At 33.4% G+C, this 72,089-nt stretch overlaps 5 protein-coding genes and 1 long non-coding RNA gene across 10 annotated transcripts; 1 reads left to right on the top strand and 5 right to left on the bottom strand.

Moving 5' to 3' along the window:
- Window positions 1-6,135: 6,135 nt before the first annotated feature.
- LOC128188652 (proton-coupled folate transporter-like) lies at window positions 6,136-14,908 on the top strand. 4 transcript variants are annotated; one of them, XM_052859836.1, is made up of 3 exons: window positions 6,136-6,456; window positions 12,464-12,828; window positions 13,168-14,908. In XM_052859836.1, exon 3 carries the CDS (start codon window positions 13,212-13,214, stop codon window positions 14,733-14,735), a length of 1,524 nt encoding a protein of 507 aa, XP_052715796.1. In that variant the 5' UTR covers window positions 6,136-6,456; window positions 12,464-12,828; window positions 13,168-13,211; the 3' UTR covers window positions 14,736-14,908. The 4 variants fall into 4 exon arrangements, with proteins under 4 accessions (XP_052715796.1, XP_052715797.1, XP_052715795.1 ...); XM_052859837.1 differs by lacking the exon at window positions 6,136-6,456 and adding an exon at window positions 11,207-11,326 and having other exon boundaries at window positions 12,614-12,828; XM_052859835.1 differs by lacking the exon at window positions 6,136-6,456 and adding an exon at window positions 11,224-11,326 and having other exon boundaries at window positions 13,173-14,908.
- Window positions 14,909-24,432: 9,524 nt separating this feature from the next.
- On the bottom strand, window positions 24,433-38,944 carry LOC128189730 (anaphase-promoting complex subunit 7-like). Its single transcript, XM_052861467.1, has 17 exons — window positions 38,791-38,944; window positions 37,579-37,707; window positions 37,025-37,102; window positions 36,554-36,637; window positions 36,148-36,263; window positions 35,608-35,715; window positions 35,022-35,205; window positions 34,304-34,392; window positions 33,369-33,483; window positions 31,096-31,237; window positions 30,113-30,213; window positions 29,541-29,585; window positions 29,272-29,384; window positions 28,753-28,869; window positions 28,422-28,542; window positions 26,583-26,658; window positions 24,433-26,466 (listed from the first exon to the last, which is right to left on the bottom strand). The coding sequence occupies exons 1-16, from the start codon at window positions 38,854-38,856 to the stop codon at window positions 26,602-26,604; spliced, it is 1,665 nt and encodes a 554-aa protein (XP_052717427.1). The 5' UTR covers window positions 38,857-38,944; the 3' UTR covers window positions 24,433-26,466; window positions 26,583-26,601.
- Window positions 38,945-44,374: 5,430 nt separating this feature from the next.
- Window positions 44,375-48,545, bottom strand: LOC128189732 (uncharacterized). Of its 2 annotated transcripts, none has more exons than XM_052861469.1 (7): window positions 48,429-48,545; window positions 48,261-48,348; window positions 48,066-48,127; window positions 47,371-47,505; window positions 46,146-46,395; window positions 45,882-46,027; window positions 44,375-45,425 (listed from the first exon to the last, which is right to left on the bottom strand). In XM_052861469.1, exons 2-7 carry the CDS (start codon window positions 48,332-48,334, stop codon window positions 44,596-44,598), a joined length of 1,497 nt encoding a protein of 498 aa, XP_052717429.1. In that variant the 5' UTR covers window positions 48,335-48,348; window positions 48,429-48,545; the 3' UTR covers window positions 44,375-44,595. The 2 variants fall into 2 exon arrangements, with proteins under 2 accessions (XP_052717429.1, XP_052717430.1); XM_052861470.1 differs by having other exon boundaries at window positions 44,376-45,425; window positions 45,951-46,027; window positions 48,261-48,335; window positions 48,429-48,534.
- Window positions 48,546-51,658: 3,113 nt separating this feature from the next.
- LOC128190651 (uncharacterized) lies at window positions 51,659-53,919 on the bottom strand (the record flags this gene model as incomplete). Its single annotated transcript, XM_052862770.1, has 3 exons — window positions 51,659-52,698; window positions 53,426-53,508; window positions 53,621-53,919. Coding segments are annotated over 3 exons (1,278 nt in total), but the record flags the coding sequence as incomplete, so codon positions are not given.
- A 694-nt stretch (window positions 53,920-54,613) lies between these two features.
- Window positions 54,614-61,727, bottom strand: LOC128189731 (uncharacterized). Its single transcript, XM_052861468.1, has 6 exons — window positions 59,172-61,727; window positions 58,994-59,052; window positions 57,749-57,883; window positions 56,573-56,816; window positions 56,378-56,460; window positions 54,614-55,650 (listed from the first exon to the last, which is right to left on the bottom strand). Exons 1-6 carry the CDS (start codon window positions 59,282-59,284, stop codon window positions 54,755-54,757), a joined length of 1,530 nt encoding a protein of 509 aa, XP_052717428.1. The 5' UTR covers window positions 59,285-61,727; the 3' UTR covers window positions 54,614-54,754.
- A 4,955-nt stretch (window positions 61,728-66,682) lies between these two features.
- On the bottom strand, window positions 66,683-68,695 carry LOC128189737 (uncharacterized). The gene is made up of 4 exons (XR_008244269.1): window positions 68,537-68,695; window positions 68,370-68,444; window positions 68,172-68,233; window positions 66,683-66,812 (listed from the first exon to the last, which is right to left on the bottom strand). It is a non-coding gene; the product is annotated as an uncharacterized LOC128189737 (long non-coding RNA).
- Window positions 68,696-72,089: the final 3,394 nt, after the last annotated feature.

Here is a 72,089-nt window from a genome sequence, read left to right as displayed (position 1 = left end):
ACAAAAAAGGGTATCGCGTTATTTCGCCTCATGTTAAACTTCGCCCTTGACGGTGAGACGGGTTGATTGATTTACAACTTTGATATCGCTATAAAAAACCTCATAATGTTTTGGCAAATCAAAAATTCGAATTTATCAAACTAATATTGATTTTTTTTTTAAATACTTAAAATTAAAGTGTATGATTTGGATTTAATTTGCTGCAAATTAATAAAATTTCTTTTCGTTTTCATAAGAAATATCTAGTACTAGTATCAGGAGTAGAGATATTGCGTAATTATTTCTGTGTGCTTCGGTCAAGGGTATTTAAGTTCTATCTCGGGGGTTTTAAAGTCATTCGAGTTAGTACTCAGCTATAAATAACAAGCATGACTAGTTAGGATTTTGAATGGGGTGTTGCTTGTTTGAAAATGTTTTATAATTATAGTTGTTTGTTTTCTTTTGTAGTTTATATGGATGTCTAGCATATATAATTAAATATTTTGTATATTATAAGTAGTTTTACAATATCACACTTTTTATATCAAACTAATTTTAGATAATAATTTAGAAGAAAAAAGTTAACAAGCAATGGTATATGTTCAACAGAAGAAGGATTACATGAACAGGGATAATTAATAATTAGGTTAATTAAAGCTGAGTACACAACTCATACGAGCTGAGTACACAACTCAGTACACAACTCATATCTAATAATAAACGATCGATTATAGGCATTGTCTTTGTGTTTTATTATGGATGAGAAAAGAAATATTTTATTTGCGGATGAAAGAAAGGAAGAAGAAAATAAGTACGTGTACACATGTACAATCATCATTAATATTATTCCTCCAACAGTCTCAGAGTACATGTAGTACTACGTTTTTAACACCCTTTACAATCTGTATTTTCTTATTCACACAAACTCGCATGCTATTTCTAAAATACAATATTTACCTTCTCCTTCAAAATATTTGTACGTTTTAATTTATTTGTTTTTTACGGGTGTTTTTTGGGTTTTTTTTAGAAAATTTCAGTAATTTTTTTTATTTATTCATTTATTTATTTTTTGCACTTGAGTTTATTAGATTCTTTAGGATTCGTTTTGTCTCAATGTATTATCAATATATTATATTTGTCCCCGGTAATACTCTAAGTGGGGAATATTTCTTTAGCTCTGACCGTTTGTTCGTCTATATGTCATTCTGTATGTGCATATTATTAAAAAATTAAAAATCATTGTAAATTTTACATCGAACTTTAAAATGAAAAAAAAATCCTGACACTACTTAATTTTTATTTCTAGAATAATAAAGAATACAACCCCTACCCCTTCTTTTGCAGGAGATAAATTTGCAAAAGATCATACTTGAAAAAAACATCGTTCTAATTCAGGGAGTTATTTTTGAAACAGTTTAATAGTAACTTTTCACCACATCTGTATCTATCATAAATTTTTTTTACATGATTACAAAAGAGATCATATTCGATAAAATATTTGATTCTGACTTAATTTATGTTCAACAATTTTATTGCAACTTTCCAACACATTTGTATATATCATAAAAAATGACGTGTTTTCAAATAGACCATTAAATAAACGTATAAGAGTTTCTAATTTTCTGGAGAGAGAGAGAGAGAGAGAGAGAGAGAGAGAGAGAGAGAGAGAGAGAGAGAGAGAAACCGAGATTATTTCCCCTACTTCATTGTTGTTATATGAGAATTAAATCACTCTCATTTTAAATCAAATGGACTATAAGTAATTAACCTGTTATTCCCATGCAAAAAACAGTAGTTCGAAAACATCGAAAACATATAATTAGTATTTCGAAAATAACGTTCATGGGCAACAAAAATCAAATAAAGGAGGCAGAAATCTGAATACAAGGGAAAAAAGATATAATACATACAGGCACATACAAAAAATAATATAACAGATCTATATGACGTACTTGCTTTAAGCCTTTCTCACTCCCTTGTGGAGAATAAGCCACAGACAATTCTTCTCCACTTCTCTCTGTCTTTGCTAGTTGATGGATGGTATTTAGCTGTGTCCTTTCTCGGCCATTTCTTTTTCAAGGACTCTTCTCCAGGTTAGCCTTGGTTTTCCCCTTTTCCTCTTCCCTTGTGGTGTACATTGGAGAGCTTGACAGGTGATGTCAGATCTGCCTTTCATTAATGTATGACCAATCCATTTCCATTTTCTTTCTTTCATTTCTTGTTGAATAGGGATTTGGTTAGTTCTTCTCCAAATGTTTTCATTTGTTATTTTGTTTGGCCACCATAACTGAAGGATGTTTCTCAGACATCTGTTTATGAAGGATTGGAGTTTTTCCTGTTCGCCATTGTGAGGCTTCATGTTCCCGATAGTAGCACTGATTTTACGTTGCTATTAAATATCCTGAGTTTGGTCTTGATTGTTGTGTACTTGGACTTCCATACTTTTCTTAGCATACCACATGCAGTATATGCCTTTGCTAAGCGTAATTTTCATCTTCCTCTGTGCCTCCACTATGGTTAACAACACTTCCTAGATATATGAATAATGTAACATTTTTAAGTTGAGTGTTATCAATTTCTATGCTGTTGATGTTGTTTGTGTTTATTCTCATTAGTTTTGTTTTTTCCTTGTTGATTCGGAGCCCAGTGTTTGATGCATTTTCGACTTAGATTGATGTTTTTTTTCTTGAATTTGGTCGTACATATGGGATAAAAGAGTCATCAGCAAAATCTAGGTCTTCAAGTTCGTTCATAAGGTTCCACTGGATTCCATTTCTTTTCCCTGCTGTTGTTTCTCTCATAATCCAGTCAATGGCCATAAGAAACAAAAAGGGGGATAGCAAGCAACCTACATTCTACCATGGTTTGTTTCAATCCCAAACCATAGCATGATTTAAACAACACCCCAAAACAGTTCAACTATGTATGGAATATCTGTTTTAACCTCTGATTTAGCTATTAATTGGTTCCTTTGATATCCTAGTATTTTAACTTAACATCATGAAAGTACAACAGTAAGCAATTGTGAATATATATCACATATATTCGCATATAATACACAGACAAATATCCACAAACTGAGGGTTTTACATGAATCTGATTTGAAAAATGTGTAAATTATCAACATGTACTAGATTCAGTTTTATAAATTAACCTTTTCTTGTCTCATTGTAAATTCAGTATTTTGATCTGAATTATATAATGTTCAATAAATATACATTGTAAGCATGAAGTGAGTTCTTGACTAGATCAGCGCTCAGCAGTCAAGAATTGAGAGAGAAATTGATTCCTGAAACTTTTGAATGAATATCCAGAAAAAATTCTCTTCATCCAGTTTATTGTACAGGAATTCTACATGGAATTTATGCATCAAATATATATTTCTTTTTTTCTTCATTATTATTTTAAATTGCAATAGGCAGAACAAACTTATGTCTGATAGTACAATGTAAAAACAATAGGACATGATTTTTGTGAGTTGATTTTAATCAACTCTCATATGCAGTTACTCTGGAAAACCGAAAGTGAAACAGTGTTTGGACCTAAGCAAAAATCATCACCGCTGACAAGACTTAGATTTTAAAACTAATAGATAAATTCGGTGCACTGTATGCTATACCATTGTTTTTAAGGAAACGTATCTATAAATACCTTGAAAATAGTCAGATTTTATATAGTACGAACAATATAATTATTTTTTGGTAGTCGTATGTATTTCTACGCCAGAGTTCAATATAGTCTCGTTCAACAAGACGCTCGGCTGTATCCGTAAATCTGCTACCAGCAGAGAGTCTCTCTTGGTAGTCTGAGATTAACGGAGACAGCCGAGCGTCTGGTTGAACGAGACTAGAGTTCAATATTGCTTAGATCCAGACGTGTACAATTTTTAGTAACATTTGGATTACTGATACACAGTTTGATGGTTTTATTCTATCTTTCAATATTACACAACATGATTCATATGGGGTTTTCTCGAAATTCTTGTCGGAAAAGTTCGAGAATTCATATTATAAAAATGTACGTAATTCAAATACAGATTAGAAACTACTTGCCATGCAAAATAACAGAACGTTGATTTTAAAATTGATAATAATCGATAAAATCAGTTCCCGACAGTACTTCAGTACTTTGATTACTTTATTTTATTCGATTGAGATCTGTTTTATGATTGTCCTCATGAATCAGATTTTTTTTTAAATGTTAATTTTTTAATTGTAGAGGAAAGCAAAAACGATATATTTGAATCAGGATGCGCTCTAAGTTTGTAATCCCCATGGCAACAGGGTTCTTTATTACATCAAATGATGCCAGTAAAGAGGGCACACACCCAAGCATGATTAAACAAACCGAATTGTTTAAGTGTACCAGCTTCTGAGTATAACTAGGAAAGAGGACAACACACAAGTGGTGTGTGTATTGGGGGGGGGGGGGGGGGGGTTAAAAAGCGGTAAACATTCTTCTATATAGACCCTAGCAATTCCATGATATATATTGTTTTATCTTATAAAAAAATTCTTAATTTCAAATGGTTATTTGTTTAACAAAGACAGTGGTGCATCTGCGCGGAAGTTCAGGAATTTTTTTTTGGGACTTTGACATCTCTATAAAATGAGGTCATTATGTTTTGGCAAATCAAAAATTAACTTTTACACATTATGTTCTCTAATATTTCTGAAGTTTGCTTTGTTTACAATCGATGCATAACATGTGGGTTGAATATACCTAATCATTTTGGAGTGGGAGGGGGGTGTCACGGTCCATTAAACCGAAGGTTCATTAGTACAAAGACCCATTAATCTGACGGCCCACTATTCTGAAGGTTTTTAGGTCCGAAGGCCCACTAGTTCCAAGGTTCATTGGTTCGAATGCATATTATTTCCTCCAAGAGTCTCAGAGTATATGTACTACTACGTTTTAAACACCCTTTCCAACCTGTATTTTCTAATTCAAACAAACTTGCACGTTACTTCTAAATACAATGCATATTTTCCCTTTTCAAATATATGTATGATTTTATTGGTTTGTTGTTCAGTTGTGTTTAATAAAACCATTCAGTTATTTTTTTAATTTATTGGACTTGAGTTCGTGTAGATTCTTTAGGATAAGCTTTGTTTCCAAGTTGTATGTTGGCCCCCCCCCCCCCCCCCCCCCCCAAAGATCATATAGTAAACGTATGAGTTTCTTATTTTCTGGAGAGAGAGAGAGAGAGAGAGAGAGAGAGAGAGAGAGAGAGAGAGAGAGATGCTTTTTCGATGAAGAAATCTTTGTTGTCTGAGATTTACATCACTCTCATTGTATACTAATCACATGAGTTATAAGCAATTCACTGTTATTCCTATTCGAAAAACAATAGTCTCTTTCTTTTTCTTTCTTTATTTCCTCCAAATGGAGATTATTATAACATACAAGAATACGAACATATAGACAATTGTAGGGAAAACGAGATAATGTAGGTCTACTGGGATGCAATGATCCAGTACTTATAATTCGTAATTATCAAGAAGTTTACAGGTGTATAAGGCGATACCAAAATATAAAACATCGAAAACATATTATTCGTATTTTGGAAATAACGTTCATGGGCAACAAAAATCAAATTAAGGAGGCAGAAATCTGAATACAAGTGAAAAAGGTTATAATACATACAGGTACATACAAAAAACAATATAAAAGATCTAAATAGAGATAACAATTTATATTATAGTACTCTCTTTTCGTAGTATTTTGTTTTTCAAATCTCCAAGAACTTGTGAAGGTGAAAATGATTTATCAAACCTGACCCATTTGAATTTTTAATTTAATCTTCAAAACATTTTCTACATCGCGTTTTGTGACTAATGAAGCTTCGAACAACTAGACCATCGATTTGATAAACCTTAGGGGTCAGAAACCAAACAGTTCCCTTTTCTTTTCTAAACATTCCTATAATGCAGTGGTTGAGTTTTTTTGTATGCCTATAAAGGAATTATTTTATTTCCTTTGAATATTTCTAACTTTGAAAAGAGACCGATTCTGCTGGTGTAAGTAGGCGAAAGTCTATAACTTTGTAGGATATTTGGTTTGTGTGGTAAATTATTTGATACTGAAATAAAGAACAAGTCGGACCATGCAGCTTAATTCGTAGCTCTATTAAAACACCCAGACGGTGGTAAAATTTGAACGTGAGGGGAGTCGTAGAACTACAGGCCTGGAATAATTTTCTACGGTCGAAAAACGACCCGACCCGTCTTAGAATATTGACCCCGGGTCAATTTTTTGCGTAGAAAGTTGACCCCCCGGTCATCATTCTAAGGGGGTCAGTTGGCTCCGCCCAAGTGGTGATGAGTGGTGTCTAACTAATAGCAAAGAACGTGATTTGTCGGATTGTCACTTTCTGGGCCAGGAACTGTAAATGGTTGTGGAGTAATTTACCAATGTTGCCTTTTTCCTAACAAAAAACCCCGAATTAGAAATCTAATTAGAACGGATTTACTTGAGGTAAGATTTTTTTTTACGAGGCATATGATTATTACTGTTATCTTAATAAACTTATACATGTACCATCTTATTTTAACAAGAGCCCAAGTATATTAACGAGTATTTTTTTCTATTCATATGAAAAAAATATTTTTAAAAATACAAATTAATTAACCTTGCGCAATAGATTTACTGTATATCAACACAACCAATAACATTTGGGAGTTTTGAACTTTATGTATTGATCATTCAGTACAAAATCTGTTTACATAGTCCACAAGAAATCAATAGAGGAAATTCTGTTGTACATATTGTCAATGGAAAAGGTTTCTGCGAGGGCCTCGACATTCGGGACTGATGAAATATGCAAATAGATGCGGCAAATTTTTGCCAAAGTTCTCTTGATGAAATCAATATTGAAATTGACCATAAATCATTTCACACACCACCTCTGAACACTATTACTGTAAATTATTCAAGACAACATTTAAGCTTAATGACAATGGACTGATTCGAAAAGGGATGAAACGTGTTTTTAATCCCTTCCCAGAACTATTTCAATAATGAACTTAAAAATCGTTTAAAAATCCCAACCGTATTTTCTGATTTGACTTTTACAGACAAAGGGCGCTCCGATGCCTTTACAGTCAATGGAGCTGTTTTAAAAAAAAAATTAAAAATCATAAAATCCCTGCACCCCCTCCCCCCTAAAAAAACAAAGCCAACGTTAATCTCTCTCTCTCTCTCTCTCTCTCTCTCTCTCTCTCTCTCTCTCTCTCTGTTGCCAGAAAGTCCATTGATTGGCGATTGGTTTCACCGTAAAGCTCACCCAATTGTCTATTCATACCATTGTTTATTAGGACTATTTATGTTTTCATTAGCCAACAAATGTTTTCACACAAGTAGAAATGAAATGGAAATCAATGTCCGTGGGTATAGCCTCGTTATATTTATATTGTATGCTAAGCTTGCTTTTTGGACCCCCTTGGATCGTTATAGAACTTGGGAGGAAATGGAATCTCTGCAGATTGTGCAAATGGTTTCATTAACGAATCCCAAATTGCTTTTTAATCCTTCATATAATACCATTTTTGTAAACATCATTAATTGTATCTAACAAATACAAAATCATTTGTATACCATACAGAATTCTCGAATCCATGAAAATGTTTTTAAAATACATTGAAAAATGAACCAAATTCGATATATATATTGGATCGTTTTTTGCGTAAAAGTGTGTGGCTTAAAGTGATTAGTTACAATCGTTAATCCTTCCAATTTATTGTAAATCTTGCAAAGACCATGCACAGAAAATGTTTACGTAATAACAAATTTGTAACGCACCTTCTCGTATTTTCAATTAAAAAAAATGTAGTATTTGCACAAACTAAATGTGGAATTCAAGAAATAAACGTTAACAAGCTTGATTCCACATAGACATGTGATATATTTTAACCATTGAAGAGACACTATAGATCTTCATTTATTTCACTTTTGATCGTTGCTTATCTTTTTTAGAGTTTGGTTTATCAACATCTGGTACCTATTAGAATTGAAAACGCATTTTGCATAGTTTCTAAATATGATGATATACACGTTTTTATCTAAAGTGTATTTTGTACTCATTAGATCATCGCTATTTTCGTGCGTGCTAAATAAATGTATACTATGAATAACAAAAACTTGACACAGGATCGATTAAAATGATACTTTTTGGAACATGTGTCACAATTCTAAAATGTTGATATCAAGAACAATGACCAAAAGTTCTATACATCACAGATAACATGTATTTTTCCGATAAAGTGAATAGCAGCTGATGTTAAGAGATAAAACTTTAATTTTAATTTTAATGATTTCCCCTTTTGTTCCTCTTAGTAAACACATTTGTATTTGAACTAAAATCTAGACTGTAATGAAAAAGAATATTTTCAAAAATCTAGATATAAACATTTACAGACATGGTGATTCGTTTGCACTCCATAAAAATTCATAGAAGTAGGTTGTTTAACAATGTTATAAGTAACTCTTGTTAGGAAGATATGATGCTTATTAGGTGGACAACTCGTACAATTTCCAAATAATCACAATTCAACAGGCAATTAACTATATATAAATGTTGTGTATATCAGTAATTTAAACGTCAACTGGCCTTTTTATTGACATTACTAACTCCATTAGTTCAACTTTCTATATTATTTAAGCCGACAACTAGGTGTCTGCATGTTGACAGTCAGCTAAAGTTTTCACATTCTTAAAATGTACACGTGTAACTGTAATTTAGTGTAACATATATATATATATATATATATATATATATATATATATATATATATATATATATATATATATATATATATATACTTGTTACATTTTCCTTCATATTGTTAACGAGCATTATAATGAATATTCTAATATACCACACAAGGACATCATCAAATCATTTTATTCAGGTGCACTATTTAAAATACCTACTATACGAAACTAATAAACCAGTTTAATATATACGGCAGATTTAACCTAAATCTACAGATAAGCGCTAGATTTCTGTAATAGTTTGCGTGTGTCATATTTCTAGGCGCATATACAATTGCATGATTAAATTACCAATGCCTCTCACTGGTTGTTTTGATTCACGATTCATGCGCCAGATTTTATTTTCTGAAATAGCATATCTTTAGAGTTATAATCGTAGAGCCATATTTCTTACGAATCCAGGCTTTTGCCTTTTAAATTAATTAAAACTTGTAGTTTAAAGATGTGCTTACAATATTGATTACGCAAAGAATAAACCGTTTCTATTACGAATACTTGCACATACCACCAAATGGTTTGGTAACGCATAGGGGCCAAACATATTCATTCATGTACTAAACGATTGGTGTGGGAATTTTTATTCAACAATGTTTGATGATGTTGGTTGTGGTAGTATTTATAGAAGAAGTGAAACTTGTGGCTATTAGAAAGTTTTGCTCCGTCTACATTTATATATCCTTGTTTTCTTTTCTGCACACAGTTGCATAGTTGGTGCATCTGACTTGGTAGCCTAACTCTGTACAGTTCTGTTACGCATGTATTATTAAGATATCTATGTTATTTCAATTTGACTAACTTTTGTTGAGGTAGTGGTTTAAAGTTTGACTGTATCAACTTAATATACCCCGTCTTTATTCCTTGGATTTAATCGCTGTGTTATTATCAATTGAGGTAGTGGTTTAAAGTTTGACTGTATCAACTTAATATACCCCGTCTTTATTCCTTGAATTTAATCGCTGTGTTATTATCAGTTGAGGTAGTGGTTGAAAGTTTGACTGTATCAACCTAATACATCTCTGTCTTTATTCCATGGGTTTAATCGCTGTGTTATTATCAGTTGAGGTAGTGGTTGAAAGTTTGACTGTATCAACTAATACACCTCTGTCTTTATTCCATGGGTTTAATCGCTGTGTTATTATCAGTTGAGGTAGTGGTTGAAAGTTTGACTGTATCAACTAATACACCTCTGTCTTTATTCCATGGGTTTAATCGCTGTGTTATTATCAGTTGAGGTAGTGGTTGAAAGTTTGACTGTATCAACTAATACACCTCTGTCTTTATTCCATGGGTTTAATCGCTGTGTTATTATCAGTTGAGGTAGTGGTTGAAAGTTTGACTGTATTAATCTAATATATACTGGTCAAAGCACAGGACTGTTGTCTTCTGGTGTTGTTTTGTTTCATATATAGTTGAGGAACTAGACAAACATATTTTGTGTTAATAGTTGAGGCGTTTGACTATATAGCAATCTAATACTATTTTACTGGTAGAAAAAATGGACTAAACGTCTAGGGTATTAGTGTAAGCACTATTGCCTATTGTATAACTGGTTAAAGGGTTTGGCTACATAGAGAATTATCTACTGGTTGTAAAATTAGACTATGACTATCGGAGACATCGGGTAAAGAGTGAGTCATCACGGTCTGAGATGGGTTGAACAGTTTCTGAAACGATCGCCTATTGCCCTCTGAGGTACCGGGTATTTAATTTTTTTTATTTGGCAGTTGAGATTTTTTTTTTACGTGCATGGTTGCTTAGTTTGAGATACTGCTATTCTGATATCCCAATTTTAAATTCACGTCATATCTAAAAAAATTATTTGATTTAAGGTCACTTCAGAGTAATTATACGCGGGAGAAAGATCAAGCTGAATTCTTAACTTAACCATAACAGTCTAGTTAAGTAACTCTTTTCTGCGATGCTACACTTACTTTGTATATCACATACGGGAGGCATGGAATGGATTTGGCTACTGTGCAGAATTATTTGCGTATGAACCTTAATTAAAATGAAATCAAAATCAACTCACTTTATTTCATGAGGTTTTGTTTATATATTTAATCAAAAGTTACATATAACTTGTCTTGATTTGATTTGATACAACTGTGTTGTACAATGAGGTAAAAAAAATTCAGAGGAAACACTGACAGGAGGAGGCGCCGATGCGCGTCTGTATAGCGTTCAAATAAGAACCAAGCTGTCCGCGCGCCTGGATGTGCTTTAATAATTGATTATAATCACTTGATTAACTACAATACCTTCGTGTCAACAAATCGAACCCGAACAAAAACGGAAAACTTGTGAACATCAAATATTTCATTTTCTTTGCAACAACATGTATTATGTGTGTTTATCAGCTGATGCTATGTATTTCACGTACTACTAGACACAGGAGTGAATCGATAGAGCTCTGTCGATCTATTGAGTCCCTCCGTGTGGGAGTATCAGAATATCATTGGCTGTCTCCGCCTGACGTCATAATCGCTTTAGTTAAAGGAGTTGTAGGAGACAACTTGGAAGTTTTCAAATTCGTTCTTAAGAAATGACATTGCGGAGCACAAAAACGTAACTCCAGGTAGGCTATCAAATTTCTCTGTGTTCATATTTGGCCAAAATTTGACATTTCAGAGGTTTTTCTCTATTCAGTACCGGTTATCCTCGACGCAACGCTGTAAAGAGCCCAGTCGGTATCTGAGTGCTGATGCTAATGCTTTCTTATATGTTAAATTAAGGACCGCAAAATTTGTGATAACTATTGAAACTTTGTATTGTTTGTTACTAGTAACTCAAATTTTGCAATCTGTTTAGGTTGATTACAGATATCTCTGAATAAGAATCAACATTCATTCAGGGCATATAAAAATAAAGATGTTTTATTTCATTATTAAAATCCATTTAGAATATTTCACTGTTTTCAAATATTCGTTCGGCGCAAATGGCAAATGTAAATAGTCTGGAGAAAGTACACATATATAAAACCCCTGCACCCACACAAGGTGTAGCTATATGATCTGTTTCCTAAATAAAGCATTCAAGATTTCATAAAGGTAGAAAACGCAAATAGAGAAAAAACGAACATACGCGGACGTTTTCAGACTCTAGCAAGCCAGTAATAACGACCTCAGCGAACCAAATGTCAGCACAGATCTCACCTCGTAGGAACAATAGATTCACCAATCTCTGCTTTGAGCAATAAATAAATGAAAAGACAGAGATTAAGACAATTTTTTTCACTATCATGTTTGAATATTTTTTAACTAAACAGCTAAAGGCGAGTTTTAATTCCTTGGCTCGTTCGATGACTGCTGAGTTTGTCAGATTTGCCAATGGTTGTTAGTTCTTTAAACAAGATATATGATAGAATTGTTCTTGAAATTAAGGAAAGCAATGAAAAAATAAAACCCTTGTTTTTTAAGCACATTTTTACGCTTGTAAAATATAAACTTAAGCATAAAACCCAGTCCTTTTTTCATTCTCTAAAATTCTTAATACTGATAATCAGGGCACCATTGAACATCGTTAAAGGTGTTGACTTGTCGGAAATGGATAAATCAATTGTCAGCAAATTAATACCCCGATAAAGATACAGATTTTAATGATTATCTAATTAAATTATCTGTTAAATCTATTATTCTTTTTGACAGAAAAAACCCACGTGGGTTAATCTACACGCAACTTTTTATTTTTAACGTATATATTTTTTCTTCTACAGATGTACCGCCAGTACAGTGAAATAGAGAATCTAGGAACAAATATATTTAAGATTTAACCAGAATTATAATTAGGGATCTTTTAACGACTAATTGGAGGATTCAATAAAGAAAAACTCCAGAGGATCCGTTTAACTACCAGTTCCTTTCAGACATTGGATTTGTTCAATAGCTGACTTCCGGGAGAGTGGATTTATCAACGTTAAGGGGATGTTCCAGAAGACGACGCAGGCATAACAAGGACTGATTAATCGGCCCCGATGTCTCAGTAATAGTCTGGTAAAACACGGAATGAAATCCATAGACTGATTCTAAAACCAGAGGACCATAAAGATACACATAAAGACATATTATTTTAACCAATCAGGTGAAATACTAGTAGTTAGATCCCTTCTTCTCATTTATTATTTTTTTTAAATTGTGAACTACTCATAGATTTTGAAAAAAGAAATTCTTACAGGCACAAGTTTTATAACCCATTATCTACATCCTGTTTGATATTGATAATAACTGATAATGAAGTACTCTAACTTGGAAATTGAAATTAATTGGTTCTTGATGAAATATTCTTTACCATTAGCACTTTTTTTCAACTCCAAATAAGTAGAAATGAATCTTTAGAAATGCGTACTTGCCCTTGTCTGTGTTAAAGTTAGGAATACATGTGCATATACAGTCTTACATTTTAATTTTCAATTCTCACCAGTGTAGGATCAAGTCAAGGAATAAATAAAGGAAAAAGTCTCAGTCATGAAGTTGTCCGTGTTTTCGTGTGGATTTAGCTTTATCGTCGTGGACCTCATCTTCTTCCTGTACAAGACCGGAGAATCGATGCTGGATGCGACGACCAGGCCGTACCTTGTCCGTGCGGTGTGTTATGAGATATTCAAAGACGAGAAAGGCAAAAATGAGACCACTTGCATGAACTTAAACGAATACCCAGTCCTTGAAGACTATATACAGAGTCAGTCCGCCAATTATCTGGTGTACTTCAGACTGCTTCTGAACATTCCCGCCATAGCACTGTCTCTGTTCTGTGGATCGTACAGCGATCGCTACGGGAGAAAAATCCCGATCTTGCTCCCCAGCCTCGGGAGTGTGTTCGCCGTACTTTTGTACATGACCAGCAATCTGGTGCCTGAACACCGGATAGCTCTCATCCTCGGGGGGTCGGCTGTACAGGGATTCTTTGGAAAGAGCTCCGTCATAACGATGGCCGTCAACAGCTTCGTGTTCGATTTGTCAGACCCGGGGGATCGCACGCGGAACCTCGGGAAACTCCTGGCCATGAACTTTTTCGGACTGTTTATGGGGTCGTTGTTTTCAGGTATTTTCCAAGATGTCCTTGACCTGAATGCTGCCTTTGTGTCGGTCGTGGTTCTCCACGGAGCTTCCATCATGTTTACGATCATTTTAGTGGATGAGACAGTGAATCGTAAGGAAGTGGACGAGGAAGACCGGAAGTCTCGATGTGAGTTGTGTGAAGTGTTCAGACTGTCAAACATTAAGGAGACACTGGCTGTTCTGATCAAGCCTCGCTCTGGAAACCTCCGACTTATCATTCTGACGTTGTTTATGATATCACTAGTGAACCAGACGTGTAAGGTGGGGGAAATGGACATCAACCTTCTGTTCGTCACTCGGAGTCCCCTGAACTGGTCCAAGTCCTGGTATGGGTATCTCTTGTCTCTGGACTACGCAGTGATGGGGCTTTGCTTATTCATTTTCCTGCCTTTATTCTCCAATAAGTTCATGCTCTCTGACGTTACCATTATGATAGTAGGAATCGGCTGTAAGTTCGTGCGCCTGATCTGGGCCGGTTTTTGTGACGAATCTTGGATGGTCTTCATCTCCGTGGCTATAGGTGCGATGGCGGGAATGATCACGTCTGCTCTACGGTCCTTGGTCAGCAAGGCCGTGCACACAGACGAGGCGGGAAAAATGTTCTCTCTCCTGGCATGCGGCGAAACGTGCTCAAAATTCTTAGGAACCGTTATATTTGTTAACCTGTATAGCGTCACGGCGCATATATTCCCCGGCATAGCGTTCTTGGTTGAATCCTTTGTCTATCTTGTTTTACTAGGAATTCTAATTCTTATGTTTAGAGATCTGCGTGACCTTCAGAGCTGTGACCTTTTACAATCGCTCAAAGATCAACCGGATTATGGCGCCACCGGAAATCACCAATCAAAAGGAGATAAACGGTTACCGGAAATAGACGAGATGGAGGAGGAGCAGCCCCACCCCTCCATGTACCAGGCTACTACACCTTGATCCATCCCAAAGTTTCCCCCATGATTTTCGATCAGTATTTACTACTTAGAATCAAACGAATGGAGCAATACTCTGCCTACGAATAAAAATGCCAAATCAAAGACATTGTTTTTCTTGTTTGTAACAAAAACATGCCGTGTTTAAGGTTCGTCTCTGTTCATAATAAATTATGCAAGCAAACTGTTGTCTTCTTTGTAGACTAGGAAAGGTTAAATAGTAGATCAGTCCACAGAGCTGTTACTTTACAGTGTACTTAGTTCGATGTTTGATAGATATATGTATAAGTCTTTGACAGGGGCGCGCACTGCAGCTGTCGTTTGCTTTTTTAAAAATCTAGGAAAAAATATAATTAATAAGACGTTAAGAGTACACATCTAATACTACTGTTGCAGCTGCAGATATGTTGCTCAATGGAGAAATTCAGGTTGACATTACAAGTAACGTCACGATGTGTTCAGAAGCAGATCTGCAGCTATTACTGCAATATCCATCCACCATTGTTAAAATACTGGAATGTACTTCTTAGTGTACACGACATTGAGAATGCTTAATGATAAAGATATTAGAATTGCACAGCTCATCCTAAATCCAACCATATTCACAAATTATTTAAGATTAAATCCATAATTATTGGAACTTTTTTCAGTTATAAAAATTCTGCGTATTGTTACGTTTGTATTCTTCGAAGATTTTCATACGATATTGCATCATTTGGAGAAACATTTTTATGAGATTTTCTGTAGCAAATAAAAAAAGAATGTCATGTAATTCAGAAGTGGCACTTCGATAAAATTGAGAATTAAAAAGAATGATGATCTTAAAATCCAATTATCTGTCATAATAACATTGTGCTGGCGGCTAACTTATCCCAATGATGCTTTATTTTGGTTTTTATATTCCCGAGTACGTGGATTATCTTTTGACATTACCGATTATTAACTACCAATATAGCGCGCACTTTTCGTATGAGAGTATAGCGAAAGCGATTACAGAGGGAGTCTATTGATTTTACGATTAAACTATCCAATTCCTGGGTGTTAAGTGTTTATAAAAACATCGCTCACGTAATCAAAGGATTTAATATGAAGTTCGAAACAAGAGTTTGTCGTTAGACTACAGATTCTATATTTTCGATAATTGGTTAAGTTTTTTTTTTTAAATTATATTTGAAGCAACTGAGTCATGCCCGCATTATACACTTTTACAGATGTAATAAATTAAAACAGTTATCGTTTTGTAAAACACACCACTGCCAAAATTGATTCCTGCAACAATTTACAAGATTGATGAGTTTGGAATACAAAATACGTTAATTACATGATAAAGGGTAGTCCGTGCTTTATCGAGGCCAGCAGCCACTGAGTATCAATCAATCCGTGGGGAACGTGGGCTAGTAAGTATTAATTATAGAAAGCCAGAGTTCAGAGGCTGCCTTACATGATGATGATGATGATGATGATGATGATGGTAACCGTAGAAAAGGAGAAAATTCGTTTGAAATTTTACAGAAATAAATTACCTTAGATACTTATATAAACGTTTGTAAGATATTTGTAGAATTTCATAATCAGTATATAGAAAGCCAGAGTTCAGAGGCTGCCTTACATGATGATGATGATGGTAACCGTAGAAAAGGAGAAAATTCGTTTGAAATTTTACAGAAATAAATTACCTTAGATACTTATATAAACGTTTGTAAGATATTTGTAGAATTTCATAATCAGTGGCATCATGTCGTTACTAGCTGCAGGTCTGTAGTTCCCGGTCTGAAAAAATTCGGATGGATGACCTCCGATTTATTTTTCAGACGGAGACCTACAGATCTGCAGCTAGGTCGTTACTCTTTGTACGAAATATATAAAAAGGATGGCATAGTTTTCCAACGTTTATTATGATGTATGATAATGACTCAAATAAACTGTAGCAGTAACAGTCTAATGGCAAACAAGTTAAATCATAAAACCACAGTGCAAAACATCAAAAATAAGGTGATAAAATTCACACTTGCACGCTGACTATCTAAAACCATGAAAACTGTTTGACCACTTCCAAATATAAACATGATATAGCTACCCCCGTAATACAGTAAGTCTCGTACAAAAATACACAATCACGTGACAGAACAAGACTACCAGTCAAACACGAGTAAACCATGAATGAGTTAATAATAAAATGTGTGGCTGAATGAATGAGTAAATAAATGATTCATTTAATCTAAATTATGTTAGCATTATATTGTGTTTAAAGTATTTATCTTAACACTCATTTTTCCGAGAGACGCATGGAAGTATCAACTATAAATGGACATGTACATATGTAATACAGTCATACAATATCTAGGTCTCATTTTGCATCTCGACTCTATAGAAATTGTATCAAAGTTAGTTAAAATAATTCAGTAATTAAACATACAACTATTCCACAAAACTTGGAGTCCGAGAGAGATAATGAATGCTAGAGAGTTAAGAAATAAAATAAAATTGTCAGCAAATGCTAGCAAAGGGCATTGATAACCCTACAATATAACCATGTAATATTATCATGGCCCATTTTCAATTAAATGAAATATTTTAATTGTAATTCAACTCAAAACGTAAAAAAAAAAAAATTAATATATTTAATAGATTCGTCAATTATTTGTTTACCTTTGTATGATAAAACACCTGAATTGTATACATCAGTAGTCTATTTTTTTCCACTATTACGTTTATGACTGATAATTTTCGGAATTAACGTGCTCTTTTATTTTCCAGAATGCATTGTCACTCTGCTTTGTTTTGTGATTTCTAATGCATTTTGAGCTATTCGTTTTTCAACATACATGTATTGCAGTTTATTGCACTAACCACTCCAAGTCGCCACTCACTGTCATATTAATCACTCAAACGCGCGTAAAGAAATAGTTCTTATGACATTGGAGTGTTAGTTTGTTCTGATTTATCGGTCATATGAGGTAAATGGGTGTTATGGGTTCGATTGTTATCTAAGCACAAACCGCACGGAAACTACGGTAAAAGTTATCTAGACAAAATTGCAAGTTCATGCGTAGTAATTTTACATAGAAAAATTATACAGAGGTGTTATTGATAGCAAACTGCAAATGTATTTCACTTTCGTTTGCCGAAAACACTGTTTTTTCCCAGTTGGTAAATGCCTGTATATGGAGGTCGTATCACAGATTTTACGTGTCAGCATTAAATCACGAAAAATTGTTGTCATCCAGAAAACTTTTAGAGAAAGCACAGACAAACAGAAGATAGACACTTCCATCCCCACAAAATTACACTGTTTTTGTTTTCTTTTTTAAAACTTGCAAAAATCAATATGTTAGATAAGCTCAAAATAAGTCTCATTAAAAATTAAACAGAAGGTTTTTAAAAGGAACTGTTAAAAGGCAACCGTACCCGCTTTTGGAAAGCTGTTTGAAGTTTGTTTTTCGCAATTCAAAATTAAACTGCATTCCAGAGAGCAGTTTGCAATTCAAAATTGATTATTCATATTTGTGGGCTGAAATTTTCAGGGTCATCTACTAGTGGTAATTAAATTGCTACCACTGTAAAAAAAAATGGTCATTTCTAATTTATGAGATTTAACCCTTAAAGAATGTACACCATTCATTATAATGGGATTCTAACGTATTTAAGTGTGAAAACCATGCATTAAAAATAATAAACAATACAACTGATTTGACTTTTAAAGAGAAAAATATAAAAACTCAATTTTTTTTGTGTTCTGTTTATTGATATTATAGGTATACTTCTCAAGAAGTTTTTGATACAAGTTAAAGTATTTAAGTAATCAAATTCATATAAAAATATAACCCCGCCCCCGGTCCTATTCCACCCCAACCCTTTGAAATTTACGTTGGAATCGGAAAATTTGTAGAAACCAAAAAGATAGAATGTTATTTACTAGTTTATTCCAAATGATAGGCTGAAGATATGAGATTCTCACAAAGACTTTTTAATTGTTGTTAATTGTTTTAATTGGAAAGGAGTGACGCAAAATTTGCCAAGATATTCATAGAGCCCGTGTCTGGATCACGAAGACTTGATTTAACTGTATTTGCTAACAGCTATATATTTATCTATGTAACAAAGGCAGCCTCGTCGCAAGCAGAAAAGTAAATATGGATGTGACATATTAGTGAAGCATTTCATTTAGACATCAAACAGAGTTAATAGGCAATTTTTGGGAGTTTAACATTGATTTTCTAAGACAAGTAATTAACAAAGGGAAAATGAAGCATGAATTATACAACAGTGGATATCGACAGCATCGCTTTACGACAGAGACCAAGTGTCCCTCACCGGCGGGTCAAAACCATTTATTTGGAATTAGTTTTGCCATTGTAATCAGACAGGAATTTATTTGTTCTTTCGATTCAGTACACATTGAGCCTCCGTCTGAGGAATTGTTGGACCGGTAATGCGCGCTCTTCTCGTGAGATGATGACTTGAGACACGGCGCTTGTCTCTGCCTCGGTCATTATCGTTGACACTCGGCACTCCTCCAGCCTGGCCTGTCGTCTTGAATAGAGTATAAGTGCTGACGATAATTCAGTTGTCCTGGTGAAGCCGGAGAGCGCAAACTTACTCACGCACTGCCGAACAACCTCCATGTGTCGTGGAATAAACGTGTCTTAAACAGTCTAACACCCTGACAAATTATCAGAATGATTTTCTACGCAAAATAATGTGTGTAGATCAATATTGTTGTTGAAAACCTTAAGGTACTCCGATCCTCAGCCTCAAAGTAATTTTTCTTCACAAAAATGTAATATGACTTTCAAACTTTATATATGAAAACAAATTAAATCAATGTTTATATGATATACATGCATTTTACAAAGTTATTGCTTTACCAACGGTGGATATAATGGAATTGTTTACAAGTTGAGATATAAAAAAAAGTGGCACCGGTGCCTCGACCCGCTTCAGCTACATGTATATATACATGTAGCAGATCTCAACTTCGCCAAGCATTTCGTTGAATAATTTATCATCATACTGACACAACTAGAAGACTACTTAAATTTGTCTATATAAAAGGCAGATATATGGTTTGAATAAACAAATCCGGATAATTTAGAGTTATCGAACATGGCTGAGGATCGGACGACGTTAAAAAATGATGTCAAGAAAGATCGATTTCTTTAAAAGTCAAGTTAGTATATAATTGATTTTAAAACTACATGTTTTTTTCAGTGAAAACAAGTAATCTACTGCGTATTTCTTTCGCGGAAAAGGAATATCATGTTGCATATTTCCGACAATAGGGAAAAGGTGTATTTGAACAAAATCAATCATACTAGATAAAATTTACACTGTAACAAAAATTTATTTGGGAGGAATTCAGAAGATATCTGGTAAAATAAGTAAACAGCAAAAGTATTTGGGATCAGTTTACTTTTTTGCTATCGTTGCTTTTAAATAAAACAAAACTTCTTGATCGATCAACGATTAGGGATGATCAATCAATCTGAGCCCAATATAATGGGCCGTCCATTTTGGAAATGTGACGTCATGGAGTAGATCTAGAGATTCGCTGATACACACCAGAAGATTCAACATCAGACTGTCTTATGATACTCTAATACCGGGCCTTCTTAACTTTATCACTTGCAGTTAAAACTTTAATATAAATGCAAAACCATGATCTCCCCCAAGACGAGGCATCAATACGCTATCTGGTCATCTTGAATTGCTTTTTTCCCCTCTATGTAAGTTAAGGTTGATAGGAACAACTTGTTTGTCAAAAGCTTAGGATATTAAAAAGAGCACGAAAATCTATTTCCGAAAAAACCTGAATGACTTGACAGACTTAGACGGCGCCTGATGACCTTTCATCCGTCTCTGCCCCCCTCCTCTCGTCCATTCCGTCACCTCGTCCGTCAAGACGAGAGGTTGAACATGTTAGACAGAACACATCAGCTCAGCCTTGGGTGCTTCATCAGTCCGTAAATCGTTGACCATTTGACCGGAAATCGACAAAAATAACCATCGACCTCTGAACTGTTCACACGGCAGGTACAAGTTTTGTTGTCCTGCCTTAAAGAGGGTAATTGTCTTATTGATTCCTTGTCCATTCATCCTGTAGGAAAGCTTCCGAAAAGCTATCTCTTGGATATTTTTCTATATCTTTATAGAGAACTTTTTTCTCTAAGAGATTACTACAGTCTAAAAATGGCCACGACCATCCATTTCTCTTAATATGAGACAATAGATGACGTACATCGACCACACATCGATGCTTTCTTGTCCAGCACTAATGTGGGTCCTTACCCTGCAATATTTTGTTTAAAGTATTAATGTTTCTTCTCTTAAAATTGTTTGCATGACATCTGATGTAGTTGAAAAGCCCCAAAATATCAAGTCTTAACAAAATGTTTTTTCTGATCAGTATCTCAAAAAAATCTGATCAGAATCTCCAAATTATGTACATACCCCTTTTTATAACATATTTTCAGGCAAATTCCATTTTTGCAGTGATCAAGCCAAACCAAGTTTTAAATCATTATTATTATACCAGAAACACATTTCACTTGTCAATTTCATTGATAAAGTAGTATAAAAACGTTATGCTAAAGGAAACAATATCAAGTAAAAAAAATATAAAATTAGCCTAGATTACAAATGACTTATCTTGATATATTTATATTTTTGCATTTTCATGGTAACCTGGCTTTTTTGTCTTTATATTTTTTCCTGTTGCAGTTGAAAGGCTAATTTAATGTTTATAATATCTGGACTTTCAGTAGATCATTTTCACGTGTTGGTATTCATACAAATTAATTACACGTGCGTGATCCAGGAATGGAACGGACCGAAACTGGAAACCTTAATGCGTCCCGGCAGTGGATCGAATTTTCTCGGACTCGACGATGCAGTCGGTATCACCAGCATTCACTTCTCATCTTTAGCTTAGTACAGATACATTCTGTGAAATAATTGTAGTTGATCAATTTTGATTCATAGTGGAGATTATTGAACTTCATTGTTGGTAATATTATACACAGCAATGACGCTCTATTTAGGATGCCGATGGGGAAACAAGTGTTTGGTGAGCAGATTAATGGCACCCTATTGATTCATTACAGAAAGATGCTTTGTACAGTGTTCAATAAACATTCTTTGTGATTTTTCAACAACTGACGCACCAGTCTTGGCGACATTAAGATGAGAATGTAGACATATTTACAATGCGCGACTCATTGTACAGAAAACTGAATAACCCGAGGTCATATATAGAATGGGGAAATTTACATTAATAAAAAAAAGAACTAATATTCTTTTTTATCAAACAAACATATAATATGAATAGTTAAAAAAAATATAGATTAATTTGTCATCTATTTTATTCCACTCCATTGCACTGCATTTTAGTTTATTTGCCGAAATTCACAAGAATTATAAGATTTGTATTGTGTGTCGATGATTGGGTTTGTAATTTTGTGGTACAGTTCTTAACGCCATGCAGATCGCCAATCAAAGATGAAGACGGGAATTTAAAAGATAGCACAAATGCCTACTTGTTTCATCGTAAAATCCCATTTCAAATTTCATTCTCTTTTCATTTCTATCTAGTAGTTGATAATTTATTAAATAATACCAGCTTCAAAAGCACAAGTTCTTTCTAGATTCAGTTTTGAATATTTTAACAAAGGATAAAATACCAAGAAGCAGAAAAGAGATTTTTAATGAATTTATATGCATTTTCTCCATATAATCACCAGAGCCCCATCCTATCACCAGAATCCGTGACAAGGGGCCAATGAAATTCCCAATTTTTTTAAGGTTCATTGGCTAAATACCATGAAGCAGAAGAGAAGATTTTAAAGAACTAATGCATTTTTTTTTTCAATATAATCATTAGTGATCCGCCCTAACACCAGAACCGCTGACCCTGGAGCCATGAATTTAGGTAGAGAGCTTAATATGCTTATTACAATCATGCCAAAAGTTTGACTGTTTGATGATGTCCATTAGTAAAGAAGAAGATTTTTTAAATTATATTAATTTTTATAGTTTTAGTCACTTGAGTGACTCAGGTGACCTAAAAATGGATCATGTCTATATCTAAAACGTAGTTGCCATCTGTAACAAAAATGAAGAGATCTAATACGGTACACACCATTAAACAATCTTATAAAATAGAATTAATTTTCTACAAATGATTGCTATCAATACTATAAATCTGTTGAAATGAAAAACTTAATAACAAAGGTTTCCAAGAAACAAGAGGCCCACGGGCCACATCGCTCACATGAGCAACACTAGGCATGATAAAATCAGCTTCATGGAGTCATAATACAAAAACATCTGGACAATGTGGTATAATACATATGTAGATCCTATACAAGAAAATCTGTTTCTCCCTGGATATTCTTATATTTATAATCAAGTCCCTTTTCTAACAGGATGATTTTATAGTCATATCACATTCAGCATTGCAGCTCTCAATTGTTTACATACAGTATATAAACCCACATCAAACTCTGAAGCCCTTAGCTTGTGAGGCCCAATAATCGTCCAGGGGCCAAAGTTTAAACAATTTAAAAAAATAAGTAATATATATAAAGGCTTGCATATTAGTAAAAGCATATGTAATAACATTTCAGTTTTTGTGAATAATTCAAATGTTTTCCTTTGTACAACCGAATCCACATTGTGGCCCCACACTACTCCTAAAGACTGTGATTTGAAGTTGCTTTCACTAAAGTTAAAGTTTTTCTATGCAAATGTTTATTTAGAAAAAGATTTAAAGATATATCTCTATATTTACCTTCGTAAAAATTTGTCTCCCCCCCCCACCCTTGTGACCCAATCCTAACCCCCCCCCCTTCCCCAAGAATCATGATTTGAATAAACTTGAAATCTCACTACCTGACGATGCTTCAAAACAAGTTTCAGCTTTCCTCCCAAATGGTTTTTAAGAAGATTTTTAAAAATTTACTCTATAGATTCCTATGTAAAAAGTCGCCCCCCCCCCAATGTGGCCCCATCCCACACCCCGGGAATCATGACTTTCACAACTTTGAATCTACACTACCTGAGGATGCTTCCATACAAGCTTCAGCTTTCCTGGCCTAATGTTTTCTGAGAAAAACATTTTTAAAGATTTACTCTATATATTCCTATGTAAAAAGTCGACCCCCCCATTGTGGCCCCACCCTACCCCCCAGGGGTCATGATTTTCACAACTTTGAATCTACACTACCTGAGGATGCTCCAATACAAGTTTCAGCTTTCCTGGCCTAATGGTTTTAAGAAAAAGATTTTTACAGATTTACTCTATATATTCCTCTGTAAAAATTTGTTCCCCCATTGTGGCCCCACCCTATCCCCCAGGGGTCATGATTTTCACAACTTTGAATCTACACAAAAGTTTCAGCTTTCCTGGCCCAATGGTTTGTGAGAAGATTTTTGAAAATTTCTCGAAAATTTCAATGATTCCTAATTATCTCCCTTTGCAAAAGACTGTGATCCTTAATTTTCACAACTTTGAATTCCCTTAGCCTAAGGATGCTTTGTGCCAAGTTTAGTTGAATTTGGCCCAGTGGTTCTTGAGAAAGTGTTGAAAATGTGAAAAGTTTACATACAGACGGACAAAATGTGATCAGAATAGCTCACTTGAGCTTTCAGCTCAGGTGAACTAAAACTATTACTTCTGAAAAAAAAATAAAAAAGCAGAAACAGATTGATTTGTACTTTTTATTCACAATGCCATCTTTGAAAACAGTTATTTGACATTAGGATTTTATTTCTAATTGTATAAAAAATAATTTTACATACAGATATAAATTGTATGAGCAGATAGAAGTAAAATTGATAAAAAAATTATTTCTATAACAGCAAATACATGCACATTGCCAAAAAATATCTGCAAACAAAATACTCAAATAATTAACGAACACATGCAATTAGAGAAAATACAGGACAGTCTGACCATGGACCTGGAGATCTAATGCTCTCAATAATCAATTAACAATAAATTTAATTAGTATTATATATGAATAAACGAGTTGTCAACACTGATAACCGTTGGTGTTTCATTATGTATAACTTTTCCTAACTCTCTAACCTTTATATTTATATATGTTTACCTCTGACCAATTTATAATTTATATGTATATTTTAATGTTATTTTTTGTCCTCATGTACCATATGTTTGAAATGGTTTTGAGCGAATAAATGAACTGAACTGAACTGGTGTTTGGTAAAGCTATGGATAGGCATATCAAACATCAAATGCATGACATTGTAATTCATCTCCCACCTCATCTCAAATACAAAAATAACATATTTATTTCTGCATTGCCAACTTTAAAAACACAATTTCAGTCATGTATATTCATAACACTTCTAGATACTTGTAGATCCATGTGGAATCTATCCAGAGAAAAAAAAATGTGCTTAACCACATTGATGAAATAAATGTGTCATTATTTGACAACTGTGTATTTGACAAACACTTTTTTATAAATTTTTAGAATTTTGTGAAAAAATAATTGCTATTTCAAAGACGTATGTTTAATTTTCCAAATAAATATCTACAGCTTCAACAAGGGTGATGTTCTTATCGTCTGTATGTAGATATTTATCAGCAGGAACACAAGTCTGTATGTAGATATTAAATATATCAATATTTTATTAAAATGGCTAACAATGCATTCAGCAGTATGTAAGTTTCAGTTATCCATGGTAGATAACTCTGCACAAAGTACCAAGTTATTCCTTGAGTGTTGGAGTGTTAAAAGGTTCCTTAAAAGACTTGCTGACTTAATTATAATTAATATATAGTTAGTAAAAGAACAGTGAATAATAAAACGTCATCCAAAAAGTGTTCAAACTTTCATAAATGTAATCATCTAATATATAGATTGCATTAAACAAGGGCCCATATTTGATATTTATAAACACATGAAATACAAGTATTATCAGAAAACAAGAAGCCTAAGTAGCATTACCATAAGTGTTAACCTCCATATGTGTCGGAGTAAAGAAATTTGGTCTTTTTTTGAAAAGCATATTTGTCTCTGCCAATGAGGGATCGGGGATGGTAAGTTTATAAACGTAATCTAGATTCCTCTTATCCAAGAGATGCTTCAAACCAAAAATGTTAACAATTGGCCTTGTAGTTTACAAATGAAGTTAAAAATGTAAAATTGTTAACGAATGACGACTGGTGAAGACCAATGGAAATAGATCACCCAAAAAATGCAGAAGAATTAATATTCGGAATGATCAAATTTCTCTGTAGCCTGAATTCCTTTTGAAGTTCTTTGAAATTTGAACAAAATGCTATAAAAATGAGTTTATCTGAAACATATCACAGCACAAAGCACATGTACAAGTCTAACACAAAACTAGTCTCACGGAATGATCCAGTTAACAATTACCAGTCAGTATATACATACATGTATTTACAAATCATACACAGCACGCAGTCTTTGATCATCACATGATCCACACTGAGCAGTGCTAAGATTTATTCTATTGAATAGTGCAGATACAGTACTGGGTACTGTCAGTGACAGCTGATGGAGGACTGAATAGTGCAGATACAGTACTGGGTACTGTCAGTGACAGCTGATGGAGGACTGAATAAAACTCAGCCCAACTCTAGGAACACACACTGTCAGTTCACGCCCCTGAGATCTCGCCAGTACCAACCAGCCAATCAGCTGAGTTCTGATGACGTCTGTGGATGGTCGGTGGATGCGCTGAGTCCTGTGAGTGTCTGTTGGATGCGCTGAGTTCTGTGAGTGTCTGTTGGATGCGCTGAGTTCTGTGAGTGTCTGTTGGATGCGCTGAGTTCTGTGAGTGTCTGTTGGATGCGCTGAGTTCTGTGAGTGTCTGTTGGATCAGCTAAACTCTGTGTCGGACCAGGCACTCTCCACATCACTGCCCTCAAATTCCTCCTAACAAAACCAGTTTGATACATTATAATAAATGCTGACACACGAGTGACAAATATCTTTGTTTAATACTTGATATGCAAGATAGGTATGTACGATGAAACCTGCTTTTCTAGGGTCTAGATACCGAGACATTTGGTTCAGGTACATGTACATTGTATATCATTGACCTCAATACATGCACATTCAGCCACATTGATTTTCAGGGATGGGGTTTAGATTAACTAGGTTCTAAACTTCAGATAATAGTAATTTTGGTTATATTCTAAAGGGACCTAGACATGATTTGAGATAAAAATTGTATTCTTAATTTGTATGTATAAAAATATTTGTGTATTTTAAATGATTCACCAAAATTTGAATCTTAGAAGTCAAGTTACAAGCAAGTTCCAGAGGAAAGAAGCCGTTATTATATAAACAAAGCTTGAGTCTTATATTTGTTTACAAATAATGTAAAGTACAGAAGTTCCCATTTCTTTGACAAAATAACTTCAGATAACCGATTCAGTGTCTTAATAAATACTTTTATCCACAATAAAGCGCAACATCAAATTGAAACTTAAAGCTGAACACCGCTTGTAAATAAGCACTTTCCACCACATTTCTCTTTCATCACTGCTGTCCCTACAACCCCTATATAAGGCACAGACCTCTAAACAGTTCAAAATACTTTGCTGTAGAGGTCTCACCTGTGTGGACGTACATCTCACCTCACTGTTTTACTTGGTTGCAATGAAATTATCAAATTTTACGAACTTTTTTCAAGCCAAGAGAATACTAACATCAAATAAGTTGGTCAATGCATTATTTACAAACAGAATATGCACATAGAATAAGAAATAAATGCATAAAATCAAAAGACCATGAAAGGAATACTACACGTCGGCCCCGAGTTTCAGGTGTACAATCGGGTGTAACGAAATCGAAGGGTTTATATACCAGGTATCTGTGTGACGGTGCCTATTTACGAGCGGTGTTCAGCTTTAATATATCAATACAATACAACACATACATGTATGTAAACAATACTAGGACTTGAGCTTTGTTTACAAAACAAAGAATTTTAATCTCTTTAACTCTCTTGTAACTCGATGTTTGATTTTCAGATTTTTACAAAGTATTATAAACATCCAATAGACAATACTATGGATTTCAAATGAATAAATAAACTTTGATTTTTTTTTTTTTAGCTCAAATTGTGTCTAAGTCCCTTTAAATCATAATGAAGCACCAAAATTTAAGGTTAGCTCTCTGTATTGCAAGGGGGTAGGGCTAAACTGAAGTAGCCACACAACAAACATTTAGGGCTACCTGACCTCAGTGACATTGAATACACTCCTGACTTGTTCATTACTTAAGACTCTTGACCTTTGCATGCCTTACCTCCCCTCCTCTGCACTGTTTTGCATGTCCTCTGTATTTGTCTTATCTCCCATTGACCTATATTTGTCCTACCTCCCATTGACCTATATCTGTCCTACCTCCCTTTAACCTATATTGTCTTAATTCCCTTTGACCTATATTTGTCCTACCTCCCTTTGACCTATATTTGTCTTACCTCCCTTTGACCTATATTTGTCCTACCTCCCTTTGACCTATATTTGTCTTACCTCCCTTTGACCTATATTTGTCTTACTTCCCTTTGACCTATATTTGTCCTACCTCCCTTTGACCTATATTTGTCTTACTTCCCTTTGACCTATATTTGTCTTACTTCCCTTTGACCTATATTTGTCTTACCTCCCTTTGACCTATATTTGTCTTACCTCCTCCTCACTGTTTTCCATGTCCTCCACCCCCACGTCATAGGCACTCTCCAGCCCCATGTCGTTCTGTTTCTCCACCCTCTCCATTCCCTCTCTAACTCTCACATTGGACGGGTCCAAACTACAACAACAACCTGGGTTTACAATGTAGCTCAAACTCTAAGCCTCTCAGTTTTAGCTCTGAGCCCTATATCTCCAAAACAACTCAATTTAGACTATAATAATTATTATAGTCAAAGCTGGTGAACATAACATGGGCTTCAAATCCATTAAGGTCAACACAATTACATTCATCTGTTTATATTTATGCCTTTTAAACTGGTGGTCATACCTCAAAGCTATACTAAACTGGTCCAGAGCTTCTTGATGTTCATGGGTCTGAGTAAGAAATTCTGCCAACATCTGATGAAGTCGACATGTACTGTGAGTTTCCAGCTGCTTGCGTAATCTGAAAAGAATTACATCATAACTGTTGATAATTAAAGTACCTCACATCATAAGATGGCGATTTAAATGTTTTGTTCAATTGTTCGTATCAACTGATTTAGTTGAATATCGTCAAAGAACAGTGGTTAAAGTATTGGGCTTGTGAACTGCTGATCATGAGTTGGAATCCGCCTGGGGCTTTTTCATATTTACTGAAAACATTTTTGAAAACATCATTTTTATCCAAAATTGCACAATTTTTACTAATTTGACTTATATACTACTTTTCCATCATGCAATCTATCAATACAAATTATTAGTATTTTTTTGCTGATATGAGAAACTATTTCAAGGTGTAGTGAGCCACCTCAAAGATTTAAGCATTGACATACATTTACTCTGAATTTAATGTAGTGTTGCTTACATTTCAATTCCTTTATCATACTGCTGTTCCTGCCCCAGAATCTCCACCATGATATAAACCGCCTCCAAAAACGACGGGTCCAACTTCATCGCTTTCTCCAAGTATGGTTTAGCCTGAAGTCAAAAGAACACATCCATCTCAAATACCAGTGTTATGTCCTAGTGTACATTACTTTTAAGATATAGTTTTATAGACTTTTTTTGCTTGGATATGTATGGAGACAATATGAACTGGACTGGTAAAGATGTTATAAATAATGATTTTCTCACCTTCGCAATCACTGTTGGTGTCTTGGCAAGCACAGAGGCATACAGCTGAAAAAGTCATAAAAACAAAATTTTTTAGTTTTGATAAATCTAATATCTAAATCATAATTTTGTTGAATCTAACATTTTTAACATTAAAGTAAGAGAAACATCCACAATTCAGAGATTAAATGTACATTCTAAAGTTCTACTAGATCACTATTAAAAGGTGGTTAAACAAATGCCCTCCTTTCCAGTCCTCACCTATTGAGCGACCACTCTACCTTATTTCCTCACAGTCTACATTCTAATCATCATCCCCTCTCTAATCAACCTCATAAATAAGATGTTCCGAGTCCACTTCTTAAACATCATGTGAGAATCAGGAGTGGACTCAAAAAATCCAATTTTTATAAGATAACTTTATAAGATACCTGTTCTCCATACATATGTACATCTATTCTTACTTTGGCCATCGAGGTTTAGATTTCAAACTTTCTCTTTACCTGGCTATTTTCAAAATAAACTTTTAATTAAGGATACCCCCCTCCCTCTCACCCTCCCTGTCCCGTCTCAACCTCCCTGTCCCCACTCACTGTAAGCGTCCGTGCTGTGGTGCCCAGTGTCTTGATGGCTTTACCGGCCCAAGTCAGGGCTTCTCTGTGTCTGTATAGAGCCATGTAACACTGGATAAGACCTGGAGTAAAAATCATAGAGCCATGTTACATATCAGGCCCGAAAGTAAAAAAAAAAAAATTCATTAAGAAAAACATGACCTGCCTAACATGACTCTAACTCCTAGATTGCTTGACAATGCTCTATATACCTGTATAACAAATAGCAATGCAGTGCAAAACAATACCGGCAATGAAAATGTATCTGTATGGGGCAAGTATAGGGCTTCTTTACCTGCATAGTCTCATATCGATGTGGGCCAGTCTAAGAGACTCTAGGCTTTAATTGTGTAGGCCTTGTATCTACATTAGGCCAATCTTAGGGCCTATTTACCTGTGTTGGCCTTGTATCTGTGTGGGGCCAGTCTTTACCTGTGTAGGCCTTGTATCTGTGTGGGACCAGTCTTTACCTGTGTAGACCTCGTATCTGTGTTGGGTCAGTCTTTACCTGTGTAGGCCTTGTATCTGTGTTGGACCAGTCTTTACCTGTGTAGGCCTTGTATCTGTGTGGGGCCAGTCTTTACCTGTGTAGGCCTCGTATCTGTGTGGGGCCTGTCTATACCTGTGTAGGCCTCATATCTGTGTGGGGCCAGTCTCTACCTGTGTAGGCCTTGTATCTGTGTCAGGCCAGTCTTTACCTGTGTAGACCTCATATCTGTGTTGGGTCAGTCTTTACCTGTGTAAGCCTTGTATCTGTGTGGAGCCAGTCTTTTCCTGTGTAGTCTTGTATCTGCCTGGGGCCAGTCTAAGGGCCTCTTTACCTGTGTAGGCCTTGTATCTGTGTGGGGCCAGTCTTAGGGGTTCTTTACCTGTGTAGGCCTCGTATCTGTGTGGGGTCAGTCTTAGGGGTTCTTTACCTGTGTAGGCCTCGTATCTGTGTGGGGTCAGTCTTAGGGGTTCTTTACCTGTGTAGGCCTCGTATCTGTGTGGGGCCAGTCTAAGGGCCTCCTTCATGTGGGGCGTGGCATCGTCAACTTTCTTGAGCTCCAGGAGTGCTGTCCCCTTCAACAGGAAGGCCTCGATGTTGTATGGGTCAAGTGTGTTTGCCTGCTCATATAACAAACAATTTACTTAATATCAGTTCCCTATGAAAATAATATAGAACATCCACTGAAAATTCTGGTATTCAGACAGCATAAAAATGAAAACACACTACTATTTTGATTCTTCCTTATCTTATAGTAACCTGATTTGCAACCTTGAAACCTTTCCACTGATACTCTCTATGCAATTGATGATCAGCGGCCTGATGCAGCCAATGACATTTGCCATCAATTTTTTTATGTATTTAATTTTAATTGCCTGATTTCAGTTCCTTAACGTTAACACAGTTTCAATTTATCTATCACTCCTGCTACATGATTGTAAGTTTATCAAAACCTTTGTCTTTCAGCCTAAATTTGTGATTAATTTGGTCAAGATATTAAATAGAAATTTTATGTCTTTGTTCACTTTGTTGAGTAAATATTTGTCAAATATTTTATACATTTCATATTCAGAATGATATGTCTAGGTACAATGGACCTACCAGCATGAGTACTACATTCTGGGTACAATGTGTTCAATATGTCCAGATTGTTGCTAGAGATACAAAGCACCAGTTATTTGTAGGGATTCATTTATATTTTCTTTTAATTTGAATTTCTGTTCGACTGTCATCTTCATGTCACATATTTCCTTGTTATGAGAAATAATGTACTAAATAAGAAAATACATGTAAATATTTACATTTTCAACTGTCTTTGTCTGTGATAACATTACAAATCAATTTTGAACTCTCAAACCAATAAAACTTCATAAAACATGAGTAATACATAATAAGTGTGTCTTATAGCATAACCGAAAAAGCCGTATTGGCTGCGCGACGTAGTAATACATAGTATATGCTACATAAAAAAATAGTGGTTTTAAAATAACGTTGTTATAAAGTGTACAAATTGAAAATAATATAAAAATAAGTAATAAGGAATCATTCTTTGAATATTATGAGGTGATAATTTTGGTCTGAGTGTGGTCAATTCTATCATATAGCCCTTCAAGCTTAATTTTGATTTGACCACGCCCCGACCAAAATTATCATCTCATATTCTTATTTCTTAAATAGCATAGAGAGAACTGAGTCATATGACATGTTAGGCTTCACACGATTTGTGATAAAAAGTCATCTGTCTCAAAAGGTGGTGCACTTAGTGACCTTTGAAATAGCTCTTACTGTACAGCTATGGTTTATTAAGACACTACACATACAGTTTTAGATGTGAATCTTTAACATGGAGTTATAGAGTGTTTCCTTTTAGAATCTATTTTAAATGAAACTTGAGACAAGGAGAACACAAATACAGGGAGGAAATGTCAAGTTGTTCACAGAACTATATTATCCAGGAAATATTGAAGGACCCTCATCAAAATTTCCAGGAAAGTGGCCACTTATGACAGGTGACCATTCTTTCCTGTACTTCCTTTAAAACCCCAATAAGTCAATCCATATACAATCAAAATGTATCTATATTTAAATTCAAGACACTTGATAGATATAAGTGATGTGAAAGTCACAATATAACATAATTGGTGAGGAACAAATGATCATTGACTGCATTAATATGTAGGGTTTTCAGTACAAAGTACAAGTACAGATGCATAAAAAATCTACAGGACAATGAAAGTGATGGTTGAATTTGGATGGCAACTATTGCAGTATTGACTGGAATGGCAATAATTTCTCATTTGGCCTTTACATGCAAACTAGAAATTTCATATAGTTTTAACAGTTTGGCTCTCTAGAATAAATCACACAGATCTTAAGTATAACTAAATAGGATTGGTTCATATATCAAAAAGAAATAGACAAAAAGGCATTACAATCAATTTTTACCATCATTATCTTAATATATGATGCATTACAATCAATTATTACATTCATTACTGTAGATTGGCAAATAACCACGATGCTTTTAATTTCACCATGTTCGATATTTATCATTTTTCTGCATAATTAAACCCATCGTAAATACTAACATAAGTTTTTAAAACATATGAAATTAAAACCATCGGGACTGGAATTAAAATGATTACAGTATCGTAATATATTTGAAGTTAATACTGCAACACAGAAGTTTGATAGATATAAAGATTAAGTATGTTATGTCTACCTTATCAACATGGAGAATGAACCTCCTACCTTCTGAGCGAAGTATATGGTCTTGGAGACCTTTCTGGTTGCTAGGCAGTAGTATCCGAGGGAGATCCAGGGTTCTGCGGACTGCTCTGTGATCTTCAGTAATTGCTGAGAGAGTCTGTGGAACAACAGTTCAGTCAGTCAATCATCGCTTAATGTCAACCAAATCATCATCTCCTAATCTTATAAAAACTAATTTACATAAAACAACTTTAGTTTATCAATCCATAAGGCTGAATAACAAAAGAGTTTCAGAAATTTTCACTTATATTGACAGCATTTCTAGTGGCAATGAAGTCACAAATAGAAAAATCATACACCAAACAAAATACACAGACATTTTTGAGGAATAAGGCAATAACAGCTCAAAATGTCTTACACTTACATCAAGAGATTCTTAATTTAACGAGACACTAACGAAAAAACCTTGAACTTTGTTTTTTTTTACCTGAGGAATCACTTCATCAAGAACATTCTTGACTTTTGTGCACTGCATATTCCTTTTTTTAAGCGATTACTTAATTCTGCGATCCTGCTGTTTTGTATCAAATCACAAGAATATAAAATCTCAAATGCAGATCTTTCATCCTAATCTCCTATAGTTCTCAACTCTCAGAAAATAAAAGCGGGATTTTATTATCTGTGAGATGTGCTCCCTTTTTGCACAGATAATTCCTCGCATTTAATTACCAGGAATCTACAGTAATTGACCTTGTGAGAAATCACTCACTTCAGGATATCCTTGACCTTTGTGTATTTGACCTTTTTGGGGGATTACCTACTTTAGGATATTCTTGACCTTTGTGTATTTGACCTTTGTGAGGGATTACTTACTTTAGGAGATCCTTGACCTTTTTGTATTTGACATTTGTGAGGGATTACTTACTTTAGGAGATCCTTGACCTTTGTGTATTTGACCTTTGTGAGGGATTACTTACTTTAGGAGATCCTTGACCTTTCTGTCTTTTGCCAGCAGGTAGGAATACAAGTCCATGTTAGTCATTTGCATCGGGTCAAGGGCATGGATCTACAAGTCAAACAAAGCTTATACCACACTACCACAGTCATACAGAGTATAGGAAAATACAAATAGATGTAGCACTGCCATACACTGTGGAATACTGGCAGATTCATAATTAGGTAAATATCTTTGATTTAAGATACTAAAAAAAATATATGACTGCCATCAGTTATGACAACAAAATATTTGTTTTTAAAAACAGATCGATTAAATTGATATAAAACATATCTTATGAAAAAGCAAAGATAATTCTTGTTTCACTTAAAAATTCTTTTTGGAAGCATTGGATGTGTACATACTGCGTATATCATGGCATGTCAACAGTCAAATGAAATTATTGTGATGGATCAAATCACACTGCTGATCCAGCAATATGACTAATAGAAAGCATCCAATGGATATAGAAGAAATCATTTGATACAACTGTATATAATAATTATTTATCTAACTGTTATAATGATATATAGTTTCTTTCAATTTTTCATGTTTATTTAGCAATGCGACTGGGATGATGCCTATAGATGTCAGAGATAACAAATTTGCACCTCAGACAGCCATTAACCAATTTTGCTTATTAAAAACGTGACATCAATAGTCTCCTTGTACAGACAGATGTTTAACAGCCAGGGTCTCACCCGCTGGAACAGGGCCAGGGCCTGTGTGTACTGGCTGTCACAGAACTTGGCCTCCGCCAGACTGTTGAGGAGCTGGGTGTTGTCACGGAGATAGGACTGGTTGTCAAGTGAGGAGAGCGTCGCTATGGAGGACATGTAGTCTCTCTGTGACAGCTGGGCCTGACCTTTTATCCACAGCGACAACCTGAATAAAAAAACAGGAATCATTTTAAGGTAAAAATATCGTTCTACAAAAAGGGGACAAAACTCTGAATTTTTTAATTTCTTTTGAAAATGCAATTAGATACATGACAACTACTGAGTAATTTAAGGGTCTGACAGATTCATGTGGAGGCCAAGGTTACTTACGCTGGTGATTAAGTACGTGTTTTCTATGGTCAAACAATACGTGTGTGTATGGAATATGCAGAGGTGTGATATACCACTCAAAAATGATGAGTTTTTTAACATATGTGCAGGGGTATTTTACACGAATTTAAGCCTACCGCGTAACTAGTTTAAATTTTACCCATGCGTAAATAACCACTTTTACAGTTTTACAGATATATGTCAATCATGACCTGTGACATATAGGACCTATACTGACCAGTCCGAGGTGTTGGGGGCTCCATTCATCACCAGGGCTGCTACGTCAGGTCCTTTCACCCCCAGGGACATCAGGCCTGTCATTGCCTCCAAAGCCAGGGGACACTCCCTGTAATACCAACAGCATGACCTTCTGTAGATTTCTTTTTTTACAAGACTTTATTGAGTGCTTCTGCTGTGTTGTTTTAAATCAGTATAATATAAAATCACTATCACTGAACATATGTTTTAATTTCATACAAATCACAACTGTCTAAAAACTAAAAGCAAGTTTTTTTTAAATCTGTGCTGTGTGCTTCTCGCAATCTTTATGTGGATTCCTCAGATTTGATTAGGAATCTATGGTAAACATAGACTTTATAACTTGAACTCTGTAAAGTAATAAACAAAGCTGTTGTGGCTGAACTTCTCCGACATCCTCCTAATGATCTCCCCCTCATGAACTGATCTAGTGCTGTGTTTGCAACAAACTTATTTCTGCGGGAAGATAGATGAGTTGTCTTAGTTTACTCCAACACAGAACTTATTTACAGACACTTACCTGAGAACCTCTTTGTAGCTGGTGATGGCCGAGCGGTCCATACCCACCCTGATGTACAGTTTGGCTAGGGCGAGGTTGATTTTGGGGGTCCTCTGTTTGGAACTTATTCCTTGTAACTGAATAAAAAGAAAAAGAAAACATTTTAAACAATACCATCTATTTTGAACATGACTGCTTCATGACGTGCAGGTCATGTGAGAAAATGAAATCAAAATTCATCTGATTGAAATACTTAAAGCAGCTACAGTGACCCTATATTTTTTATAAAGAAAATGTGTGGAAAATGTATTTTGAGCATTTTGTAAAAGTGAAAAGTAATAATTGGGAGATATGAATGAATTGATGTACAACTATCATTCACAACACAATGCCCCTGCCATGGTTCAGGCATACTCTATGTTCTTACCATCACCATGGCCTCCCTACACTGTTTGGTCGCCATCAGACACTCGTATATTTTGTACTTCACCTCCACCTCGTCAGTAAGTTCCTGAATAGTAAGTATATAAACACTATTGAGAGTTTTAATCATGTTTATCTATTAATAAAAACTTATAGAGATATATTCACAAAGTGATCATACTAAGAGCAAAAATAAGGCAAACAAACATCATAATGTAACTTGTTCAAGTTTGCACATGTACTGGTATACAATAGTTATATATGAAAGAAGATGGACATTATGAAATCTTAACCTATTCTAAAGAATTACAGAAATTGATGACAAGGAAAATGAAACAGTGATTTTCATTCTAAAAACTTTATGAAGACTTATCAGCAGGGAGATTTTGGCTAAGTGGAAATAAATTAGAAATTGGGTCAACAGTCCTTATAGACATGCTATTAGAGCTCAGTTTAAGATTATATTCAAACTTACGAAGCTTGATGAGGGTTTGTCTTTCACTTTCTCTTTGTTTATTGCCTTTCTGAGATGTAGAGCTTTCTTGTAAATATCCTGAAAAATAAAGTGTGAAATAAAATGTCAACATAATAGCTATCAAACATAAACATGGTACAAGGGATGCCTAGACTTTTTGTCAGTTCTCTTTTAACACCTTAGTATATACAATAACACACAATACCCAATGCCTTTCATGAATTGTTGTAGATATGCATTACAGTACATCTGTACATGATCCAGGGCATACACATACTGGTCTGTCAACAACCCCATGAAAGATAAGAGCATGGTGGTTGGAAGGGGGGAGGAGGATTGGTGGTTAAGATGCTGGAGGGTTCCCCTACTGGGAAACCCAGTGGGGAACAACATAAATTTTGAAATCACTGCAAATACCAGAACATGTTGAACACAGATGATAATTAACATTTATACTTATATTTGTGTGCTGGCATAGCATCCTTCCATACTCCATCATTTTGTAACAGAAATATATAAGATAAGCCGAGCCGTTGACTCCTACCCTGGCTTACCTCTGCCTTGTGGTACTCCTGTAGATGATACAGCGCGTTCCCATAGAACACGGTACACTGGTATTTCTGTGAGAGGTTCATCACCTCACTGTCAGGGTTGTTGTCACAGAGCGACATGGCTATAGAAGCCTGAAATTAAAAAAAAAATCATCTATTTATTTCTCACATCCAAAAAATTGACAGTCATGCTTTTTAGAAACTAGCACTCATTCTGCCTGGCCATCTGAGAGCGAGATCAGTGTCTGAGTGACCATGTGTGTTTTAAATTATAATGAAGAGATTTTCCAACAAGATTGTACTCCTACTACTGACTATTCTCTTTTTTGTGGTCACTGGTCACTACCACCTGTACAAAAGGGACTTGTGTAGAATAAAAGCATCGTTTAAAAAGTGGGTACATATGTACGTCGAGCTCGGAGAAAAAATAACCTCCGAAGTATCCACATTTTTAACGGTGTTCTTTTTCTTTTTTTTTTTTTTTGTTTAGCAGGTCCAGTACAATCTCCAGATTTAGCTATATAGCTTGAATAAGATAGATAGCTTTATTAAGCTATTCAGAGTAGCTTCATTAAGCTATTTTGTCATATATTTTTCTTAAATGTGTAATTTTTTCAGTATGTATAAAAAATCGCACTTTAGTGCAGTGATAATTTTCAACTTTGAACTGTTCTGTAAACAATGCATGTAAAGATTACTCATAAGTTCGCGTCTCCTTAAGAGACTTTGCACTAAAATTTTGGGGCAACTGATTCATGACCACACAGTTACTTCTTGAATGAAATATAAAGGAGGTCAGTTATGGTAAACAAGATAATTGATTGGTAATAATTTATCACAATGAGAGGAAATCATACTTATCCACACCTCATTGCACACAAAGTGGTGAACAGTTACCCAAACAATGGAAATATATTTTTTGCTTAAAAGTGTTTAAAAGCTGCAGTGTTAAAAATATCTTTAATTTGGGTCAAGTTTATAATGGTCAATGGCGCAATTATGAGTAGCAAGTTAATTGCGATTTTTCGTCCATTTCTTACAATAAATATTTTCTTCAAAAACTTCATATTAATAGCTTTATTAAGCTATTTTGAATAGCTTTATAAAGCTATATAGCTTTTTGAAGCTATATAGCTAAATCAAGAGATTGTACTGGACCTGTTTAGCTACGGACAACTTTTCACTACATTACAGAAAAGACACATTAGATGTTACCAGATGCTTCAAGTCGTTGTAGAGTTCACAGTCATGAAGGTGCTTTACATGTTCGAATAAATTCATCTTGGTATAATTGATATTGTTGGCAGCACACTTTTAATTTCAAACGCCAAAACTGGCAAAAAATAGTGAATCGTAATTGTGTGCGAAATATCGAACCCGATCCAAATTGCCTTTTAAGTTTCCACGCTCGTGCAGTTGCATAGTCGAAAACATACGTTTGTTACTGACGATGATGCAACTGTAACTAACGATCTTCACGATTTCTTGTATTGATTGAGTCATTTAGCTTTTTTATAATTCATTTTTTTATATGTAAATTTTAAAAAATTGGTTGCTGCGAGAAAAAGTGGGGGGGGGGGGGGGGGGAGGCCCCCCCCCCCCCCCCTGATGCTACGTGCCTGTTTTGTATTTCATTAGGTAGTGTATTCCAGAGCCTTATTGTACTTGGAAAGAATGACTCATAATATAGTTTTGTTCGTGCGAAAATTTCTCGTATGGAATTATTACTTCTGGTAGTATGTGTACCATCTATAGAAGTTTGTGTTTCTAAAATATTAGAAAGATATTCTGGAGTTTTACCATGGAACATTTAAAGAACTGAACGAGTCGATGGTTTTCCCTACGCTTTGAAAGTAACACCCAGCATGTTTCTCTGTATAAAAATCGCCTGTCACTATTCTTGGCTCTTCTAACTGGATATTTTCTATTTTTCGACTAAGATATTCCGGTAAATTATCCCATATTATATCAGCGTATTCTGAGGCTGGTCTAATAAAAAAGAAGTATATTTTTTGCAAGCAATTTCTATCTAATAAAAATTTAACTTTGCGGATTTGTCCCAATCTTGCATAAGCCTTGGATATCATTTCATCTATATGTTGGTTCCACGATAAGTTACTACTAAAAATTACACCAATGTGTTTGTGCGATTCAACTTCTTTGAGGTAGACATCATCAAATTTGAGCGAGGGATGAAAAGGCTTCTTAATTTTATTGGAGATGGTCATGCATTCAGTTTTGGAAGGGTTGAAGGAAACAAGCCATATTTTAGACCAGTCAATAATTTTTTCCAGATCGAAGTTAAGTAGAGCTGCAGAGCTAAACGGGTTTTCAACTGTTATTTAAATTGACGTATCATCAGCAAACAGTTTAATATTATAGTCGATATCGACCACTAGGTCGTTTATGTAGATAAGAAAGAGGAGTGGACCTAAAATACTTCCTTGGGGAACACCAGCTTGCATGTTTTTCAGGTCTGATTTGGTACCGTTAATAACGACACATTGTTTTCTATTATGAAGGTAACTATGAAACCATTTCAATAGTTTGCCACGTATTACCAAATTACTAAGTTTATATAGGAGACCTTTATGCCATACCTTGTCGAACGCTTTGCTTATATCAAAAACACTACCCTTATCTCTTTGCCTTGATCAATAGCTCGATAAAAATCACTAGATATACTAAGTAGTTGATTGACAGTAGAATAATTTCGGCGTAAGCCGGATTGAAATGGAGTTAATATGTTGTTTGAATAGAGAAAATTGTATAGGCAGTTAAAAATACATCTTTCCATACACTTCCCAAGGACACTAAGCAGGGATATTGGTCTATAGTTGCTCACTGTGTTGCTGAGCCTTTCTTGTATACGGGAGTTACATTTGCGATTTTCCATTGATTAGGAACAGTAGAACTTTGCAGAGAAAGATTGAATAGTTTTGTTAGAGGGTAAGCAAGTTCTGATGAAGCTTGTTTGAAGAGTATAGGATTTAAATTATCAGGACCAGTAGCTTTATTAGAATTTAGGATTTGCAAGTTGTCTTTTACATCTTGAACAGAAATAATAATATTCACCTTCTAAGTTCAACATCTATACATTCATTTTGGCCCTGCCCTAGAGTCAAAACCCATACTCCAGGGGACATGAAATTTAAAATTTTAATAGTGGACTTCCTAGTAAACATAATAATGAAGTCAGTTTTCATATAGGTGTGTGAGAATAAAGTAGAAGATTTTAAAACATTATATGCAGTATCACTACATGTATATTGCCATATTGCCCCCCCCCCCCCCCCAACCCATGTCCTGAACCCCTAACCCAGGGACCATTAATATCTCACAATTAGGTAGATGAATTAGTTAGTGGACATCATTACCATGTATACAGTTTTTTTGCTCGCATGTTTAAGAGTAAAGAAGAAGATCTTTTAAGATTTAAAACATTTTTACTACATGGCCATATTGGACCCACTCTAGAGCCTGAACCCCTGACACAGGGTCATGAATTTCACAATTTTGGTAGAGGGCTTCATTGACATCATAATCATGCATTTAGTTTTTTAAAAATATATGGGAGTAGAGAAGAAGATTTTCTAAGATTTATTACATTTTTACTATATGGCCATATTGGCCCCACCCTAGAGCCTGAACCCCTGATCCAGTGGTCATGAATTTCACAATTTTGGTAAGTGGCTTCATGGTCATCATTATCATACATTTAGTTTATCACAAATATATGTGGGAATAGAGAATATTTTTTAAGATTTAATACATTTTTACTATATGGCCATATTGGCCGGACCCTAGAGCCTGAACCCCAGATCCTGGGGTCACGAATTTCACAATTTTGGTAAAGGGCTTCATTGACATCATAATCATGCATTTAGTTTTTAGAAATATATATGGGAGTAGAGAAGAAGATTTTCTAAGATTTAATACATTTTTACTATATGGCCACATTGGCCCCACCCTAGAGCCTGAACCCCTGCTCCAGGGGCCATGAATTTCGCAATTTTGATAGAGGGCTTCATTGAAATCATATTCATGAATTTAGTTTATAAAAATATATATATATGGGAGAAGAGAAGAAGATTTTTCAAAATTTAATACATTTTTACTATATGGCCATATTGGGCCCACCCTAAAGCCGAATCCCTGACCCAGGCGCCATGAATTACACAATTTTGGTAGAGGAGTTAGTGGACATCATAATCATGCATTTAGTTTTAACAAATGTATATGGGAGTAGAGAAGAAGATTTTTAAAGATTTAATATATTTTTACTATATGTCCATATTGGCCACACCCTAGAACCTGAACCCCTGACTCAGGGGCCATGAATTTCACATACTGGTAGAGGGCTTCATTGACATCATAATCATGCATTTAGTTTTTAAAAAATATATATGGGAGTAGAGAAGACGTTTTTCTAAGATTTAATACATTTTTACTACATGACCATATTGGCCCCACCCTAGAGCCTGAACCCCTGACCCAGGCGCCATGAATTTTTACATATTGGTAGAGGGCTTCATGGACATCATAACCGTGCAACAAGTTTTTTCCTCACATGTGTGGGAGAAGAGAAGATTTTTGAAAATATGGCTTTTCTGTATATTTTGCCCTACTTCTGGTGCCCCGGGGGTGATAGAGCCACGAATTTCACATTAAGATTCCTCTTACCATAGAGATGCTTCACACCAAAAGTGGTAACAATTGGCCTTGTAGTTTTAAAGTTAAAAATGTAAAATTGTTAACGCACGACGCAAGACAAACTACGAAAACGGATAGCAATAGGTCACCTGAGTCTACTCAGGTGACCTAAAAATGAAGCCAAATGTAAGGTATAGGTCTAACTGTACACAACATGTACATGCATAATTCTATGCCAAAATTGTTCTATTATTATTTTTTCTGAAACTTTAATATTTTGTTCTTTGAAGTTAAAGATGTAAATATTTGAGAATAAGAGAAACCATTTTTGCCGACATCTCTTATAATGTTAACCCACCTTTTCAATCCCCTAACAACGGAGTGTAAAAGAAATCACGATACTGCAAATGTCTCACTGTGTAATGCTGTGTCTATATGAAAGGAGATGGACCTTTTGTTACTGAAACACACTCTAAAATTTATCAATTTTTTCTTTAAGGTAACTAACGGTTACTTACTTCTGATGTAACGATGTAAAAATCAGTAATGCTTCTGAATTTAGAACACTATCTATAAAAGTATCTATAAAAGAATGTATAATTCTCAAACGTAAATAACATTTTTTGCATTTTTTCGGAATGAGTTGAAATAGTGAAAATTTAATTAAAAATTAAATTTTGACCTTTGCCCTTTAGTAATGATCTTGATTGAAATTTGATATGAATGAAGTCTAAACATTGTAATTTTGATTATGATATCTTGTGTTTCTTTCAAAACTGAATGCCTGAAATTTGATAGGACGTAGACTTTGTCAAACTTTGTTTAAAATTAAACATGAATAGCTTATGCTTCCAACATTTTACTGATAGGAAAACAGTCCGATAATGCGTGTGGAATTTAGATCGTAAGCAAAATTGACCTAATGTTAGACATATCTACATGTATGGGACGTACTAGTAAAGACGCCGTCACTCATAATGATCGTTCATACCTATATGATGGAATAACCGAGTCATGGTTTAGCTTTCACTTAATTGTTACGTTCGGCTCCACTTTGATTTAAAAAATATTAATAATTCTTTTGTAATACATGTACAATGGATATATATAATTAGAACAGAAGCAATTAATGCCATTTTATTCTACGGCAAAGAAACAAAATCATATACTATGGACTAATTTTTTTGGATTTTCAGGTTGACAAGGCTTGCCACTCTTCTGATCTGGACAGAGAGCACGTGATCTTATTTTCGTTGAAAGACTTTGTAAATTGTACTCCATCTACCTGAATTCTAGAAAACGAAATCGTTCATCACATTTGTTCTGTTCTAGTATCATTCAGCTTAACGAGATCGAAGTGGATCTTTGTTCCGAATGTCAAACGCTCAGACTCTTAACATGCTCCAACAATTGAATGAGTTTCCTCTAAGTAATCTTGGAAAGTCGTGTCACAAACTCATAAAACCACTTTTATACAAAGGACCAATTAAACCGAGCTTGATCCTAACGTTAATAAGTGCCTATACTGTCTAAACTTCTAGACTTTAACTAGTTTATAATTCTAAGGCAACTTTCTTTTGCACGGACAAAGGCTATTTAGACGTTTCTAGAAGTAACTCTCATACAGTGCAAGTATAGCCCAATAGAACCGAAACACACGTACTAATGTACGAAACTATAACTTTCACAAGGAAAGTCACACAACCTCGCTGAAAAATGAGGTATTTAGACGACTACATGGTATGTACATTGTACCGTCCTACTTTGATAAAGATATTCACGAAGATGAAGACTAAGACACAGATTTATACATAGAGGTAAACTTCTTAATTATGGAATGTAAACACATTCATGAACATTATTTTTCGTAAGTAACGTTTATATTTTATCTGGGCATACACAGCAAAAAGCACAGAATTTCTACTATGTTTCAGAAACATTCCAATGTCACTTCCGTATAATTACTAAATTTAGTACCACATGGTACGTTATCAATGCTTACAGTAGTGTAAAGTAGCCTTTCCTGTTCACAGGATGAAATTACATGTACACTACTATCTCATGCTTAGCTAGATTGTAAGCATCTAGTTTACAAACTGACATTGAAGACCACACCAACGTGTATCATGATCTAGGAAAATTACAGTGTAACACGGAAGAATAAAGGATTCATTTTTATTTCTTTTGTTTGATATTTATTTTGTATTTATTGCATACCTATCATTTATCTTTTAAACTTTCAAAGAAATGTAACTTCTAACCAAACGTTTTCAAATAGAAAACAAGTCAATATTAATAATCTTTGATTCCTGCATCAGCACTCAGAGTGCAATGTTAATTTTCCCCGTACAATTATATGCCTTTTGATTAGAACTCGGGTATTTTTGCAATACTGTATGGTCTTGTGTTTGTCTGATCATGGTCCTCTCTTTTCCCAGGGATATCAATGTCTGATTGATTTACAGAATCTGCAACTACTTCACTTAAATCGTTGACTGACAAGTTTTTGGTTTCAGAATTAGTGTTGTTCGGTAAATCTACTGTTTTACTTAAATCGGTCTCTGACAGTCCCCCAGCCATGCTGTATGGTCTGTTGTCACTCTGGGGGCCAGTCTGCTTGTCAGTGTCTATAAAATGGTGCGTGGTCTTTTCTGAAAGCTGATCTATTTCGACTTCCATTTCAAATTCTAATTTCTGTAAGCTATATTCCGTTAATAGACGATAAGCTTTGTCTTCCCCTTTTTCCATCTCGGTAAAATCGTTCGACGTATGTTTTGAGAGCGTCAGATTCTGACATTTCAAACCATCCTTCGGTCGGACTTCCTTACCAAGTGATTGCTCGCTCAAAAGGGAAACATACTCCTCATCACTGTAGCGAGTCAAACTTAGATTCCTCTCAGACCCCATGTCTGAAGATTTCACTTTCAGTTTGACGTGATCGTATTCATTTTTATTTATAGACTTTTGGTAAGTGTTCTGTTTTTCTGACTTGCAATGATGTTTGTCGGAGTCACACTTATGCATTGTGTTATACGATGTGTTCATACATGCACCCCCTGCGTTGGCTCCCCCGATGAACTGGGAATATCTGATCTCAGAGTACGGACTGTCGTCTTCTTCCTGTCCACATACTGGTGCTGCATTAACATTAGAGAGTTCAATGTCACCGGAGCCCTGAACCACTTCTTGTTGACGATCTGTAGAAATATTGAAACAGCTAATGAATTTAGAAATGAGTATTTAAAGTCATAAACATGTATTTTGACTTTTCTTTTAATCATAGATTTGCTAATGGTTTTTCTCTGAAATTAATACGTGAAAAAAACAAATCCATTGTAAAAGTATAATGATACATGTGCTTTAGAGATTGAGCTTGAATCTTGTCAATGAAAAAAAACCCCACAATACGATGATTTCATTGATCTAATATACCATTATTTAAAAGAATACAAACTTAGGTATACTGATCTACTACCTTCATTAACAACATCTCCTAATTACAATTGTAAATGTACATTGCTTTGATGTGACAAAAAGCTTTACCCATGTCATCTAAGATGACTATCGTAAAGTATGCTTCTAAATTACGCAAATAAGTATTTCATCATGTATCTAAGGTTTTCATTTAACAGATGACATTCATGTAACATTACCTTCTAAAAAAATCTTTGTAGTTATGGAAATTGTTAAAAAAATCCAAAAACTATCTGAGTTAAACACACCTTCATTAACGCAAGGAAGAAACGCCTGTCTTATCCTTGAACCATTGGGAGAACTTTTGAACTTCCACTTCTTCTTCCTGAAGACAAACACAGAACACAACGCTTTCGTCAAGAGGAACACAAACAATAAATATATCTATATTTAAACTATTCGTAAAAACAAAACAACCCCAAAGAGTTTACGTCTAGACTTACCGCGAGTAGATAAAGAGAACACAACCAATAATACAGAGAGAGGACAATGAGCCAAGCACAGAAAACCCTAGGGTTGACAGGGGAGTGGCGTGATCATCGTGAGCATCCTCGTAGTGAAAGTGTAGATTCTTTTTAATCGGTTTAATGCTTGGATGAGAAGACCCTCCACCAATACTAGTTGCAGTGGCGATTGTCAATGGGTTGTGATATGAAGCTGTATCTGTAGCTGACGTAGTGACAGACGGGGGACCTTGGAGTTAATGAGCATAACATTTATGAAGCCGTCAGTTTCAAACTGTATAAAGCATAAACTGTTTGAAGTACATGTAGAATAAATGAATCCGTTCAATGTTTACAAGTACTTTTTCCTATACAATATGACTCTTTCATTTGACTTGTTTATCGATAAATAAATGTTTTAATAGCTTAAAATGGTTTTTAAAATCTGAATAAAATTACTCTATTATGATATAAAGCATAATGCAATGAAGTTTATGTGAAATAGGCAAAACAATATGCAACTTTGGATAATTATAAAAAATTGATTTTCAAAAATATTTAATTCAATTTGAATATGAACAAAAGCTTTAGGGGGATTCAGACTTATTATCTTCGGTTCACAAGTCCAATACTTTAACCACCCTGAGCTTTAATGATATTCAACCATATCGATTGATACAAACTTTTTAACAAAACATTTAATTCGCCATTTTGGGACGTAGTGTCTTAAAAGATATGTCTTGAAATAGTGAGATACCTTAAAATAATTGGAACAAAGATTACCCTACCAAACAAAACGAACACGAGGAATGATAGCCGTTCGTCAAAACTGGTATTCTAAATACTTTTTAGAGATTGCGTGTATTACAGAAACTTTAGATAATTAGACGAAAAATAGAGATATAGTACTTAGTTTTTCTGAACTTTAAAAAGTGTATTATCAATGTACTAGTATCTCTCAACAGCTAGTCATTGTAATTGTTGTCGGGACAGATTTATTCATACAAGGTTTATCTTATTGATATAAATATATATTTAATTCTTTACTATTTGCTAGTAATATTGATTATGGTTTGCTATTAAATCATTTGACTAAACCAAAACCCTTAGAAGATATGTCATTGAGCAGTACCATCGAGTGCACAAATGAACTTTAGACACAACTTATATAAAATTTCATGGACGTAAAAAAATCAAGCGATACAAAAACTTTAAAAAATTGTACCGATTGTCGTTATACAGCCAGTCACACGATGACACTCCGAGGCGAAACACTCGCAGGGAGATTTACACAGACGTCCATAAAATCCAGAGGGACATAATGATTTACAATTCCAGCCAATGCTTCCTTTGGGACACTCTGTGAGAAATATAAAAAACAAATTAACATGATGCACAATTTAAAAGCTTTAAAAGATTGATGCTTAATTTAAAAAAAAAATACTAGAATGTGAGCAAATTACCACAACATCTCATAATAGTGATTAGCGACTAAATAACTTGCAAGTCATTGTATTGCTGTAATGTGATGTAGAGGTACACAACATATTGGTCTTACTTGTATCATAATAGAAAAGGGAATATTTGTTAGACTTTACTTTACAGCATTACAGAAAACAAAATAACTAGTTAAGTTCAGGAATAGTCATACTGTACTATCTTAATGTAATACAAAAGTGAAAACAATTATATAGCAAACAAAGGTAATTGACAACGTTTTTGTGATAATTAAAATTTGAAAAGTTTGAACTTTTATGATTATGAATTATATCTCTGCAGAATATCATTCACCTTTTTTTATCAATATAAACTAAGGGTTTGACGTTAAAATGCATGTGCAACTCGTATTACATATGGTTACTTTCGATTTTAGTGATCTGATCATATTTATGAGCTATTAAAACATCATTACTAACTTACCTATACAGGTGTTATTATCTTCATTCAACTGCTGGTTGTAGCAGCACGGATATGGATGTGATCTTCATAATAAAATGATAAGGAGGTAATCCGTTTGCAAAATATTAACGTAAATTTTGAAAATATTTGCTATTTTGAAAAAAAAACTTTTAGTAATTATGAATTTGTAAACTTCATTGCTAGCTGATGACTTACTTTTTGCACTCCATTTGCTCTTCAGACCCACATATGATGAAAAGTGAAGTGACGCAGTACAAAATGTTTCTCATTCTAAAAACAATAGCTTTGGTTTTTTTTAACATTGAAATGTTGCTTTTCAAAAATATAAACATGATTTAAAAACACATTTTGTAAATTAAATACCTTGTAAATACAGGGCAGGTATATGTCAGTATTTCCTTTGTTGATATACTGGACTCCATGAATAAAACTGAAGCATAACAAACACTATGCTGATCAGGAAGGAAATGAAAGCTCTCAGGACAGGGAAAATAGTTTTATTCTTGATACAGCAATTTTATCGTTTTTGTTTAATTTTTGACCTCTCAAGATATTATCAAGTAGTTATCTCATAAACGAATCAAATTCAATCGAATTTCAACTAAAAATATTGTAACTGTGGTACGTGTGATATAATTTATCCTTTTAAATCACGCCTATATGCAATTTTCAATTAAGGAGATAGTTTTGGCCTTATTTACATTGTATATGCATTGTTCGCATTGTTCATTATATGTATTTAGATTTTCAGATGATGCTTTATAAAAAAGCCTCTCGTTTTTATAAACATCAAGTGCTATTTTTTATTCTCTAAAACGCCTCTCAACGAAAGCAACAGTAGTTTCTACTAATAAATATTGTTTTGTTGTTTAACAGCTCAATCAATACACATTTTTCCAAAACAATTTGATTTATTGATATTAGACGTACATACAATCTAATCACTAGACTAAGTGATGATAATGTCAAAATTTCCAATCTTTAAAAGAATCACTTGCCTAAATGAAGGCAAATCACAGAGCTATCCTTCCAACGTAATGTCTATGCTGGAAAGACTAAATCATGGTCTAGCTTGTTCCCATCTCCTCTGACTGATATATAGATAAGTCTCTTGTTATCATACACGGAACATGACATCGGATCACTTAATGGCTACACAGATCAATGGCAATGGCACCGTTCTTTATGGCACAATCATAGAAAACACGTTGGAATATTTGCATTTCTACTTTTCTTTCCCACTGTAAGCCAATACGGAGGAGCTGCAATTATTTCTCTATAATCGCAATTGCTCTGTCTTTATACTATTACGTCATAAAGGTGTAACGTTACATATACTTTTCCATGACGTTATAGATTTAAACCACTATACGATACATCTTGTGTTTTCCTCCAACTCCATTAAAATTGACGTATTTACATGTAATATTAAAATATATTTTTGATAACATTTTAAAGGAATTACTGTTATAACATATCATTGATTCTGTTAACAAATCTATGTGAATTAAAAAGATACATTACAGTCTGAATGTTTACTTTTGATGTAAATAGCTAAATGTCAAGGTCTAGGCTAACACATGGTATTTGCGAGTGGTAAAATGCAAATATAAGTAATAAACAACGATTATTTAGTGAACATGGCGTTATGAATAGCAACTGCTCTGCTGGCATATTTTCCATGATGCGCTAGCGCGCATCATGGAATATGCCAACAGAGCAATTGCTATTCATAACGCCATGTTCACTAAATAACGTTGTTTATTTCTTAATAAACTTAGAATTAAGACGTTAAAAAGAGTATTTTATAAAGAAAATCTTCCTTCTGCTAAACTTTCTAGATTAGATAATTGCAAACAATTTTATGAACACTTTAACAATCTTTGCAAAGACTCCTCCTTTCTTTGACAAACTTTGTGAAAAAGAGCATGACTACTTGAATATAAAAATAATGTTTAATCACATTTTTTTCTACACCTAGTACCAGCTGAAAAAAACCAACTAGATTTTTTTATTCCGGATATAAGATTTTCAGATTTTAACCCCATCGATGGATTGATCTCACTCTAAACCAGGTTGGAAACTCCGGTTACAAAAAATCCCCACTTATTCGGAAGACCGGTCAAATGGAGTTTGATTCAGACTTTTTCTTCATTAACGCACATTTTCTAATGTCTCGACTTAATACCTAGTTAGTTATCCTACGCAAGTTTTTTGCACGGACCAAGACTATTGATTATACAGAGGCTTCATTTCAAAAAATCATTTTTTAAACAGTGCAGAATTTTATTCTACAGTGAAAAATCATATTTTAAAAAGATTTCAATTAATTTTGGAAAACTTGAACTACTCATGTAATTTCCTGGTGTAACAGATCTATTTATTGAGTATTCTTAATTGAACAGAATGGGGAAAAAACGCCCCACTAATATCAAAATTTTATCTTTAAAATAATCAAATAACACGGTTCTTATATAAAATTTGTCTGATTTTTTATCCTCAGACGGATTTTAAAACTTTTGATATAATTCAGAATCTATTATTTTGCATGAAAATAAAAGAAAATTGTAGAAGAATACCCAAGTGTCTTGCAGGTTACATTATGGTTGATTAGCTAAAATATAGTTAAATAAGCACGTGCCTAAAATGATGGGGTTGCATGTGTAAAACAATTGAATGGCTAAACCTATGTCCTTCAGGCGTAACAATTATGATTATGGAATCATCATTGTTCGTGAGGGACCAATGTTCATAGATTTCGTGGGTAAACATTGTTTACGTTCCCACGAACAAGGAAATATTCGCCTTACGACGAACATTGACCCCACGAATTAAAAAGATTCCACATATACTGTTTTTTTCAGGGACCATCTAAAAATACTAGTATATTTATCATATGAATAAGAAAGAAATTTGTCAGCACAGACCAAAAGATACTACTATAACGCTTTTACCTCAAATTTTAATATGTGATGATTAGTAAAATCCTTTTTTGTCTTATATGTAAAAAATAATAAATTTTATCGTTTTTTTTTTTATTAAGAGTCATCTCAACATATCAAAATGCACTTAATTTCGTTACATCTAGAGTTATTACAAGTGTAAACTGGCAAAACAGATTGATTTAAAAGATTAGAGAAATATTCCTAGGGTAAGCACCCTTCGGCCTGTACACTCTGAAAGCTGTTATACAGCTTTTTATTTTTTTTCTTCAATTTTATTTCTTATTACGTACTCATTTAAATTCTCCATTTTATCATGACGTCATCATGACGTCATCAATGCACAATATCGAAATTTTCGAAAGAAGTAATTTGAACATTTTTATCTGTATTTTGCTTATTTTATTCAATTTAATAAATAGTTTCCGCCAAAAATTCCGAAAAGGTATGGACATTAAAAGGTGCATGACCTTTCTTGCAATTTTGTAGCTTTGTTAATTAGTAGCCATCTAATTTACGAACATATATTAAAGACAGCAGGCACTTAACACACGAATTTTTTCAGCAAAATTAAAACATTGAAGGAATAAGGAAATAACTTGTCTTATTTTTTGTTTTAATTGTATTTATTAAAAACCTCTTACACAGAAATCTTTATTTATTCAAAACAAACGTTTTCAAATTGAACAGTCTTTAAAAAACTCAACCATTTTATCATTTTGTGTTAATATAATCATCATTTACAGTCTATTGATGAGTTTTGCTCCCGGTAAAAGGTATGCATTTTGATTTAAACTATGGTATTTTTGCAAAACTGTAAGGTCTTGTGCTCGACTGACCATTGTTTCCCACTCTACTTATGTCTTCTCTTTTCCCAGGGATATCGATGTTCATTGAGTAAACAGAATTCTCTAATGCTTCACTTAAATCGTTATTTGACAAGTTTAAATTTTCAGAAAAATTAAGTTTTGATTGATTTGGCTGTGCTTCTGTTTCACTGTTTCTGTGATCTGTTTTATTAAAATCGTTTTCTGGCAAACCCGTTTCACTTAAATTGTTTTTTGACAACCCCTCAGCCAAACTATATGGTCTGTCGTCACTCTGTGGGTCAAGCTGTCTATCAGCGGCTACATAATTGTGTTTGGTGTTTTCTGAGATATCGTTGTCAACTTCTTGTTTGGATTCTAGTTGTAATCTGTTTCCTGTTAATTGACCCTGGGGTTTGCTTTCCTTTTCACCAATTTTGTTGCAATCTGTTATCTTGGTTTTGGGAAGAGTCACATTGTGACATTTTGAACCATCCATTGGTCGGACTTCTTTTCTAAGTGATGGCTTGTTCATGAGGGAAACGTATTCCTCATCATTGGAATGTGGTAAACTGAGATTCCTATCATACCCCATGTCTGAAAATTTCACTTTCAGGTTTACGTGATCGTATTCATTTTTAATCATAGACTTTTGGTAAATGTTCTGTTTTTCTGACTTGTCATGATGTTTGTCTGAGTCACACTTCTGCATGGCACATAACGATGTGTTCATACATGCTCCGACTGTGTTGGCTCCCCCGATGAACTGGGAATATCTGATCTCAGAGTACGGACTGTCGTCTTCTTCCTGTCCACATACCTGTGTTCTGTTAACATTAGAGAGTTCAATGTCTTCGGACTCCTGGATCAGTTCTTGTTGACGATCTACAAAAATATAGATACAACTAGCAGATTCAGAGAAATGAAATTCAGAATCATTAAGATATATTTTGCATGATTATTTTCGAATATAGTTTTAATGACTATTTATTTCTGTACAAGTAATAAGAAAATGAAACGTATTCATGGTAACATTGAATTGATATATATTTGAGTTTTAGTTTTAACGGAAATCTTAGATATTCCTTTGTCTGTGCAAAAACGTATCTGAGTAGAATACTTCTTTAGTATGATGATCAGAAACTTATATCCATACTGATATACTACGATGCTAAATGTATTGTTGTGACGAAAGAGATAATCTGTTTGATCTAAAATATTGATCGTGATAATGCCAACACAAATATGGAACATCAATGTTAATATTTCCAGATTGATTTCACAACAATTTGTAGAAATACAATTGTTTGTATTTTATATGATATGACGTCATTAGGTATTTTAAGGTCACGATGTGCATTCTATTTGACAGTTCACTGAGACTTTATCGTAACGTTACAGGCGTACTTTATCTAAACAATGATAAAACATTTAGCTCCGGGACACCTTAATATTGCTGCCTATAGAAAGCAAAATCTGCATTTTTTTAATAATAATTATAGTTAAAATTCTAAAGGCTATTTTAATTTAAGAACTGGAACGTTTAAACCTGTAAAAAAACTGTTGAGTTTGGAAATTGTTTAAAGAATGAAATTATTTGGTTTAAACCCACCTTGATTAAAGCAAGAAAGAAAAACCCGTCTTATCCCTGAAAAGCGTTGAGTTTGAGTACCTATGAACGTCAACTTCTTTTTCCTAAGATACACACAAAATACAACAGTTTTGTCAAGAGAATTACAAGTTATGCGACATATTTATCCTTAAACTACTGTTGAAGATGTGTGTAACATCAACAGTGTAAACTTACTGCGAGGGTATAAAGAGAATACACCCAATGATACAAAGGGAGGACAATGAACCAAGCAGAATAAACCATATTGATGGCACTGGAGAGGTATGATCGTCCTCGGTGTGAATGTGACGATCCACTCCACTGTGCTTGGTGTCTTGATAGGTAGACACTTCACCAGTTACATTGGCGATTGTTGATAGTTGAAGTAACTCGGTTTGGGTTGTTACACGTTTTATCGATATTGTGCCAGAATTGGTGTCTAAAAGTAAATATGATTTATGTACATTAGATAGAAGTACAAAATGAAACAAATAAATTCAAACAATCAAAGGGACATTGTCAGAATTTTATTTGGAAAATAACAAGTATTACAATACTTGACTATGAAATGCTAAAATCCTTTTTTGTCTTATATGTAAAAAATAATAAATTTTATCGTTTTTTTTTTTATTAAGAGTCATCTCAACATATCAAAATGCACTTAATTTCGTTACATCTAGAGTTATTACAAGTGTAAACTGGCAAAACAGATTGATTTAAAAGATTAGAGAAATATTCCTAGGGTAAGCACCCTTCGGCCTGTACACTCTGAAAGCTGTTATACAGCTTTTTATTTTTTTTCTTCAATTTTATTTCTTATTACGTACTCATTTAAATTCTCCATTTTATCATGACGTCATCATGACGTCATCAATGCACAATATCGAAATTTTCGAAAGAAGTAATTTGAACATTTTTATCTGTATTTTGCTTATTTTATTCAATTTAATAAATAGTTTCCGCCAAAAATTCCGAAAAGGTATGGACATTAAAAGGTGCATGACCTTTCTTGCAATTTTGTAGCTTTGTTAATTAGTAGCCATCTAATTTACGAACATATATTAAAGACAGCAGGCACTTAACACACGAATTTTTTCAGCAAAATTAAAACATTGAAGGAATAAGGAAATAACTTGTCTTATTTTTTGTTTTAATTGTATTTATTAAAAACCTCTTACACAGAAATCTTTATTTATTCAAAACAAACGTTTTCAAATTGAACAGTCTTTAAAAAACTCAACCATTTTATCATTTTGTGTTAATATAATCATCATTTACAGTCTATTGATGAGTTTTGCTCCCGGTAAAAGGTATGCATTTTGATTTAAACTATGGTATTTTTGCAAAACTGTAAGGTCTTGTGCTCGACTGACCATTGTTTCCCACTCTACTTATGTCTTCTCTTTTCCCAGGGATATCGATGTTCATTGAGTAAACAGAATTCTCTAATGCTTCACTTAAATCGTTATTTGACAAGTTTAAATTTTCAGAAAAATTAAGTTTTGATTGATTTGGCTGTGCTTCTGTTTCACTGTTTCTGTGATCTGTTTTATTAAAATCGTTTTCTGGCAAACCCGTTTCACTTAAATTGTTTTTTGACAACCCCTCAGCCAAACTATATGGTCTGTCGTCACTCTGTGGGTCAAGCTGTCTATCAGCGGCTACATAATTGTGTTTGGTGTTTTCTGAGATATCGTTGTCAACTTCTTGTTTGGATTCTAGTTGTAATCTGTTTCCTGTTAATTGACCCTGGGGTTTGCTTTCCTTTTCACCAATTTTGTTGCAATCTGTTATCTTGGTTTTGGGAAGAGTCACATTGTGACATTTTGAACCATCCATTGGTCGGACTTCTTTTCTAAGTGATGGCTTGTTCATGAGGGAAACGTATTCCTCATCATTGGAATGTGGTAAACTGAGATTCCTATCATACCCCATGTCTGAAAATTTCACTTTCAGGTTTACGTGATCGTATTCATTTTTAATCATAGACTTTTGGTAAATGTTCTGTTTTTCTGACTTGTCATGATGTTTGTCTGAGTCACACTTCTGCATGGCACATAACGATGTGTTCATACATGCTCCGACTGTGTTGGCTCCCCCGATGAACTGGGAATATCTGATCTCAGAGTACGGACTGTCGTCTTCTTCCTGTCCACATACCTGTGTTCTGTTAACATTAGAGAGTTCAATGTCTTCGGACTCCTGGATCAGTTCTTGTTGACGATCTACAAAAATATAGATACAACTAGCAGATTCAGAGAAATGAAATTCAGAATCATTAAGATATATTTTGCATGATTATTTTCGAATATAGTTTTAATGACTATTTATTTCTGTACAAGTAATAAGAAAATGAAACGTATTCATGGTAACATTGAATTGATATATATTTGAGTTTTAGTTTTAACGGAAATCTTAGATATTCCTTTGTCTGTGCAAAAACGTATCTGAGTAGAATACTTCTTTAGTATGATGATCAGAAACTTATATCCATACTGATATACTACGATGCTAAATGTATTGTTGTGACGAAAGAGATAATCTGTTTGATCTAAAATATTGATCGTGATAATGCCAACACAAATATGGAACATCAATGTTAATATTTCCAGATTGATTTCACAACAATTTGTAGAAATACAATTGTTTGTATTTTATATGATATGACGTCATTAGGTATTTTAAGGTCACGATGTGCATTCTATTTGACAGTTCACTGAGACTTTATCGTAACGTTACAGGCGTACTTTATCTAAACAATGATAAAACATTTAGCTCCGGGACACCTTAATATTGCTGCCTATAGAAAGCAAAATCTGCATTTTTTTAATAATAATTATAGTTAAAATTCTAAAGGCTATTTTAATTTAAGAACTGGAACGTTTAAACCTGTAAAAAAACTGTTGAGTTTGGAAATTGTTTAAAGAATGAAATTATTTGGTTTAAACCCACCTTGATTAAAGCAAGAAAGAAAAACCCGTCTTATCCCTGAAAAGCGTTGAGTTTGAGTACCTATGAACGTCAACTTCTTTTTCCTAAGATACACACAAAATACAACAGTTTTGTCAAGAGAATTACAAGTTATGCGACATATTTATCCTTAAACTACTGTTGAAGATGTGTGTAACATCAACAGTGTAAACTTACTGCGAGGGTATAAAGAGAATACACCCAATGATACAAAGGGAGGACAATGAACCAAGCAGAATAAACCATATTGATGGCACTGGAGAGGTATGATCGTCCTCGGTGTGAATGTGACGATCCACTCCACTGTGCTTGGTGTCTTGATAGGTAGACACTTCACCAGTTACATTGGCGATTGTTGATAGTTGAAGTAACTCGGTTTGGGTTGTTACACGTTTTATCGATATTGTGCCAGAATTGGTGTCTAAAAGTAAATATGATTTATGTACATTAGATAGAAGTACAAAATGAAACAAATAAATTCAAACAATCAAAGGGACATTGTCAGAATTTTATTTGGAAAATAACAAGTATTACAATACTTGACTATGAAATGCTAAATATTTCTAACGTAATACCGAGTTATAATATTGACAACTGTGAATACAACGCTCGAAATTCTTTGATATAGGTAGACATGGTTTGGGCCATGTTTTTGTTCTTAGGATATGCATAGGAAAACCAAACAAAAATTCCATTCAGACTGGGTTATAATTGAAATTTAATTGAAAATGACATGGATTTACAAAAGCATTTGGTCGCTATATCAGTAAATGAAAGCTACTATAAAAATAAAAACGTGTATATTATTTTTAAAAAATATCAAGGTATTCGCACATATCTTGCACTTCGCGTGCACATCGAACACGTGTGTTGTTCGTACAAAGTGCATACTATCTACAACATATTGTTGGACTGCACATCATGCAACATAGTAAAGAAGTGATAGTTGTTCCAAGAAAAGTGTTCTTTATCTTATTTTAAACTAGATATTCAAGGTTTCATCCACAACTTATAAATACCCACACATGTAACTTTAAAGAAAGTTTGTTCAAATTGTGATTATGCCCCTTTAACTAAATGTTAATAATAACTACATTGAGACAATTTTATTTTAATAATTTACTTCAAATGAATGACTCGATTTCTTTACAGAAAAACAAGAGAAAGACTGTTCATTGTAAGATTTCTACGCACGACGCCTAAAATTCCTATTTAATACCAAATGTTTAATAAATGGCTATTTAATCATTTCCTTACGTTCGTTGTAAACTTTTTTATTATATAAAAACACTTTATAAATGCTTGCATCAAGCAGAGTAAGCAGTACAGTAAAAATTTGAGGTGAAAAGGTACCATTGGTCGTTTCACAGCCAGTCACGTGATGGCACTCCGAGACGTTACACTCACAGATAGATCTACACAGACGTCCATAATATCCAGTGGAACAGGATGATTTACAATTAATACCAAAGCTTCCGTAGGGACATTCTGCAAAATAGAGAAAAAGGTAAATGTTTTAAAATGTAAAAATAAAATTGAGAACATGAATGACACGTGAGTTACATGAGTAGCACATTGTTCTCATTACAGTGATAAACACAGAAGACTCTATCTAGTATTCCAACCATGAAGAATTTGGAGGACACTGAATATCTGTTATTACATTAACAATAATGCACGATATAACCTTTATCATTAATCTTTTTTTTCAGACAGGTTTTTTTTTTATGAAATTAAGCAAGAAGAACAAAATTGTAATCGAAACGCGCATTATTGCAGCAGAACACTTGAGTTAAAGACACTTTAATATAAAAAGATCGTTATTATCTAATTCTTCCTTGTTAATATATTGTAGAAACTATATTAATTAAGTGTTTAACCAGTTATTTATAACACACATAAACATCAATAATTTTACATAATCAGGAACCATTCTATAGATATTTCCTATTTCCTGTACACTTGAATTTAAAATTATAAAAAATCATTATATTGTATAAGTTTGTAATGAGCCATTTCATGGTTTAAACCTTTTTAAATAGTGTCATAATGGCGTAAAATATGTATTGTGAAATCATTAAAATTCTTGTTGGCTTAATTTTCATTGTATTTGTTGGTTGGTAGCCCTCCATTACGAAATAACACCCTCGACAAAAACAACAATTTTACAAACAGATAGTTTGCAACTGAAACTAAAAACCAATGAATCCATGAAATAACACATGGATGAGCACACAACCAGAAATCCACGAAAATTGGTCTATACAAATTTAAATGATTTACAAGTATATCAGTAGACTTGTCTTCACATTTAATATGTGTATATCTTATTGTGTTCTATTAACATGTGGCAAAGTCGTCCAAATTAGTGTTCATGGTGATAGAAAATTGCAATTATGAGGAATAAATTCAATGTATGATTTTATCTCTCATTAAAAGGTTAACCGTTTTGATATTACTCCTTTAGTATTCTTAATGATTTAAGGGTTAAAACGTCATATTGCAATGGTATAATTTAGATAGTCCTGCTTGATCAATGTGACAAAGTTTTAAGTGACTTTTAAACTAAAGTATGAATAACAATCATAATGTACTTACCACTACAGCTGTTGTTAGCTTCATTAAGATATTGGTTGACGCAGCAAGGACTGGCTAATCTTTACGGTAAAAGTATATAAGTATATGTTAGACTTGTAAAAGTAGTTGATATTTTAAATATAAGTTATTCTTAAAGTAATTTAAAAATCATTCACAAGATATAATACCTGATACATACTTGTTGCACTCCAAGTTTTCCTTTGTATGTCTGATGAACAAGAACAAAGTGCCATAATACAAAATCATCCTACAGAAAATTAAACTGTTAGCTTTCATTGTTTTGAAAAACATATTTTAAAAAGGAAGTTTTATATATTAAATACATTTTAAGCACATTATTTCATATGTCAGTCGGCTGGACGCAACGAATCAAATTAAACTAAAATGAACAGGAAGGAAATGGAAGCTCTCATGACTGGAAAAAATAGATACACAAAATAATCTCAATGAGTCATATGATTACTGAGCTAAAATAAATTTTAAATACAGACGTCCGTTTAGTTTTTGATATTTTTACAAACTAATTCATCAGTTCATACCGTTGGTTTTTAGGATAATTGTGTTTGATCCAGTATTTGAGCTTGGGCCATGTGCTATTAGTAAATAAGTGTAGAAAATTTGTTTATTTTTGCTGTATTTTTTTTCAACAATTTAACTGAACATTAAATGGTGTATAAGCGTTCTAATATCTATTAATCAAATTGACGGCTAGGCTATTATAATAACTTTGATCTGATATATGTGTTTTATCGCCATAAATATATATATTGTCTCATTTGTTTTTAAAAATTTAAATAAATAAGACAAACAAGGATGGCTAGTGTTAACATATGTTTATGAAAGTTTGAATGTAAACATTTTCAAATTTATGGTGAATGAAAATAGTCTATGAATATCTATAGCATAGGGCGATGATTTGGTCTCATATTTACACAAAACGTTCGTAAAAATTTGAGCAGCAACCTTACCTCTGAAAAGACATTGCAATGCACCAAACACTTAATATCTGTTTAAATCTGGATGAATTTCAACGAGCTTTTAGGAGATGATGACAATGCACAAAACCACCCGATGTGATTTCTTTTTTTTTTTTTTAAATTCAAATGCCATTTTCAACGAATTAGTTCTTTTAAAGAGAATACAAATGAATTGAGGAATTTACCCTGCTAATCATTTATACCTGTTGTCGTTTACAAAAAAAAATTTACGCAATCACTCAAAAATAAATAAATTTGTTAAATAACCGATTATCCAAAGTATTCTGTATCTTTTTTATGTTTAAAGCAATACACACTATAATTTATGTCAGTTTTAAAGACATTTTCAATTAAATTATTACATTTTTGTTGTTAATCACATTAATTAATTCAATCACATTTGTAGATATAATAATATTTTCATTCTTTTTTCTTGCCAAGAAAGGAGTTGCATTTCTGTTTTCCCTTATATGTGTCAGTTCGTTCGAGAGCTATACAATTATATTTGGTGTATTTAGAAATATCTATTAAACTTTTCTTGATATATATATATATATACATCATGCTTTTTTTATTTGAAAATAATATTGATAAACTTTGTCTATCAATTCATCTACTCTCTGCCTATATACACAAAACCATCAAATTGGCTTCAACAAAAAAGATTATGTATAATCATTTAATAGGAAATTGGAGATGATTTTTATAGTGTAAAGAATTCATCATATCTAAAACTTTCTCTTTTTTCTATTTCTTTCAATTCTTGTTCTATTCTTTCTTTCTATTAATTCAAATGAAAACCTCTCTCGCTATCTATTTTTGTAATCTTTCCATATAAACACAAAACCATCATCAAATTGACGGTTTCATATTGTCATTTTTTTCATTTAACAAAAAACATGTTAAATATTATCATTAAGTAAAAATTTGAAATACGATTTTTTATATGTAAAGGACTCATCAAATCTAAAACTTTCTTTTTTGAATCAATTTTGTTTTTGTTTTCGTTCAATTCTTCCATTCTCTTAATCGTGCCCAACATATTACTCAAGTATGTTAAAAGTTCTTGGTCATACCAACAATTGATTCTTTTAATTTTGTATACGCTTTGTGTAATAATAAAATAATGCGTATCATTCCTCCCTCCCACCAAATATAAAGTTACATAAAAAAATCATTTACCGAAAGAGACCTGTTAAGCTTTTGTTGCATAAGGAATCAATAAAGCAAAATTAGTGCAATGCAAACACACAGAAAAGAAACATTTAATAAAAAACTCTGCTACTGTTGATTGATAAAAGAAAATGTTATAATAAGAAACAATTGATGTAAAGGGAATCATGTATTTTGCTCTTTATATGTTTTCCAGGGACGTTCCTAATTTGAAAAAAAGATCATTTTTGGTATCTGTTTCAGTGTTATGGTATCACTTTAACATTAAGTTTCAGGAGAGACTCTGTTTCTACATGTGTCCCTAGCTAAAGATTTATGTCCTTGGATATCAATATGTACATTAATTGATTGAAAACTAATATTCTAATCAAGATAAGCGGTTTCCTCCATAGAACTTACGAAAAGATTACTTCAAGCGAAACTATTTATAGTCCTGTTTTATCAACTTGTTTGAAACTGTTCATACGAAGAGCATGCCCTTGTGTATCGAATCAACTGAGAGACAAAAACACCATATGCAGGTTATGAAGGTATATTGCTATATAAGTAAGGAGAGTTATCAATAGAAAAATTGAAGTCATCGCGTTTATCATAAAGTTTTGTTGTTAAGTAACAATCAATGACCATGTCCAGTAAAATTTCCAGATTAAACAGATGACGCAGACTCTGTGGTATCTTTTATTCCAAGTTCACTGGGATATATCGAGTCGACGTTCGTATGGAAATAATAATTGTTAAATGATAATACGTCGTCAATATACTCTAATGTTGAGTTGAAATCACAGCGATTGATTTATTTTTTCACGTACAAGTTTTTGAATAAATTCTGCTTTATAAGAATACAAAAATAGATCTGCTAACAATGGGGCACAATTGGACCCATGGGAATTCCAGCAGCTTGTTGGAGAACTTGATTTCCAAAAACTACATAGACCATGTCTATCAGAAACTTAAGCATCTTTTCAAAGTGAAAAACGTGATTTATCTTTAACTATCACGTGACACCATGGCACGGCAGCTTCAAAGATCGAGTTGATTCCGAAGTAGAAAAATTATATCGCAGTAAACATATTCAATTGGTATTAATATTCAGCACTGTTTTTGTAAAAATAAACAGTTAAATAATAAATTAATCATAATTTTAACGGTAATAAAATTCGGAGTAGCCTTAACCTACTTGCGCATCATGTGTGTGCCCTCCTTATCCGAATTGACTTACAAACGTTGAAATCATTTAAATGTATTTCATTTCATGAGAGTAGTTTTACTTTTGATATTGAAGGAAACCTCTCAAACAGTTTGTTGATATGAACAGGATTTGTTGAATTGACACACCAACTGATAGACCAGTTATCAGATGATTTCAAAATGAGGACCATGTTTTATATCTGTCAACTTTTATTGTGTTTGTGTGTTTTTATGACAAATTATTGTTTATTTTAATATCATCAATGTATAATCAACCAATGCTAATCAACAGAAAAAAATGAATATAAGACATGGTAAATGTTTCAAAGTTAAATAAAACTTTTATAATGTCAATTGATAAATTTTTTATATAGATTCACCCTGGGTATATTTCTTTAATATTTTTTGTTATTAATCAAAGACTTTGAGAATCTCTAAAAAAAATCTTTTCAAAAAAATACTTCAATTCAAATTAAATAAAACATAAATGTAAAATGTGGAAATATATGTTTACAACAATTGAATTAAAGGTAAACATCTGATAATTAATTATCATTAACAAGTTTATTTAAGGACAACGAACTCATTTTAATATGATATATTAAAAAAAAGAGATGCTGCGCAAACGTCAACTTAATAACTGCATCAATCACAGGGCGACGGATACTCTTCTTGTCCTGGTTTAAAATCGTGTCCCTTTATAATCCACAACTTCCGCCAATACTGCAGGTAAAAAATTAAGTTGCAACAAACGGCACATACTGTGGAATCATTAAAATTCGTGGGGGTCAATTTTCGTGGATTGTTGGTTTTTTGCTTATTTGTGGGGATGTAATTTCGTGGGTGCGTCAGTTTTCAGTTTCAGTAAGAAAGAATACTCTTTCTAAATTTTTTTCCGTTGAGGATCTAAATTCGTTGGGAAGGGCTACCCACGAATACCACGAAAACTGAGCCACCACAAATTCTAATGATTCCACAGTATAATGAAGCAGATGATCATTTGAAAAATCATTAAATGAACTTAATATTTGAAATAACAATGAAACATAGTATTTAAGAAATTTTTAAGGGTTAACAGCAAAACTCGAATATAACGAACACGGATATAGCGAATTTACGGCTATAACGAATTATTATTCATGTCCCGGCAAAATTCTTATATAAACCTACAGAAAATTGATGTATATAACGAACACGGCTATAACGAATTTACGGCTATAACGAAGTAATTTAAAGACCCCCTTTGGCAAAATTTTAACGTATCTTATCATTTTTATAACGAACTTTTTCCATTTCAAATTTCATTGAAGAAACATGCAATTTTAAGATGCATAATTTATATAAAATACTCAAATTCAAATAGTATACGGAATTTTTTAAAAATTGAAATGAAATGGTTATATTGACAGTTTTCGAAATGACGGTAATACTAATTTTATAACTTACAATAGTTTAGAAAACTGTAAAAGCCGAAAAAAAAACTTTAATTATTTTATAACGAATTCGCTATAATATTTATTACGAAGTCGTTATAAACGTATAACGAATTACGGCTATAACGAAGTTTTTTCTATGGTCCCTTGAAATTCGTTATAAACGAGTTTTGCTGTATACTTATACTGAATTGTTTCATTTTAAAACAATAAATAAGTCTATATACCTACTTCCTTGTTTTAAACACAACGACGTTTAAAAGGAAATCTGGTATCATTCAGCATGGAAAACAAAGCAACTTTTATACGTTCAGTTAATTACCATTGGAAAAACATAACATCATAGCGTCCTTGCGTCTTCTGACAAAACAGGCAAACACCGGCAATAAATTGCCATACATACTAACAGATCTAGAATACGTTTGAATACTCTTAGTGCTTACAATAGTAACACTATGCAACACGTAGCGTAAATGAACACGCAAAACTGACTAAACACGTTCGATTGGTATTATTTGCAAAATATAATAATATTAACAAAGTTGAAGCTTAAAAATCCATCGACAGACATCTGCACGATTCAATCCTAATTTGATTAAATAATGACCTTTTCAAATATGAAAATATGTATTCTTATAGCTTTTGAAATATTTTTAAAATTTGGCCGTAATTAAAACCATCTTTTATTGAATTTCTTGTGATAGAAATGTTAAATTGTGTATTTTTATGTTTATTTATTTGATTGAATTTAAATGCACGAGCTGTTATCAACCGACCTGATTATGGGGTCATTATATAAATGTATATTAAAGAATTAATTCTTTTCTATTTTTGTATAGGCTGCTGATCGCCAATGATATAATTCCCGTATGTTTTACTCACCTTTTCAATGAAAATGTTACCTCTGGTTACCTGATTCTCGTATGTACGTACCACAACTCACCACGCGAATTTACAGTGTTTTAGTGCATTCGAATCTAACTTGTTTAAATGGATAACGATTTAAACTGCTCTGTTTTACTCAGTGAGAAATGTAGCTGACAGTTGAATATTGAGCCGCTCAGTGTAAAGTATTTAATTATCTGAATAAAAGGCAATGTGTAAAATAATTAAATACACTCATTATATTAAACATTTAGTAAAAACTAAATTTTGGTGAGGTATATTCTTATCAGAAAGCGATATTTTTGTTGTCGTTTATATAGTATTACTTTTTGTATTATTACTGTTTCCATGTGAATATATTAGCATCTTGCTCATTCAATCGCATTAACGAGATGTATCTATCTTCACAGCATTTAGAAAGAGTTTAAATTATCTAAATGCTTTCATTTGATGACATGAACTTGATAAAGACCTACTGACATATTTTTTTCAGTAGGAATAGTCGTTAAGTTTACCTTGAGTATGCTTTTCTTTAGCTTTCGTATTCAGTGTATTCTTGACGTTGCTAACTGTCGGCTCTGTTCGTAAACCTTCTCTTGGTTGAACACTTGGTGTTCCTTGTGTAATCAAAAAAGTTTGTCTTCACGACACAGCAAAAAATAATTTCTCAAATGTAGTGTTTAGAAGTCAATGACATTTCTTTTTTCAAAATAATTGAGCCAAATGGACTCTCTTTTGTACAAAAACGTAAGACTCATGTAAAGTTCATATATTCATGGCGAATATTTAAGGCTTGCCTAAATATCGCGAGAAGTTACAATTGATTTTATGTTCATTATTATCTTCTTGCCGTTTTCTTTTTTTAATTTTAAAATTGCATCAAGTTATTCGTTCTTCAAATTTAATAAGGATAGTTTACAGTCAAGACCAAAGCTTCCGTAGGGACACTCTGTGAAGTGAAATAATCTAAGATGTAAAAATTAACATGAGAACATGAATAACACGCGAGTTACATAGGTAACATATTGCACATTATATTTATTAGATTTAATACAGAGCAGAAGAATCCAACTATAAGGAATTTGGCGGACACATATCAAAATCTAATATCGTTAAAATATTTCAAACATCGCGTGATTGTAATTAGGATTAGGCATGTGTGACAAAACCAACACTTAAAAGGAAAATAGAAAATTATACATTTTTTACCATTATAGAAATAAAGTTATTAAAACAATCTGGGCTTCATTACAACACGGCATTTCAGAAAATAATAGTCATCCAAATTCTTTATATCTATTTATAAGTTCATAAATATTCATGTTACACTGAAAGTTTTTCTTGATCTTGTTTTTTTTTAACTACAAAATATTTGTATATGAACAAAAGCTTCAGGGGGATTCAAACTCATTATCTTCGGTACACATTTTAGTCCGATACTTTAATCACTGAGCTTTATTGATATTCAACCATATCGATTGATACAAACATTTTAAACAAAACATTTAATTCGCCATTTTGTGACGTAGTGTCTTAAAAAGTAGAAGTCTTAATATAGTAAGATACCTTAAATTAATTGGAATAAAGAACCCCCTACCACACAAAGAGTACACGAGGAATGATAGCCGTTCGTCAAAACTGGTATTCTAAACACTTTTTTGAGATTGTGTGTATTACAGAAAGTTTAGATAATTAGACGAAAAATAAAGATCTAGTACTTAGTTTTTCTGAACTTTAAAAAGTGTATTATCAATGTATCTCTCAACAGCTAGTCAAAGTAATTGTTGTCGGGACAGATTTATTCATACAAGGTTTATCTTGGTGATATAAATATATATTTAATTCTTTACTATTTCCTAGTGAGATAGATTATGGTTTGTCATTAAATAATTTGATTAAACCAAAAACCTTAGAAGATATGTCATTGAGCAGTACCATCAAGTTCACAAATGAACTTTAGACACAACTTATATAAAATTTCATGGACGTAAAAAAATCAAGCGATACAAAAACTTTAAAAAATTGTACCGATTGTCGTTATACAGCCAGTCACACGATGACACTCCGAGGCGAAACACTCGCAGGGAGATTTACACAGACGTCCATAAAATCCAGAGGGACATAATGATTTACAATTCCAGCCAATGCTTCCTTTGGGACACTCTGTGAGAAATATAAAAAACAAATTAACATGATGCCTGATGTAAAAGCTTTAAAAGATCGATGCTTAATTTAAAAGAAAAAATCTAGAATGTGAGTAAATTACCACAACATCTCATAATAGTGATTAGCGACTAAATAACTCGCAATTCATTGTATTGCTGTAATGTGATGTAGAGGTACATATCATGGTCTTACTTGTTTATCATAATAGAAAAGGGAATATTTGGTAGACTTTACTTTACAGCATTACAGAAAACAAAATAACTAGTTAAGTTCAGGAGTAGTCATACTGTACTATCTTAATGTAATATAAAAGTGAAAAAAATTATATAGCAAACAAAGGTAACTTACAACGTTTTTGTGATTATTAAAATTTGAAAAGTTCGAACTTAACGAGGCCGAGTACAGAACGAGTACGCACGCTTTCGCGCAGCGTTTCATTTGTATTGTGACGTTATCTTTTTGCTTTGTTGACGTCATGGCCTGATAGTTTCAACTGCAGATATTCAGCGAAATTTGTTCAAAATAGCTCATTTGATGCATAAAATTTTTTGTGTGGAATAAACATAAAAGACTCAAAGAAAAAGCTATATTTGGGCTCGGGTCGAAAACGTGAAGCCTAGTCCTCTGTCACGTTTCTTATCCCGCCTAAATATAGATTAATTCATATATTTCAAAACAGTAACCGTATATTTTATATTAATGACCCTTAATATATGATGTTATTTATTTATTTATTACTTAAATATGTCTGAATGTTGTAATAATACTATGAAGATCACCATTTTTCGCCTTTGTTAAAAAAAAAATAGCGATAATCCGACAAATCTGGGAAATTGGGCATACAAAAAAACAACTTTGATAAGACCCCTGGAACAAACCAGGAGGTAAAAGGTTTTTTTTATTTGACCATTTGATGCCTTTTGGCAATAAGTTAAATATGTAGAACAGAAACAGAATCCCTAGGGCAGAAGTTTAAAAAAATGTAAAAAATGTGCAAAATTGGTACATTTCAAGCAAAATCCCATAGGGTCCTATGTTAAAAATTAACAAACTTTGAGATGACCCCTTAAACAAAGTGTGTGGTAAATGTCTTATTTTTTAATCTTAAAATAATAATTATATCAGTAGAAATTCATGTAAAAAATTTCATTCAAAAATCTAGGGTAGAACAAATTAGACCCGGCCTTGAATGATTATGAATTTTTTCTCTGCAGAATATCATTCACTTTTTTTTTATCAATATAATCTAAGGTTTTAACGTTAAAATGCATCTACGACTCGTATTACCTATGGTTACTTTCGATTTTAGTGATCTAATCATATTTATGAGCTATTAAAACATTATTACTAACTTACCTATACAAGTGTTATTATCGTCATTCAACTGCTGGTTGTAGCAGCACGGATATGGATGTGATCTTCATAATAAAATGATAAGGAGGTAATCCGTTTGCAAAATATTAACGTAAATTTGGAAAATATTTGTTATTTTGAAGAAAAAAAACATTTTAGTAATTATGAATTTGTAAACTCCATTGCTAGCTGATGACTTACTTTGTGCACTCCATTTGCTCTTTAGACTCACATATAATGGAAAGTGAAGTGAGGCAGTACAAAATGTTTCTCATTCTAAAAACAATAGCTTTGTTTTTTTAACATTAAAACATTGCTTTTTTAAAAAAATAAACATTATTTAAAAACACATTTTGTAAATTAGATACCTTGTAAATAAAGGGCAGGTATATACCAGTATTTTCTTTGTTGATCAACTGGACTCGGCGAATAAAGCTTAGGCATAGCAAACGCTATACTGATCCGGAAGGAAATGAAAGCTCTTAGGACTGGGAAAGTAGGGTTTTGTTTTTAACATTTCAAGATATTCTCAAGTAGTTATCTCAAAACCGAATCAAATTAAATCGAATTTCAAATAAAAATATTGTAACTGTGGTACTTGTAATATCATCCTTTTAAATTATGCCTATATGCAACTATCACTTAAGGAGAGAGTTCATGCCATATTTATAGGCAATGTTCATTATATGTATTTAGATTTTCAGATGATGTTCTATAAAAAAGCCTCTCGTTTTTATTAACATCCGGTGCTATTGTTTATTCTGAAAAGACTAAATCATGGTCTAGCTTGTTCCGATCTCCGCTATGACTGATATATAGATAAGTCTCTTGTAATCATACCCTGCAACGTAACATCAGATCACGTAATGGCTATACAGATCAATAGTCATGGCACCGTCCTCTTTGGCAAATTAATAGAAATACACTTTGAATAACTTAGAATTAAGACGTTAAAAAGAGTATTTCAAAAAGCAAATCTTCCTTCTGCTAAGTTTTCCAGATTAGATAACTGCAAACAATTTATGAACACACCAACAATCTTAGCAAAGAGTGACTTCTCCTTTCTTTAACAAATTTTGTGAAAAAGAGCCTCACTACTTGAATTATAAAAAGAGTGTTTTATCAGATTTTTTTCTACGTCTAGTACCAGCTGGAAAAAAACTCAGATATCAGAGTGTGATATTTGATCACCTGGCCATCGATGGAATGATCTCACTCTAAACCAGGTTGGAAACTCCGGTTTCAAAAAATCTCCACTTTCTTCAGAGAACCGATCAAATGGAGCTTGATTTAAACTTTTCCTGCATTAACGCGCATTTTCTAATGTCTCGACTTAATATCTAGTTAATCATCCTACGTATTTTTTTCACGGACAAAGAGTATTGATTAAACGGAAGCTTCATTTCTAATCACACATTTCAAACAGTGCAACGCACTATTCTACAATGAAAAACCATATTTTTCAAAGATTTCAATCGATTTTTGAAAACCTGAACAACTCATGTAATTTCCTGGTTTAACAGATCTATTAATAGTGTATTCTTAATTAGACAGAATGGGGAAAAACTGCCCCACTAATATCAACATTTTATCTTTAAAATAATCAAATATCAGGGTTCTTATATACAATTCGTTTGATTTTTTTTTATCCTCAGACGGATTTTATAACTTTTGATATGATTCTGACTCTATTATTTTGCATGAAAATAAAAGAAAATTGTAGAAGAATTCCCAAGTGTCCTGCAAATTACATAATGGTTGATCAGCTAAAATATAGTTAAATAAGTACGTGCTTAAAATGATGGGGTTGCATGTGTAAAACATTTGAATAGCTAAACCTCTGTCCTTCAGACGTGAAAATTATGTTCTACGCATCAGCATGCAGTGAGTTATTAGCATTTTGTTTTATATTGTAGGTTGCAAAGATTTTTCAAACACAATAGCCGAATCTATAATGCAAACAAATTACGAAGTCCGCTTGAGAATCCATAAAACGATAATAGCAAAACTCTTTATTTCTAACCAAATGTAACATTGAACCTTGTAGGAAGAATCGTACACTCTATTGTAAATGGTAACTTGAAAACGGACAAAGATAATAATATAGGGTTTTCATAATCATATATTGCCTGTTACTGGCAATATATAGGGTTTCTTAGATCTAACCCCTGGGTCATCCCCACCCCCCAGGAATTGGAAATTACCATATATCTCAAAAACTGTTATAATCATGACCCCTAAACAATATATATTAATGTTTCTGATGTCAAGGGGCATCAAATGTTATGTGGGTCTTGGGCCCTGTGGGCGGTCCTGACCCCCTCAAACAGCGAGTCCCTTAATATCTTCAAAACAGTTGAGATCCCCACCCTTAAACCATATGTATTCTTGTTCCTTGTGTCAAGGGGCATCAAACAGTATGTAGGTCATGGGCCCCGGGGGTGGTCATGACCCCCCTCGAACAGGAAGTGCACGAATATTTCGAAAACGGTTGAGATCCCCACCCTTTAACCATATATATCTATGATCCTTAAAGGGCATCAAAAGGTATGTAGGTAATGGGCCTCAGGGTTAAATTTAATTTTTCAAAACCGTAATGCACATCTATGGAACAGTTCCTATCATATCCCAAGATATGATGTGTCTATCCATTAAATCATAAAAGGAGCTCTTGGATCTATGTCTTTTTAGTGATAAACGTCAATTTTCCGCTACTATTTGACTCCCTGGATGAAATTTAAGTTTTTATACCTTACTGCACATCTATAGAACAGTCCCTATCATATCCCAAGATATGATGTGTCTATCCATTAAATCAGAAGAGGAACTCTTGGATCTATGTCTTTTTAGTGATAAATGTCAATTTTCGGCTACTATTTGACTCCCTGGATGAAATTTTAATTTTTAAAAACTTCTGGCACATCTATAGGACAGCCCCAATCATATCCCAAGAGATGACGTAGCTACTCCAAAAGTTGTAAGAGGAGTTCTGGGAACCTTACTTTTTTGCCAATAAACGTCATTTTTTTGTTGCCCACTGATCCCCTTAATAAAAAAAATTCTAAAACCTGATCACACTTCAATAGGACACCCCCAATCATATTCTAGAAGATCATTTGGCTAATGCCAAAAAAAAAAATACGTTTTTGAAACCAGTTTTTTTTGTTAAAAAAAGTCATTTTTAAGCCATTTAAGGTGTCTCGGGGGAGAATGTTTCAAACATACGATTTCCTTTTTACAGTGAAATGTTAACTTATGAGTAAACTATATGCAAAATATAAAATAAATTGACCGGATAGTTTATCTGTTTGTCGCGCTCAAATTTTGGTCGTATGTCCGATTCATCACCGACATTTTATATAGGATTATACAGGAAAATGAGGGTTTTCATTTTCAATTTCATATTTAAAAAATTACAAAAATACGATTTTCTTTAAATTTTCAGCGATGGAAGGTTAACGTATATGTAAACTTTTGTCCAAATTAAAACGAAATTGATCGGATGGTTTCTAGACTATCCGTCCTCATAGTTTGATCCTATAAACGTGCCGTGCCAGCCATTTTACATTATAGAATTGTATAAAACAAAAGGATGTTTACGAGTCAAATTTAATTTTATTTGTATTAGAAGAAAAAATACATTTCCACTCACACAGAACGTAGAAGGGTCGCGTATATGTTTTTATTTTGCAAATTATAGTTTTGATTTTAATTATTGACGCTGTAATAGAAAATGCACGACGTTAATTTTTGTCAATTGTTACGCCAGAGTCCCAACTGACGTCATCCTAAGACGTTGACTCCGACGACAATAACGTCGATTTTGAAAAAGCGGCGAAAAAATTAAAATACTTCTGACATTATTTTAACGATTCATTTCACTGAAAATAATTTTTTGATAAGTAATTTTTCTGAAATAAA

This window comes from Crassostrea angulata, chromosome 6 (genome assembly GCF_025612915.1).
Source record: "Crassostrea angulata isolate pt1a10 chromosome 6, ASM2561291v2, whole genome shotgun sequence".
In the NCBI taxonomy this organism is placed as follows: Eukaryota; Metazoa; Mollusca; class Bivalvia; order Ostreida; family Ostreidae; genus Magallana; species Magallana angulata.
This window is presented reverse-complemented; position numbering and strand designations above follow the sequence as displayed.

What these genes read in the sequence shown, in the direction of transcription:
- LOC128188652 (XM_052859836.1), top strand. Translation starts at nt 13,212, where the DNA reads ATGAAGTTGTCCGTGTTTTCGTGTGGATTTAGCTTTATCGTCGTGGAC.
- LOC128189730 (XM_052861467.1), bottom strand. Translation starts at nt 38,856, where the DNA reads ATGAATTTATTCGAACATGTAAAGCACCTTCATGACTGTGAACTCTAC. An exon ending in AGGAGTACCACAAGGCAGAG is followed by an intron (nt 37,103 to 37,578) that starts GTAAGCCAGGGT and finishes TTTATTTTTCAG; the next exon opens with GATATTTACAAGAAAGCTCT. An exon ending in CACCAACAGTGATTGCGAAG is followed by an intron (nt 29,385 to 29,540) that starts GTGAGAAAATCA and finishes TTTTGACTTCAG; the next exon opens with GCTAAACCATACTTGGAGAA.
- LOC128189732 (XM_052861469.1), bottom strand. Translation starts at nt 48,334, where the DNA reads ATGAGAAACATTTTGTACTGCGTCACTTCACTTTTCATCATATGTGGG. An exon ending in GAGCAAATGGAGTGCAAAAA is followed by an intron (nt 48,128 to 48,260) that starts GTAAGTCATCAG and finishes TTTATTATGAAG; the next exon opens with ATCACATCCATATCCGTGCT. An exon ending in GTTCTCTTTATCTACTCGCG is followed by an intron (nt 46,028 to 46,145) that starts GTAAGTCTAGAC and finishes GTTTGTCTTCAG; the next exon opens with GAAGAAGAAGTGGAAGTTCA.
- LOC128189731 (XM_052861468.1), bottom strand. Translation starts at nt 59,284, where the DNA reads ATGTTTTTCAAAACAATGAAAGCTAACAGTTTAATTTTCTGTAGGATG. An exon ending in GAAAACTTGGAGTGCAACAA is followed by an intron (nt 59,053 to 59,171) that starts GTATGTATCAGG and finishes TTTACCGTAAAG; the next exon opens with ATTAGCCAGTCCTTGCTGCG. An exon ending in ATTCTCTTTATACCCTCGCA is followed by an intron (nt 56,461 to 56,572) that starts GTAAGTTTACAC and finishes TGTGTATCTTAG; the next exon opens with GAAAAAGAAGTTGACGTTCA.